At 35.3% G+C, this 53,871-nt stretch overlaps 4 protein-coding genes and 2 pseudogenes across 8 annotated transcripts; 2 read left to right on the forward strand and 4 right to left on the reverse strand.

Annotated features, from left to right (window-relative positions):
* Positions 1-227: 227 nt before the first annotated feature.
* Positions 228-14,988, reverse strand: LOC116118264 (PH-interacting protein). 5 transcript variants are annotated; one of them, XM_031404235.1, is made up of 27 exons: positions 14,717-14,988; positions 13,156-13,256; positions 12,798-13,072; positions 12,163-12,317; positions 11,527-11,766; positions 10,626-10,735; positions 10,448-10,525; positions 10,260-10,366; positions 9,898-9,992; positions 9,668-9,798; positions 9,438-9,541; positions 9,285-9,362; positions 9,087-9,165; positions 8,726-8,894; positions 7,995-8,065; positions 7,523-7,603; positions 7,365-7,435; positions 6,397-6,493; positions 6,241-6,300; positions 5,997-6,051; positions 5,509-5,909; positions 4,589-5,436; positions 4,435-4,510; positions 1,923-2,783; positions 1,065-1,631; positions 873-931; positions 228-557 (listed from the first exon to the last, which is right to left on the reverse strand). In XM_031404235.1, exons 3-27 carry the CDS (start codon positions 13,067-13,069, stop codon positions 362-364), a joined length of 5,061 nt encoding a protein of 1,686 aa, XP_031260095.1. In that variant the 5' UTR covers positions 13,070-13,072; positions 13,156-13,256; positions 14,717-14,988; the 3' UTR covers positions 228-361. The 5 variants fall into 5 exon arrangements, with proteins under 5 accessions (XP_031260095.1, XP_031260094.1, XP_031260091.1 ...); XM_031404234.1 differs by having other exon boundaries at positions 12,798-13,077; XM_031404231.1 differs by having other exon boundaries at positions 12,798-13,167.
* A 1,405-nt stretch (positions 14,989-16,393) lies between these two features.
* On the reverse strand, positions 16,394-25,448 carry LOC116118266 (DNA replication licensing factor MCM7). The gene is made up of 16 exons (XM_031404236.1): positions 25,362-25,448; positions 25,218-25,285; positions 24,927-24,986; positions 24,590-24,813; positions 24,013-24,190; positions 23,780-23,902; positions 23,598-23,687; positions 23,037-23,179; positions 22,617-22,794; positions 21,200-21,391; positions 20,638-20,810; positions 20,251-20,454; positions 19,790-19,955; positions 17,572-17,793; positions 16,798-16,923; positions 16,394-16,750 (listed from the first exon to the last, which is right to left on the reverse strand). The coding sequence occupies exons 1-15, from the start codon at positions 25,390-25,392 to the stop codon at positions 16,819-16,821; spliced, it is 2,157 nt and encodes a 718-aa protein (XP_031260096.1). The 5' UTR covers positions 25,393-25,448; the 3' UTR covers positions 16,394-16,750; positions 16,798-16,818.
* Positions 25,449-27,091: 1,643 nt separating this feature from the next.
* On the reverse strand, positions 27,092-34,627 carry LOC116118267 (vacuolar protein sorting-associated protein 51 homolog). The gene is made up of 20 exons (XM_031404237.1): positions 34,353-34,627; positions 33,699-33,838; positions 33,367-33,421; positions 33,151-33,258; positions 32,718-32,816; positions 32,494-32,571; positions 31,641-31,718; positions 31,184-31,339; positions 30,433-30,533; positions 30,275-30,342; positions 30,081-30,154; positions 29,932-29,998; positions 29,572-29,687; positions 28,983-29,249; positions 28,758-28,874; positions 28,509-28,580; positions 28,354-28,404; positions 27,932-28,162; positions 27,673-27,849; positions 27,092-27,461 (listed from the first exon to the last, which is right to left on the reverse strand). Exons 1-20 carry the CDS (start codon positions 34,521-34,523, stop codon positions 27,342-27,344), a joined length of 2,346 nt encoding a protein of 781 aa, XP_031260097.1. The 5' UTR covers positions 34,524-34,627; the 3' UTR covers positions 27,092-27,341.
* Positions 34,628-37,326: 2,699 nt separating this feature from the next.
* Positions 37,327-44,854, forward strand: LOC116118233 (annotated as a pseudogene).
* A 1,598-nt stretch (positions 44,855-46,452) lies between these two features.
* Positions 46,453-46,832, reverse strand: LOC116118273 (annotated as a pseudogene).
* A 4,922-nt stretch (positions 46,833-51,754) lies between these two features.
* Positions 51,755-52,881, forward strand: LOC116118261 (bZIP transcription factor 53-like). Its single transcript, XM_031404228.1, has one exon. The coding sequence runs from the start codon at positions 52,298-52,300 to the stop codon at positions 52,733-52,735; it is 438 nt and encodes a 145-aa protein (XP_031260088.1). The 5' UTR covers positions 51,755-52,297; the 3' UTR covers positions 52,736-52,881.
* Positions 52,882-53,871: the final 990 nt, after the last annotated feature.

Genomic DNA, 53,871 nt, shown 5'->3' on the forward strand with positions numbered 1-53,871 from the left:
TTTTTAATAAAAAAATAGTAAAATAAACCCCGCAAACATCCCTTAAGATCAATTTCAACCTTTGTTTTTCGAAAAGAGAGTTTATTTGTTAATATATTGATAATTTTCACGACGTGCCCAAAAAGACACCTAAGAAGTTAAAAGGTAGGTACCGGGTTCGGGTACACTACTATGCCAACAGCAGAGATGGGTTAGAACATCAAAATTGCAGGGACGGGTACAAATAATTTCAATAACCCCCGGGTCTGAGACAATCTCATTCCTCATTTCGCTACCGCCTAACGGGTAAATTGTACAAAATTGGATGAACGAAATAAATAAAGGAAAAACTAAAGCTAAAATATATTTTATTTACAACTTTCTACAATTTTGACAGTGTCCTTGAAAACCAGTTGGATAGGCGGTCTATCTTGGCTAATAGCCCAGCATTTTTCACAAAATAAGATTCAGCATTTGACAGCATGACCTTAATGTCATCTTTCACAGCTTCTAAGCTCCGATAATAGTTGTTCTCTAATCTCAATCGGATCACTTCAGGATATAATGGCACAGGAAACCTGCAAGAATTCCACCACATCAAAGACGAAATCCCTATGAATAACCCCTCAACTTACCGTGCAAGAGGGAGGAATAACTAACTAAAGGCCAAAGATACAATTTTTGTTTTTTCCAAATATGTTCATTAAGTCCAGGGTGATTCACAATTAGTAATCCATAAAAAAAAAATGCATGATCCCCTTTCTTTTACACCAGTTTTCCTGGGATTTATGGAACTTCATAAATCTCCTAGGTCAATATTAGCATGCAACCAGGAAAGAGAGAGAGGAGGGTGATGGTGATGGTTAGGGGAAAGCAGAGACAAAAAGAGATACCTATTCAAGAAATCTAGCTTCTGAGCAGCTTCATTCAATCTCTGAATACCATAGCAATCCTGCAACAATTAGAAAAAAATCTATCAGAAGCCCTCAGGGAAACGTCTATTCTCCCTCTTTTGTGACAATTGAGTATCTAAATACAACTTTCTTAGCTGTTTGAACAGGACGACATGATGGATAGAAAAGAACCTGATTTCTGCTCACTGACTGCTCTAATTTAGAAAAAGACGACAGCAGCTTATCTCTACTGTCAAAATCAATTTGAGGATGCTGCCATGGAACGTTAGGATCATGCAGTTCCCAAGGACTGTGTCGATGGTTATCTCCAGTCTTGTACTGAATCACATATGTTTCCCAAGGACTATGAGGGAAATCATCAGATTTGGCCTGTGAAGAAACAATTCTACCTTTCCACCAAGTACCGCCATCCCCATTTGCATTTCTCCACCAAACCAGGCATTTATCCCTCTGTGTCCAATTTCTGCTGACAGCAGCATCATACCGTGTTTTCTCAACAACAAAATCTGGAAAATCTATCAGTTCCGGCAGAGTCAACTTGAATGTTTTACCAAACACAGCAGATGAAGGATCAACAAATTTAAGGGTGAGTTTACAGCAGCTATCTCCAGAACCAGGAAATGTAGCATAGACAAGGTTTTCAACCTTGCAAAGTTCCACTGCACGTATGTATCCCTTGATTGACTTCCAAGGACCTACTTCGCGTGAGCCAATTGATTCAATAAACTCTTGATGGCCCTGAAAATAACAGAAGACCAATTGCATAATTGTGGAGTCAGCAATATCAGAGACAACTCAAATTGGAGGCTTATAAAGAAACATAAATTTACCAAGAATAATACTACACATACATTATTTCCATACAACATTTCTCATACAATATTATGTGGCAAGATGTGATTGGGTGAAAATTTAATTTTAACTTTAAATTAGTCAATCATATCTTGCCACATAATGTTGTATGGGAAATGTTGTATGAAAATGATGTATGTGTAGTATTACTCATTTACCAAGAATAATAAGAATCACCTGTCTCAAATATACAACATCATCGCCTAGCTGAGGGATGTAACGGTAACTCTCCTCATGCTCTGACAACATCAACCATGACAATTTTCTGATAGGGAATTTTGACTTAATTCCAGACAACAGACGTGGACTTTCATCAAAATTCCCACCCTTCCTGTTTTTACTAGACCTTGGTCTCAATGTCACATTTGAAGTCGGCATCGATTCTCCAGGTAGGAAACCATCACCTGCTTCCATGGAGGAGTTTCCCACATATTTTGATGTCCCAACCAATTCATGCCCAAATCTCAGTCTCACGTTATGGTTAACAGAATTTTGCTCCTGTGGATTTACCTTCATCTTCATGGATCTTGTTCTGCGTGTTGAATCAGTTGTCAGTTCCGCAAAATCAATTCTTGAATCATTACAGTCAATGGCATCTGAAGTATTTTCTTCGATGTCACCATCAAAACTCTCCGAAACAGTCCTAGGCTTATAAAAACTTTCCATCTTACTTCCGTCATATAGCTTAAACTTCAAATTTGAACCCGGCAACTGGTCAGAACTTGATCCACCAGAACCTTTACCCTCATGTGGTGCTCCAGAAATTGGATTCTGCTCCATGCACAAGGGACTTTCAGATATTAAATCACCTTCAGCACTAGGCAGGTCCTCTACTGCAGTGACGAGTTTTAGTTTTGAAGGACTTTTAGGATCCCTCAAAATCCCTTTTGTTTTAATTCTTACCTTGAATGATGGATTCTCTTTGAGTTCATTAGGATAGTTTGTGTCATCTCCATTACAAGAAGCTATAAAAGCATCACCTTTCAGCCGGTGATCAACCTGGGGCAAGGAGTCAAATGACGAAGATTCTTTATCATCCTTGCNGAGGATGCTGCCATGGAACGTTAGGATCATGCAGTTCCCAAGGACTGTGTCGATGGTTATCTCCAGTCTTGTACTGAATCACATATGTTTCCCAAGGACTATGAGGGAAATCATCAGATTTGGCCTGTGAAGAAACAATTCTACCTTTCCACCAAGTACCGCCATCCCCATTTGCATTTCTCCACCAAACCAGGCATTTATCCCTCTGTGTCCAATTTCTGCTGACAGCAGCATCATACCGTGTTTTCTCAACAACAAAATCTGGAAAATCTATCAGTTCCGGCAGAGTCAACTTGAATGTTTTACCAAACACAGCAGATGAAGGATCAACAAATTTAAGGGTGAGTTTACAGCAGCTATCTCCAGAACCAGGAAATGTAGCATAGACAAGGTTTTCAACCTTGCAAAGTTCCACTGCACGTATGTATCCCTTGATTGACTTCCAAGGACCTACTTCGCGTGAGCCAATTGATTCAATAAACTCTTGATGGCCCTGAAAATAACAGAAGACCAATTGCATAATTGTGGAGTCAGCAATATCAGAGACAACTCAAATTGGAGGCTTATAAAGAAACATAAATTTACCAAGAATAATACTACACATACATTATTTCCATACAACATTTCTCATACAATATTATGTGGCAAGATGTGATTGGGTGAAAATTTAATTTTAACTTTAAATTAGTCAATCATATCTTGCCACATAATGTTGTATGGGAAATGTTGTATGAAAATGATGTATGTGTAGTATTACTCATTTACCAAGAATAATAAGAATCACCTGTCTCAAATATACAACATCATCGCCTAGCTGAGGGATGTAACGGTAACTCTCCTCATGCTCTGACAACATCAACCATGACAATTTTCTGATAGGGAATTTTGACTTAATTCCAGACAACAGACGTGGACTTTCATCAAAATTCCCACCCTTCCTGTTTTTACTAGACCTTGGTCTCAATGTCACATTTGAAGTCGGCATCGATTCTCCAGGTAGGAAACCATCACCTGCTTCCATGGAGGAGTTTCCCACATATTTTGATGTCCCAACCAATTCATGCCCAAATCTCAGTCTCACGTTATGGTTAACAGAATTTTGCTCCTGTGGATTTACCTTCATCTTCATGGATCTTGTTCTGCGTGTTGAATCAGTTGTCAGTTCCGCAAAATCAATTCTTGAATCATTACAGTCAATGGCATCTGAAGTATTTTCTTCGATGTCACCATCAAAACTCTCCGAAACAGTCCTAGGCTTATAAAAACTTTCCATCTTACTTCCGTCATATAGCTTAAACTTCAAATTTGAACCCGGCAACTGGTCAGAACTTGATCCACCAGAACCTTTACCCTCATGTGGTGCTCCAGAAATTGGATTCTGCTCCATGCACAAGGGACTTTCAGATATTAAATCACCTTCAGCACTAGGCAGGTCCTCTACTGCAGTGACGAGTTTTAGTTTTGAAGGACTTTTAGGATCCCTCAAAATCCCTTTTGTTTTAATTCTTACCTTGAATGATGGATTCTCTTTGAGTTCATTAGGATAGTTTGTGTCATCTCCATTACAAGAAGCTATAAAAGCATCACCTTTCAGCCGGTGATCAACCTGGGGCAAGGAGTCAAATGACGAAGATTCTTTATCATCCTTGCCAGTGGCAAGCTCTTTATTTCTCATACTATCCAGATTCAGTAAAGCATCGCTTCCAGTTTTTTCCTCATACCTGCAAAACAACATACATGTATAACAATGGGTTTCTGAATTAGGTGAAAATCTCCTATATTTCTCAAGCTTAACATACCCATCAACATCACTTCTGCTCTCCTTATGGCCATCAAATTCTGCATCAAGTCCAGTGGATGTGTCAGTTGGCATCACTACCCCTGGAGCTATACGTTTGGATGTGCGGATCTTCACCTCTCCCCATTTGATTTTGTTCTGCTCATCACCTAGAGATTCCTCCAAATGATAGTCATGCTTTTCACGTTTCCTTTCATCAATAAAATCAATTCTGTTGAGATTTGGAGACATCTGCCCATCAATCCCACCTGCAGAAGATGACAGAAGATCTTTCGTGCTTGTACCAATATTCCCATCTTCGGTAATTTCTTGAGGCGATCTAGATGATGGATGCACAAACTTTGCCTGATCCTCGCCAGTTAGCCTGGTGTCTTCGGAAGGCAAAGGCTTCTTAGAGTCCCGTAATGAAAATTTTAAGACCAATCGCTTCCGGTTCCCATTATTTGACTGAGATTCGGGGACTTCAAAAGACTTGGATATACACTCAGACTCCACAATTGTTTGCTCTCTCTCCTTTCTACGTTGTTGTTGAATGATTTGCAAGTTTCTATCAGCTTCTTTGCCTTGAATGTGTGAATCTTGCAGCACCAGATCACTGTTTGATGATTCGTATTCTGTATCTGACTCATCTTCATCAGTTGAAGTTCCAGAAATTCTAGAGAACATACTTCGGGCATTGCGTGCAGCAACTCGCTGAGGTCTCATTGTCTTAGCTTTGGAGGACTTCCTCTTTACAGCTTTCTGGCTATTTTTTGATTTCTTAGTCCTGTGACTCCCACAAACAGATCCATCACGCTCATCTAAATTCCTCTTTTTGACACGCCTACCAGATGCAGTCTTTAACTCGGCCTGAAGAGCAGAAAAAATCAGTCACATAGAAGCAAGAGAGAATGCAACTAGCATAGGTCAAAGACCACTTACTTCATTCTTGTGTTTTCTTCTTCTTGATCTGCGAAATCCGTCTATCTGACCATGTTCAACCTCACTATCTTCTGCACTACACTCTGGAACACTAGATGAATTGGAACACAGACTTCCTTGCTCACCATCACTGGAACATTCCTCCGCAATATTGTACTCTGAATCAGTGTCATCACTTATGATTTCAATTTCTGGATCCCAGTATATAGGATCTATGAACTCAGGTACTGGCTCCATCATTCTTTCTAAATCTTCCAAGGGAGGCATTGCATAATCCTGGCCTAAACTAAAATCTGGTCCAACAGCTAATTTTATAGATGAAGGTCGCCACTCAACACCCAGCGCACCAAGTCGACGTTGCTGGTACATACTCTGGTAAGGTTCTTGATATGGAATCATACCTGAAATCCCCACCAAAAAAAGAAGTGTGAGAAGTGCTGTCTCATAATAAGACAAAATTATCCACACCAAAAGAGATATTAGTGTACCTGAATCACAAAGAGGATCTTGAATGTTCCTTCTATGTGGAGCAAGCTGTGTCTCCTGCAAATAAGCCATGAAAGGTAAACCATTAAAAAGTTATTTGATCAGGAATCAGCTTTCTTTGATGCACGCATCACTGATAAATAAGCTAAGTGCTAAAAATAAAATCTTATGCAACCATAATCATGGATACTCCAGTTATGAATGAAATTTACCATACAATAATGTAATAAAGAGTTGGCAAATAACCTGATCAAGAACATTTCCAATACTATCCCGAATAAGCGGTCGATAATCGCCAAGGAAGAACTGCCAGAAAAGTTACAGTCATCATAAAGCAATTGCAATATACCCACTAAGAAAATGAAAAGCGATGGAAGAAGACAATGGAGATATTTATAGTACCTGATCATATTTGGCATCCTTTTGAGACTCACCCTGACCTGTGTTTAGCAAATATATCTGGCCAACATCATCTGAAAGTACAATCGACGTCCCATCCCTATGCACAAAGAAAAAATGTTTTGTCACAAAACATTACTATAATTTAAACAGTGAGAGTTATTAAGATCTAGCAGTCATCTAAAAATGCATGTAAAAATAATTTTAACATCACTAACTCTCAAAAAAAAAAAAAAAGGTTCAGTGGGAAACTATTAAAGATGTAAAACTACCCAACACGCCAGCTTAATAAAATATGTGAAAAGGAAGAGAGGCACAAGGGTGAGATCAAGACCATCAACATCATCACAGGATATAACCCCTTAAAATCAATATCACTAAATTAAAATATAGGGAAAGAACAGAGCAACTGGACCAGTCCATAGGATCATAAATTCAATCCTCACATTCAAGGGTAATACCCACAAATGATCTTAAAGATCAATGACTAAATAAAATTCAAGTCTATCCAAACTCAAGCAAGTCAGAAGCTACTTGGCAATTTGAAACCATTTGAAAGCATTCACTACAAAAAAAATGGCTATATAGCTAATATGCATGTCACATTGGCCTCAAAAATTTATCTATTGAGACAATGACAATGACATCATAAGTTCATAAGATGGTAGCTGCTATTAGGATAAATGAATTGGACTGGAGAAACAGAAGGATAAAAGTGGCCATTTTGATTTGTTCTAGATGTTCAAAAATCACACAAAATATCTTTGATTCCAGCAATTACACATATCAATCACAATACAATCTTGATGAGCGATTCCTCCACTGTATAAGTGGCACCACAGGAAGGCGACAATGGTTAATCTTGCATCACTGCTGAAGTTAATCTCCACCAAAATAACCAAACAAGAGTAGACTGTATATTCAATAAAGCAAGAGAAGGGGAAAAAGAATCATTTCCATGGTTCACTTACGGTGAAAACTTCCCGTCAACCAACTTGAAACGTCCTATTTCATATGTCCTTATAGGTGTGCCCTCCCATATCTAGAAAGGGATATGCCAAGAAATTCAATACAAAGAAAAAAAAGTTAAGCACAACAACAAGGGGAGCTTTAAGAATTAGAAACTTACATCCCAAACTATTGTTCTGCCATCATACCCAGCACTCATAGCAATCCTAGGGTTGAAAGGATGAACATCCAAGACATAAGACTGCCAAGAGTTCAAGAATAAAGGAGTGAGCCACCAAAGCAAAATAATTTAAAAAATTAAAATTCGAACACAACTAATTGGATTGAGCAAATAATTTGCCACACCACCAAAACAAACTAACAGTTCAAGTACAATCTGGACTCCATATCAAGGGTACCAAATAAAAAACCCATTTGACAGAATTTCCTGAGGACTTCTGCAGATCAATAAAATAGGCAAAGAAGTAACTGAACTTTGAAAGAAAAACAGCAAACTTTAATGAGGATGAAATCCTAGCCTTATAAAGAAAAATATCCTCTTTAAGATTGGTTTTATCAAGCCAAAATAAAAATGTAAAGGAAGAAATTGACAAAATATTCCCAGGACTGGTAATAAATTATAAACTACTTACAGATGCAGTATGACCAGTCAAAGAATGTACCAAGCTACCATCAACGGCGTTCCAAACGCATATTCGGCAATCTGCATAACAAGAAACATTCGCACCGACCAAGATAAATAAACAAAGACCAGTTCTAACTCCTAAGCAAAGATCTTAAGGCCAAGCAAGGAAAACATGAACGAATAAATCCTTTAAAACATTATCCCAAAGCTTTTAAAAAGTCATGAAGCAATAAGCTAGCAGAAACCACATTTACAGACTGAAAAGAGAGATTTGAGTTTTTCTTTACACAGAATTACTAATTTTATGTTTCAAATATTTCACTATTCTTTAAAATGCAATGAGGCTCAGACTTACTATCAAGCAACAATTAACATGAATTGAATACTGAGAACAGAAAAAAGTTCTTTCCATTTACCAGTATTAAGACTGATTTACTAAATATAACGTAAAAGCCATAAGTAAAAATTAGGTGGTTCCCACTCGAAACAAATCAACTAAAGTGACTGGTTCAATTGGAGAGCAAATATATGCTTGAGGCAAAAACTCTTGTTGCTTGATGAAAGAGCATGTTGGGTGGAATATGATAATTTGAAGATGTGCCACTAGATAAAGCATAATGTCAGGAATAATTCATGATCGGCTTAAGTAGTAGAGACCTGTACTTTATTGAAAAACAAGTAAATAGGATGTTCAAAAAATTTATTCTTCAATGTTCAAACTAATGACAATAATTTTACCCATGATAGCTGCAAGAACAAAGCGATTATCCAAGCTCCACACAATCATGTTAACACCACGAGGAGTTGGAAGAAGTCTTTGACGTGGGCCTCCTCGAGGAGGTTGAGGAGGCAGTGGAGGGGGTGGAACTTTCAAATGATATGCGCGTGTCCAACGTCCAACTTTTCCCTAAAAATTTGAAGGATTATAATTGAAAGAAAATCTAATTTGTTTTGTTTCATGAACAAAATTCAATTGCCATTGCCACAAATTTCCATAAAATTGGGATTTTAAATAACTGAAAAGATTTTTAGCATGGAAAAGAAAGTAGGTTTGCATATAAACCTCAGACAAATGTTAAACTTGTTGAAAAGAACTTACATAGGATCTACGTGATCTTGGTATCCATATAATTGCACTACCATCACGAGAACAGGTAACAATGTTGTCATGACAGAACCTAAGAACATTGAGATTTTAAGGAACAAAGATTTACAGGAGCAAAATAAGCTTATTGATTAAACCCAGAAACAAGTTAAAATACCCCAGAAATAGTAAGGGAAGAAGATAATGACAGACCAGGAGTTTTTAAATTTTGGAACATTCTCCTCCTTCAAAGCATCAGAAATTGAAGATCTTGAAGCCACAGCACAGCCACTACAAATGGAAACAGCCAAGAAGGAATGAGATTTCTATGTTAAGAAAATCAGACACAAATAAGGACTCAATAACCTGAATTGAACATAGTTGACATCATTTTCATGCCCAGACAATAAATCCAGCTCATGGATTGGTTGTTCCAATTCATCCATGTTTGATTTACAGGCACTCCAGACCTGCAAATATCTATTTCTCAATAAAAGTATCCAACTAAATTTAAAGAAATGGTGACCAACAAAGTGAAAACAAAATACAGACAAAAAGTAATAATAAGTTACAAGAGAGTTGACAGGTTAACACACCCTAGCAAAAGTGTCAGAACTACCCGTCACAAAAACAGTTCCATTGGCATTATAAGCACAACATAGTATCTGGTGGCTTTGTGGACTAATACTTGAGGAGGGTCCATTACTAGATGGAACATTGATTTTACCTAAAAAAACCTTCTCAGTTCAGAGTATTTTCATCTCAATCACACTAAAATCAACAATCTAAAAAAAAAAAAAAACAAAACAAAAAAGTAATATCTAACCAGCAACAGCATCTGAAGGCTTGGGCAGGTATATTCGTGGACTACAATGGGAATATCGAGCATCCCAGATTCGACAAGTTCCATCATCTGATGACCTACAGATATTAACAGTGGCACCATCAATGCCAAAAGAATGTTAATAAATCATGGCTGCCAAATCCCAGGAATGCGAGGTTACAATAATTGTGGTGCATAGCCACATTTGTAGAGAATGCTTCACAATGGTCAAAAGGAGCATGCGAATGGTTTCTAGACACAACCAAAATATGAAATCACAGTTTTATTAATGGTTCTCAAAAAAGACCAACTCAGAAACTGAATTGGAGCAAAAACAGGATACAATACTATGGAAAAGAACTCACGATAAAAGCTGATATATAGCACTAGGCCTTGGACTAAATGCAATGGCAGTAACAGCTCCTGTATGTCCCCGCAAAACTGAAATTGGTAACCCATCCGGCAACCGCCACTGCAATAGTCCAAAAGTAACTACAAAGTTTTCAAAGAACACAAACGGAACATACTTAAGGGTTGGGTAGCATATTCTTACAACTCGAATAACAAAATCATTTGAAGCTGATGCCACCAAAGCATTATTCGAACTCACAGCCAAATCCGTTATGTCACCCTTCAGTCCATGAATTAGAAAGTTTGTTTAAGTAAACAAACTTTAAAGGCTACATTGATATATAGAACATTCATGTATAAAACAAGAAATCTAAACTCACTTCATGTCCACGACAGCTGGCCAAGCAGAATGCAGTTTCCATTGACCAAATTTTTACAAGACGGTCATCCGAGCCAGTAATAACATATCTTCCAGAGCGATCAAATATGGCTACAAGATACAAGCAACAATATTTAAAAAATGTTTAACCATCTTTGTTATAAACAGTGATATAAAAAAAGGGTAAGCAGAAACAATATGATATTTTTTTGTGAAAATAAATAACAAAGTGAGAGGGTCATGAAAAGTTCAGAGAATTGCAACTACTAAATTCATTTAGCATTACTGCGACCAAGTCATTAATTACATTGGCACACAAAAGAAATCACCTAATTTATTCTGAAGAAAGGACAAAAGTTCTAAGTAAACAAAAACATAAATTTAATAACTAATTTGAAGTCAGTGATTATTGCTACCACACTGGAGAATACCAACAAAAATACTATCATATTTCACTTCCTCTCCAACTTCCTTCTCCTCTCATCACCAGTAATTGAGTTTATTAACCGACAGGTAGAAGATAACACACAAGGAGGCCCACTTCATTCAGAGTTTAAAAAGTTTCAAGACAGACTCTCTCTGTTACAGAAAATGAAGATGGAGAAAGGTTCGAGATACACATTGCTTTTGGACCCCAAATTGTTAAACTCCTAAAAAGACCCTACTAAACAAAATTTTTTGTTCTTGCCACTTCTTTTCTTTTCTTTTATATATATATATATATATATATATATATTTTGACCAAGCAGAAAGTATAATGTAAGAAAAGCCACATCAATGTCACAGCTGCCTAGCCATTTCTCAAATTATGTTCCTCGAAATACAATATGCTAAATGAGTGTCAACTGATACAATAAATACAGAAATCTCATAATTATGAGTTCTGAGATAAAAAAGCACACCACAATAGACAGCATCCCTGTGACCCCTTAGCTTCTTTGTATTTTGCATCTTTTGCACCATGGTTGATGGTTTAGCAATAGCATAACATGCAGAGCGACTTGATGGAGCACGATGGTGCTTTGGGAAACCGCCACCAATTTCCCTTAAACTTAACCCACGAACCTGGTCAGCCTGCATGTGGGGCCAACGTAGGTAAGCTGGCAGAGGCTTAACTTGATTATATTCCACACTTTTATCACCTGCAACAGCAAGGAACATGTATGCAAACCACAAAATAGATTAGGCAAACACCCAGATAAGCACAAAAAGCAGGACATTTTCCTAACAAACAGTAAAGAAATTTAATACTTTTACATCATTTTCTAACTATTAAACAGCTCAAACAAACAGTAAAAAAGCACAAAGAGAGGAAAAATCCCACATAAGAGACATGGAAGAGGAATTAATACTTCAACTGTTGCATACAGAAATTGCTAAACCTGAAAGCACAAAAAATGGAATACACTAAACCAAAACTTTGGAGGCAGGCACAACAGCTATCATTTTAGATAAAAAAAAAAAAAATTCTTTTTTTTTTTTTTTGGAAAAAAGAAGTCTCAATAGACTGAAGCAAATTACTATGACATAAAACATACGTTCTAGAAGGGAAAAAGAACCAGATCCCAGTAATGTAGGAACATCAGCAGCATTTGGCGCATTTCCTCCAATCCTGCCATGCAAAGGAGAGGCTTTATGCAACATCAGCTGCCTTAAAAGCTTTACCAAGTGATCCTTTTCTACGTGAGAATACCTGAAGATTATACAAATGGAAAATCAATAAATTAGATATTGCATTCAATTTGAAAGAACAGGACAAAGACCCAATGAAGAAGAAAAGAAAAAAAATTATTTTTGAGCCTGGGTCAGATTGGAAAATAACATGGATATCACTTCAAGCTCATTAGTATATATGGCAACAGCAAGACTTGACAAGTTACTCATCAAGCCTGAATATTAAGACCAGTTGCGAGTAAGTAATTAATCAGTATAATTCTTTATGAGGAAATTTCAGTGCTTTAGGAGTATGGATTCATTTTAGAAAAAGGATATTCAAAACTTTGAAAAGCTAACATCCATTGTTCCACTTTCCATTTGTAATTCATTTACAAAGTAGTAGAGCAATTCAGTGTGAATGAGGAATCCAAAAAATGAAAATGGAAAAGCAAACATTACCATAACTTGCCAAACTTGATATATGTATTAACAAGAAAAGAAGAAGAATCATTTGTACCTCTCCACTAATTTACTATAACTTAAAGGAAAAGAGATGCCATCATCATTATCATTCCCACTATGTCCTCCACTCCTAGAAAACCAAGCATGATATCTTCTAGGTAGAAGCTGATGCTCCAGAAGCTCATTCCAGAATTGTCCAAAAGTCTTCTGGCATGGCCCAGACGATAGAAAATGCATGATCAGAAAGTAAACTTCTCTAAAGTCTATAGCTACTTCAGTCTCAACAGCCTGACTGGTGACTCTATCTTGTTGCTCTAACTGAGCCATCTCCTGCGCTGTGTTCAAAAAATTCAAAGGTGCTTTACTAAGAGGGGAAACTCCAGCAGAAGATGCATGCTTCCAATAGTCCATACCTTTAGCACAGCCTGAGACAATAGAAGCAGCTCCTCTTACAAACGTTTCATGATAGATGTGAATCTATTGTATAGAACAAGGCCTAAAACCATATGAAACACTGTGTACAAAAACAGACATCTAGTTACCCCAAAAATCAGTTCAATTTTATTTCCTTTACAGATACATAAAACTCATATATAAAATAGGAAACACTAGAATTCCATTTTTTCTTCAACTGAAAATAATTAAATAAACATATACGGCAATGTCAAATGACTCTGGTTCTTAGGTTTGTGGACAGACACACTGCAACAACAAAAAAAACCATTTGTCAAAGCACTAAAACTATCTAAAGTCCATAAAAAAACAGCCTTAAATTTATGGGTATCAACGATAAGATCACTATATGCATATTCTTAAATGCATTTAAGAAGCTTGCAACAAGGGAAGTGTAGCAAATATGCATCCTACAGTCAAATGAACGTTTAAAACAACCAACACTGTTCTTACAATAACTGAAATCAAGATGACAAAAAGTCATGCCAAAAGTTTTAGACAATCATAGAAAGAATAAATAGAAAATTCCAAAATATTTCAAATTTTAAAAAAAAAAAAAAAAAGGCACATACATTCTATACGTCCAACATATTCATGGTTTTTTGTGATGTATTCTTGGTATCTCAACGTTCCACAGACTTACAGGGTGACTTCAGGTTATCGATAATGGATCTTACAACTGTTGGGTAGAGTGATAGGAAAAGAGGGAGGAGTCATTAATCGCCAAGGGTTAGGGTTGAAGACTTCAGGGGCAATCATCCCGTAATTTTCTTTTTCAAATGTGGACATAAACCATATATCCAGAAAAAAACTTAAATCTGTGTGTACTACATCATTTTTTTTACCGGTCTTTAACTTCTTTTTGATGGATCCCATCCGTCAAAATTGGCTATAAAAGTCAAAATACTATATAAGTCTTCAATATAAATCTTATTAGGGGTATGTTTAAGCGCGTTCGTGTAGAAAATACTTTTGGTCAAAAGCATTTGAAACAAGTTTCTGCAAATATATCAATCAAAGTGTTCCTTCAAAAAACAATACTCCTGATGCTCTTCATACAAAAAGCACTCCCACACATGCCTTAAAAGTTACTAGAGGAATCCAGTTAGCTGCATCAAAATATTTAGTATTCGAACAATTAAATAGTTATTATTAAATAAGTACTGACTGCTGTCTTTAATCCGGACTTAAAAGGGTTTCGTTGTAAATTTTTGAAGTAATACCAGATATAAGCCACTAATTTCTCAAAGAAGCACTCAAAAATGGTAACAAATTAATTGAAACCACTGAATGAAACTAAAATAATTTTAAATTTAAATTTAAAAGAAAAAAATTATCACCACTTCAAAAGCATCGAGAAGTCCATTATTGCCCACACATAAACAGCAAATTCAAAGCAATCTTCACACTCAAAACACGTAAACAATCAAATTAAACAAATCAAGATCTAAACTAGAGAAATGCAAAAGTATTGACAGGAATTTATTTATTATTTTAAAAAAGAAAAAAAGATCTTAGTACCTCAGATACAGCCGGTTTATATATGAAGAATATAACTCTTAAAGCAGCGCCACTTCTTAGCTATGATTGAGAGGTTAATCAGTTGCGGACATACAAATTTAAGGAATATGAAAAGAAAATAAAAGTGAATTTTGGGAGGTGAAGATTATAGACGTGGCTTCGTCCCATTTTGATTCTTGAATTTGTTAGTATTCGTAGGAGATTTCAGGTCGGTTCTTCTGTAAAGGGCAGAAAGGAGAAAGATTGAAACGTACGAATTGGAGGGATTTAATAAAACTCTCTTAGAATAAATATTTTAGGGGAAAATAAACATAAGAGATGCTGTTAGGATATTTTGAGTTAGGTTTTGATGAATGGGCGCCCGAAATGTGAAAAGACATGCATGTCCACATTCGGAATCACCAAAGTTCTTTTGTCGAAGTGTAATTAAATTACACAGATTAGGGTATTATAGTCTTTTGGTGATAGGCGTAAACATCATTTCTTGATTTTGGGTTTTGGCTTGGCGACTCGAATATCACATTTACATGATTACATCAACTAATAAAAAGTCAAATAGAGATAAAGGTGAAGTAAAATTAATTACAATCAGATAATGAAACATCCACATATTACACACGATTTTAAATACATATTCTTTAATTAAATTATCATCTTCACCTATTTTCTATTTCATATTTGAAATATCAAAAGAGCAACCTAACATAAACTCACCTATTGAAAGCAAATCTGATTGCTTACGTTCTCAAATGCGGCAAATTTAAAATTATTTGTCTATAGTCTAAAAAGTAATACTACATTTATAAAAAATATGATAAAAAATGAATAAAAAAGTGAATTTAATGAGTTTGACATTTTGTTTCATTGTTCCATTCATTTTTTACCACCTCACTGTATGAAAATCTTTATAAGATTTTTTTATAAGTATAGTATTATTGTAGTCTAAAAACATTTCACTTTGCTTCTTATTGAGATCTTCAAGTCCACTTTACAAATCACTTGTCCATCTCTATTAATACATAAATTTCAAATTCAATTATTCAACATATTTTGAAATCAAAATGATTTTTTCATTCAAATAAAAAATTTAATGTTATATTATATTTTAGTTCACATTAAAATCTAGATAAAATTCTTTATGTAAAGGATCAAAGGAAACCAATAACAAATTGATAGTTACGAAGATTGCAAAACATTACATAGATCTTAATTCTTCTCCATGCCTACATAAGGTGGTCAAAATTAGCTACCATATAAGGCGTATAGAAAAAGATTTGAATCATTAAAACAAACCAAGAAATATTTTATTGTCAAAGCACCAACATGCCAAGGATAGCAAAGTCACCAATCATTTGTTTTCTTCGTCTATCATGAAAAAGGATAGTACATATTAATTGAACGGCATACTAAGGTCTTGCCTGGAATATAATGACATCAATGCCTTATTGGCCATCAGAACATCGCATCATCAACGAGAACTTAGCCACCCTTTTACAAAATACAAACAATACTACAGGAGTCAGAAATATTACCTTCTACACAAGACTCCCACAGAAATTGATGCTCCTAAGGCTTTCACTCTTTCTCTATCCATTTACTAATATCACAAACTTATTTTGTGTAACATATACATACAGATTGCAACAGACAAAATATGATGTTTAAGCACCACTGTACCAGGCTTCAATGTTTTTTTTTTATAATGTTAATACAATTCCATATAGCATTTACTTCCCAATTTCAGATCTCACTACAATACAAACAAACTCTAGCAACTAAAGTCTACAATCCTAACTAGCACTAAATAATTCTTGAATGTACTTCCCGATTTCAGATCTCAATACAATACAAACAGCTCTAGCAACTGAAGTCTAGAAATCTAACTAGCACTAATAATTTTTGAAACCTTTGAAGCAATGTTAAGTTCGGTTACAAGTCAAGCAAAAGATATGAAGTAATACTCCCCATTGAATAATATTTTAAAACCCAGTTGACTAAACCCTTCAATTTTTGGAAATGCATAGCCGCCTCCAAATGATTAACAAGAAGGGCATATCAAGCATCAATGAAGCGGATATCAAATGATTAACAAGAAGGGCATATCAAGCATCAATGAAGCGGATATCAAATGTATGGGGATGTATCTGCCAAACGTTTAGTGCTGCATATTCCTCCAGACATTCTTTCAACTGTGCTTCACTGTATCCCTGAGAATAAGCAAACATCTCAAGCAGTCAGAATTGATCTAGGACACAACAAAAAATATTAAACCCATTAAGGTAAAGTCCCCCTAAAACCACTTGGAAAAAAGAAGAATGTACACAGCTTAAATGTTAAAAGATATATCTGTCTAGTAACACATGCTTCACAATGTGAAGACAGCAGTAAATACTGCATCATTTGGTTTCAGACTATTTGAGTTTTTTTTCCTAAATTAAATCAGATGTCAAATAAACTGAATATCATTATGTGTTGGCCATAACAATCTCCTTGCTGCGGCCATATAGACTCACAACTGTGCCACAGAAGACTAGATTATAAAAAATGCACGTGCTAAAGGCCCTGAAATGCAGATCAAGCCATCTCCTAAGCAGGGGATAATTTTTCTCTTATAGGGGCTAGCAGTTTCAGATGAAGCCCATCATCCCTTGGCAAATGAAGCACTTCTCATATAACCTAAGAATGGCAATGATAATCTCTATTTCTATTAACTGCAAGGCCAAATTGGGACACCAATCTAAACAAAAGAAACTCCATATGTTGCATTGATCTTCAAATTTCAGATAGGCATTTACAAGGGGGAATCAAAATTAGATAAACAATAAATTAATTCCATTCTCAATTTGAGTAAATACCTTTCTTGAAATCCAGTTGAGTGCATGGGCATAGCTCACATCTAACTTGTTTATCCTTGCAGCCTCATCTCGCAAAATTGAATAGATATCAGAGATAGCATCCAGACCAGATCTCTGACGATCATCAGAATACAAAGAGAACTTTGACATCTGCATTAACCTAAGTGCCTCATCCACATCACTTTGAGCAACAGTTTCAGAGAATCGGAGTCTTGCTAATGCCTGTAACAAAAGTAATAAATTTCAAGAGCTTTGATGCAAGTCAATAATCAAATGCCGTATACTGATATCCAACTATGAATGCAAATCTGTATCCATCATTGTTTTAAAACCCGGCCCGGCCCGGCCGATTGAACCGGGACTCGACAGCTTCAACAGGCCGGGTTTAACTTTTCCGATTCACCCCCAAACTCTAAGATTTGAGAGGATGATCGGCGAACAATCAACGGCCGGAAGGTTAGGGCTTTTAAAGACTAAGGTCCGGTGAATGCAAGGGTGGTAGCGTCGTTGATTTCCGGTAAGTAAATCGACCAGAAATCGAAGAAACCTGGTAGCGGCAACAAAGGGATTTCTCCGACAATTGGCGAGGCTAAATGGGGTGGGGTGAGGTGGGTTTTGGTCGAGAGGAACAGGGAGTAATTCCTGGGTGATGGGGAGATCTGTCTGCGTCGACGTGGATGAGATCTGGCCTGGAATACCCATGCCAGTGTCGGTGGGATCTGGCTGAAATCGAACCTATTTCGACCAAATCATGGGTAGATTTTAATGGAAATGGGCTCAGGACAAGATTGGGGTTGCATTTGGGGTGTCACCGCTACCGATCAGTCGCCGGTCGATTTTTAGTTGGGTTGTGTTTGATAAAGTTCAAACATATAGGGACTTGCAGGTAATTTTCAGGGGTATATTTGTTGAGTTTTAAAATTTTTTGTCAGTTGAATAGGTCAACTCGGGACCCGAAAACTTTGCCGGGTTTCACCCCGGCTTGGATTTTAAAACATTGGTATCCATATCTCACTAGGAGAATAAACTCTGTTTCAAATATACAACCGAAATCAGTTTCTACACAACTTTCAGACCGAATGTCCAATCCCGTCCCCATCTAGAAAAAGGACTTGAGGGTGCCTAAAAATCACATCTATACATCACGAACATATGGTGCCCCTCCCTGGCCCAGATTTAAGGAACCAACTACTCCATATAGACATATTAATATTAACCAAAAAAATAAAACCTACTAACAATTGAAACAAATTATATTGGGACTTACAGCTGATATCCGGAGAATGCTCAGTAGAGTTCTCACGGTTGTATATGAATGAGGGCTATTTGACTTAGCTTCTTCTTGCCGAATGCTGGAGTACGCGGCAGCAATATACTCCTCCAGTTCCCTTGGAACACAAGGGGACAATCTTCTTGCGGCAGAAATATATGCACTACAGACCAAAAAATAAAACCATGAAAGATTGCAACAGAATCCATATTATGGAAAACCAATAATGAGAAATAACTGATATTAGAATTTGGTTGCTGTTGAACCCAGCCAAATTCAGAGAAATTATTTCTTTGATGCTAAAGTATCTTTCAACAACTGATTCAGACAAGTTAATGAGTTGAAAAGTGCCTACTCCAAAAGTCTTCTTGAAACTAATAACAGTATACATCAGGTGGATAATGCAGAATCAAATCAATACTCAACACTTCCATCTAAAAAGCAATTATGGTATTTACCGGAGGATAGATGGTTCAAGTGGAGTAAACCCAAGAGCTGGTGATTCTTTATTCTGATGCACATAGACCACATGCCTCGCCATTTCAAGATCATTATCCATATCTGCTCGATCTAGAATCAACCAGAGAAGATCAAACCTTGATAGAAGGGCCGGAGGGAGATTGATATTTTCAGCTGGAGTTCTCCGTAGATCATATCTTCCCCTTCANTTTTAAAACATTGGTATCCATATCTCACTAGGAGAATAAACTCTGTTTCAAATATACAACCGAAATCAGTTTCTACACAACTTTCAGACCGAATGTCCAATCCCGTCCCCATCTAGAAAAAGGACTTGAGGGTGCCTAAAAATCACATCTATACATCACGAACATATGGTGCCCCTCCCTGGCCCAGATTTAAGGAACCAACTACTCCATATAGACATATTAATATTAACCAAAAAAATAAAACCTACTAACAATTGAAACAAATTATATTGGGACTTACAGCTGATATCCGGAGAATGCTCAGTAGAGTTCTCACGGTTGTATATGAATGAGGGCTATTTGACTTAGCTTCTTCTTGCCGAATGCTGGAGTACGCGGCAGCAATATACTCCTCCAGTTCCCTTGGAACACAAGGGGACAATCTTCTTGCGGCAGAAATATATGCACTACAGACCAAAAAATAAAACCATGAAAGATTGCAACAGAATCCATATTATGGAAAACCAATAATGAGAAATAACTGATATTAGAATTTGGTTGCTGTTGAACCCAGCCAAATTCAGAGAAATTATTTCTTTGATGCTAAAGTATCTTTCAACAACTGATTCAGACAAGTTAATGAGTTGAAAAGTGCCTACTCCAAAAGTCTTCTTGAAACTAATAACAGTATACATCAGGTGGATAATGCAGAATCAAATCAATACTCAACACTTCCATCTAAAAAGCAATTATGGTATTTACCGGAGGATAGATGGTTCAAGTGGAGTAAACCCAAGAGCTGGTGATTCTTTATTCTGATGCACATAGACCACATGCCTCGCCATTTCAAGATCATTATCCATATCTGCTCGATCTAGAATCAACCAGAGAAGATCAAACCTTGATAGAAGGGCCGGAGGGAGATTGATATTTTCAGCTGGAGTTCTCCGTAGATCATATCTTCCCCTGCAACAAAATTATGAAACCCAAAATCAATACTTTAAACTTGTATATAGACTAGTTTATTTAAAGACACCTCTGTTTGTGGCACCAAAAAAAAAAAAAAAAAACCTATCTATTTAAACCATAGAAATAATACGAAGTTGGGCACATGAAATTGACAATAACTATTGCAAGTAAGATATGTACCATGCTGGATTAGCAGCAGCAAGAACAGCAGTTCTTGCATTTAAAGATGTGGTGATTCCAGCCTTTGCAATGCTAACAGTCTGCTGCTCCATAACTTCATGTATTGCTGTACGATCAGATTCATCCATCTTGTCAAACTCATCAATAGCACAAATACCCATATCCGCTAGCACCTGCAACAGAGTAATAGGTTTCTGTTAAGCCCAAAAATTCCTCAACACAACTAAATTAAAGAGCTCAAAAATTTGTGATGACAATAATGATGGCTAAACTATAATCCAAAAACCAATAGAAAACCGGTGAATGAAACCATAGATAAAGAGGTGAATAATAGGGATCACAGATGTTTTATATTTTTTATTTATTCAATTGATTTCTGGATTAAAACCACTAGAACTGATTCAGAATTAGAAAGATTAACAAAACTAGAAACCTTCTGAATATAGAAAATGAGGCAAACCACTTAGGTTGCCTGTAACTTCATGCATGTAACCATACAGTATCCATATTTTTCCATGTCATGCCACTCACAATAGCACATCAAGAAGAACATAAGACTCACCAATGCTCCTCCTTCCAGGACCATTTCATTTGTGACAGGGTCTTTCTGAACAGCAGCAGTTAGACCAACCCCACTGCTTCCACGACCAGTTGTATAAACTCCCCTGGGTGCTACATTTATTATGTGCTTGAGAAGCTGACTTTTCGCAACCCCAGGATCCCCCATCAAACATATATGTAAGTCTCCCCTAATCTGAAATTGGTCATGATATCATAAGGTTTCATTAGTATCTCACCAGAAAAAAAAAGCCACGCACACACACACATACATATATATATGAATAAAACCTACTTTATATCTCTAGTAACCACAACTAGCACCTATTGTCAGAGAGGAAGATAAAAAATACACATATACTCTAGCATTTAGCTAAAAACTACAAATTCTTGAGGAATACTCAGATCACTAGATTACATCTACCTTCATCCCATCCTTCAACTTCCGGTGAGGAGCACCCACAAGGAGAAGAAGTAGAGCTTTTTTAATATCTTCATGTCCATAAATTTCTGGAGCCAACGACCGTGACAACTTATTGTAGATGTCACCATCCTCTGCTAAACGAGCAATCTGTTCTTCCTCGTCTCCTCTGAGTTCATACCTGCAGTGCAATTGAGCATATCAACTGAACTATTCTTTACTTCCTTTAATAATTCCAACTGACAAATCAAAATCACCTCCTTGTTAGATACTTTGCCACAATGATATTTTGCATGTTTCAAACTTAATTTAGGTAATAAGCATTTTTTCTCAAACTGTTCATCATATCTAAAAACAATGAAACTATATTATGATGCATGAAATTGCTCACTAGTGGTAATTAAAGTACTGGAAATGGCTTACTCCTCATATCTTTTCTTGAAATGAGTGACAGACATGACCTCCAAGTATGTATCTGCAACTAAGCCGGCGCGAAGTGCTCTAAAACCAGTGTAAGGGATAGGAAGAAAGATACCGGATAATTCAACAACATCACCTGGAGCTACCTATTAACACACAAAAACAAAAAGGTAGAAGCTCAGATGAAGATTTACAAATCTGGTGGGGACAACATGATGAACTGCAAGAATGCAATTTTTGAAACAAAGAATATNTAAACTCCCCTGGGTGCTACATTTATTATGTGCTTGAGAAGCTGACTTTTCGCAACCCCAGGATCCCCCATCAAACATATATGTAAGTCTCCCCTAATCTGAAATTGGTCATGATATCATAAGGTTTCATTAGTATCTCACCAGAAAAAAAAAGCCACGCACACACACACATACATATATATATGAATAAAACCTACTTTATATCTCTAGTAACCACAACTAGCACCTATTGTCAGAGAGGAAGATAAAAAATACACATATACTCTAGCATTTAGCTAAAAACTACAAATTCTTGAGGAATACTCAGATCACTAGATTACATCTACCTTCATCCCATCCTTCAACTTCCGGTGAGGAGCACCCACAAGGAGAAGAAGTAGAGCTTTTTTAATATCTTCATGTCCATAAATTTCTGGAGCCAACGACCGTGACAACTTATTGTAGATGTCACCATCCTCTGCTAAACGAGCAATCTGTTCTTCCTCGTCTCCTCTGAGTTCATACCTGCAGTGCAATTGAGCATATCAACTGAACTATTCTTTACTTCCTTTAATAATTCCAACTGACAAATCAAAATCACCTCCTTGTTAGATACTTTGCCACAATGATATTTTGCATGTTTCAAACTTAATTTAGGTAATAAGCATTTTTTCTCAAACTGTTCATCATATCTAAAAACAATGAAACTATATTATGATGCATGAAATTGCTCACTAGTGGTAATTAAAGTACTGGAAATGGCTTACTCCTCATATCTTTTCTTGAAATGAGTGACAGACATGACCTCCAAGTATGTATCTGCAACTAAGCCGGCGCGAAGTGCTCTAAAACCAGTGTAAGGGATAGGAAGAAAGATTCCGGATAATTCAACAACATCACCTGGAGCTACCTATTAACACACAAAAACAAAAAGGTAGAAGCTCAGATGAAGATTTACAAATCTGGTGGGGACAACATGATGAACTGCAAGAATGCAATTTTTGAAACAAAGAATATACACTGTAAGAACCAGTTGCAAGTTGAAATTATTCAGTTTAAACCCATGCAACAGCATTCTTTTTCCATTTCTCTTTTAGCTGAGACAGATTTATAAGGGGAGGGAGTCATTTAGTTCTGTTACGCCCAGCATTTACCAAACTAGATTTTATGGCTTTATCCAAAGTTTTAAATAAGCACTAGACTGTGGTTGGATTAATTAAAAAAAAAATTATGCATATTAACATTGCCACCGAGAGTTAAGTGCTCTTCTCACATAAAAATGAAATACAAGATATAGCTTCTTCTGGAAATCGAACACAACCACTAACCTTTCTTGTGAGTTCTCCTCTTAAATGAACACTCATAGTCCGAGGAATATGACCTTTTGGAACATGTTCAGCCAACTCTTGAATCTTAGCCTGCAAATTATCATATAATATTATATAATCATGCTCCAAGTGTTCTGGCTTGTTATTCCATTCTAAAATTGAAACTATGTCAAAGTGAAAACCTCTTGAAACTTTTGAAACTTTGATGCTCTGAGTTGAAGGATGAGGTTCCCCTTTGTTTTATTTGTTTGACAACGTTTGGATGGGCACTCAAACAACGGCATGAAAATGCGGGCTGTTACTTCCTATTTGACAGATATTGAATGAAAAACAAGTTAGTGCGGAAGAAAAGACAAATCATATACAAGTCTAGTCAGATTCAGTTTGGTAGATTAGAGGTCCCATATTCAGTTACCTGGTAGATTTCAAAACCACACTCTTCACATGTATATACTGCTACCTGCATGAGCGGCTTAACATCAGAACAACGAGTTATAATGCCTGATGTCCTTACAAGGTGGCCAATGTATGAGGCCTTGACCTCCCTAATAGTGAATGGACGCCCCTTCGAAGATGCTCTAATATAAACCTCACTGTAGCAAGAATGGGAATGCATAAGGCAACCAAATAGTCAAAGATTTGATAATGAGCCACCTAATATATTCTGATATAAGTATATAAGTTCTTCATGGATAAACACCTATATATCACATTGCATCACAACTGATTAACATAAAACGTTCAACAACCGTATGCCAAAGTTATAACAAAATGTTTGCTATTATACCATTGTTCATGTAAAAATAAACTAAATAGAGGCAAAATTATACTCAAATTATAATAAACTGACACCTGGCTAGAAGTAATTGATAAAGTTGTAACAGCGTAACAACCAAATTAAGGGTTTAAAAATAGTGGGCCTCAGGACATACTAGTAACACATGATTAGAAAGATAATATTATAACAGAAGATGTTTAGGGAGGCGTCTTACTAATATCGTTTAATATCTGGAGGCATCTTCTGTAGTGGATCAGAACCGTACGTATTATCGGTTCCCTCCTCAGACCTCTGTGTCATCAGTATATCATGATCATCATCTGGAAATGCCTCAGTAGGCTCTGGCATCAACTCATCAATTGCAGCAGCAAAAATTCCAATATAACGGCGGGTGTTCTCAGTAACTCTCCTAAAAAACTCTTCATCCAGATCCTTATACTGAAACACCAAGAAATTCAACCGGAACAAGAATTAGGGTTTTACAGCCAACTGAAGAAAATAATTTTTAAGTCACATTAATAACATAAACAAAAAGAGAGAGAGAAAATTACATTAAATAGGTCTTCAAGATCGATCTGGACCGATCGGATTCTACGATTTGCAACTTCTTGCTGAATGAGAGACAAAATTGAAACAAGAAAGTGTATAATTCTTCAGTTTACCATATTAAAAACTGTACGCTTACTATTGCAGATCTACAGGCTCAAAAGCGAACGCGTGACCCAAAAACAAAATGAGATTTGAAAACTTATTTACATTTTCTCAGATCCAAGGTTTTTGATTTCGTACTACTGCATAGCAAGAAAAAGAGAGAGAGAGTTGCAAGAATAAAAGTTACTGACAAGAATGTTAATGTATTTGGCTTCGCCATTTGCGTCAGCGAAATTGGAAAGGAAGTCCTTCGCCAGAACTGTAGAAAAAATAAAAGAAAAAAGAAGAATTAAATCAAATAATCAAAGAGATAGAGAGAGGAAGGAGGAGAATACCTTTATCTGCATCGAGGTCAAGGTTATTCATGGTGAACCCTAGCAGAATGAAACAGAAAGAAAGAGAGCAGAATGAAACAGAAAAAAAGAGAGGAAACGAAGAGATTGAAGGAGCGAGGAGGAATGGGCGCCAAATAAATGAGGGAACAAAGGATTGGCGGGAAAATAAGAGCTAATGACACTTTTACCCCGGAGGTTTCATTGAAGACCCTTTTTCCCTTCAATTTGAGAGAATAAAATGAATAATGCTGAAACTAAATGTACCGATTTAAGAGGTAGGAAAGATATTTTGAAAACTATTTTTTCATTCAAGAATCTTAATAGTAAAAAACTATTAATCATTTGATGATAACGTGCAAATGTTTGTTCAAAGATGTTATTTATCTAGCTAAAACAAAAAAATATTAACCATTTATTCAAAAAAAAAAAAAAAATTCTTTTAAATAGTTATACAGTATTTGACAAATCGAAACACATTTATAAGTGACAATGTTTTGTTTCCAAAAATCAAGGAGAAGGATTTTTAGTGTCAAACTTCATATGTGAGAATGTAATAAAGATAGGAAAATAAATATAGAAACAATGTAATTCTTTTATTATAATTTGAATTAAAGTAATATTATACTTACAACTGAATCATACAACCATTTAAAAAACAAATGACAGAGTAATCATTTTATATGAATTTTGTATAATTTTTGTTTGATTCTATGATTTAGTTGTGAGCAAAACATTATTCTTTGGATTATAATAATACCGTATAAATACCAACACTAGAAATAATAATCAATGAAGATGATGATTCCATGGTATATCACACATTTATAAGCGGTGCAACAAAATTAACAAAAACTAAAGTCAATAAGTTAAAAAAAAAGGTATTAATGCATGGAAATGAAAAACTAGCAGCGAAAAGGTAAATTTCAGAAGAAAACGAAAATTAGAAGCCAAAACGTAAAATTAAGAAGAAAATTAAAGATTAAAAAGCCAAAACGTAAATTAAAAGAAATTGTGGCTGTGAGATTCTTGCCCGGGTCTCCACGGCCACAACGTACAATTCTTACCACCAAACCACAGCTACATTTGCTGCTATAATTCACGTCAAAAAGCTATTTTTCTGTTCTCCACAGCAAGCATGACTGCCCAAATTCAGATTGTGCAATCTACCCATGTTTGTATCAGTATAATGTGTTAGTCAAACCTACAAATTATCTTCAGAGTAATGCGTGACTTTAGTATCGTCCTCTTGAAAAACTGGAGGCTTTATCTACAAACTTGGAGGCCTCAGGTAAAGGCGTCGATCCTTGTGTAAAATTAGTAAGATGGTTGTAAAATAAATGTTACTAGTGGTTAATATCTGATTCAATTTTTTAGTTATTTAGAGTAGTATTTTTAAAATATTATTGTTACGTAGAATTGAGTATTTATTACGAAATAGGATTTGAAAATTAAAAATAATAGAATAATTTATGATAGAATTTTAAGAATAGAAAACAAATATGCATTTTGATTTGGAATAAAAAATTAAGAATAGTATAAGAAAACAAACACATCTCCAGTATTTCAAAAAAACGCGAAACAAGAGACCACAGAAGCATAAACGTTATACTATTCATGTAATTTCTTAGACAAGTACATTAGCGAACAGATGTAATTCTCATCATGCAGCAATTCTACATCATAAACACACAAGAAGCATGAAAACAAAAGTGTTATCCTTGGGAAACAATTCCAAGGTAAAATAATTTGACTTCAAGCTGCAACTATACTCTTCCAAAGGTTACAAAAACATACACTTGGGAAACATTTTAGCCTATTTTTCAGACTCTTCCGATCATCTGGCCACTCAACGATGTCCAAGGATGCAAAGGGCATTTCTCGTCCCAATCATTCCTCAAGAAAGACATTTAATTCCTTAAAAAGACGAACCATAGGTAGTTACAGACGATATTGCCATCTTCACCAATTTATTTCTAATATTTATTGAGAAATTGGATTCTTCTCCTTTGTTTTTGCCAATTTTGCTTGTATAAGTTTATCCAAGATGGGAGGCTCCAAAGGAATTGGGTCAAGACAACGTTCTGAAGCAGCAACAATCACCTGCACAATAACAATAAAACCCCATGTCAGTTTTTTTCTGCCTCCTCTTACCTTCCTGGCCTAACAGTAGTACTAAGCTTTCATCACAATCCAAACATGATTTTTCCCTACATAAACATTCTCCACCTGAAGAGAAAAATCGAAAAAGACTCCAACAGAGAAGTTACAGGAAATAGAAGTTCAAAATCCAGCGGCAAACTTTTCGTATTACCTCATCGAGCAAAAAGTCAATGGCAGCTTCATCCTCAACAGCATCCCTGACAGGAGTCCTTAGGTAATGAATATCCAATTGTATTTGTTGAAATCCACTTCGGTTAAAAGTCTGGAGTCGGACAAATTCTTGGAAACTTTTTAGGCTCAGTTTCACTGTAGTTGTTATAACTGACTCCTGTAATTTATGCCAAGCTCCAGTTATCTAGCTTCAATATATCAGTTTTTCACCATCAATTTGAATATTCATAGTCTCATACCTGAGTATACTCAACTTTGGTGAAAATTTCAACTTTTTGCTTGAACAATTTTGCTAGATGGGTTTCCAAAAGCTGGCTCCTGGCCCTTTGGGTATTTGATCGACTCAACTTATCCTCTCTTAATGGATTGCTGCGGGAAGAAGTGGTGCTTCCATTACTGTCAGTGCGATGATGCCTACGAATTAACCCTTGTGGTAGAATCTGCTTTACCTCATTTTCTATTGCTTCCAACTAAAGCAGGAAAATTTTGACGGAGCATTAGTTTCATTTCCTATTCTATGCAATTAATAAATAGTTACATGTCCATTCAAAGCACAACTAAAATTTACATTAACTATTTTCTTTTTTGATTCTCTCAAATTTCTTTTTTGAAATCAAAAGCAATAACCTAGAATATATCAAAACATGGATAAAGCACCAACCTCTTGAAGAAATAAATCAACAAACATATGAACTTCTCTGGGCTCCTTGTGCTGCAGAAACAGAAAATTCATAAAAATTAGGAAGCTCAAAATCAAACTATTTTCTTACTAGGAACCTTCTAAATGCTTGGAATGTAGTTATATGCAGCACTGACCTTCACCCAATTCGGTGTGGTAAATCTTTTCCTGAGGAGAACTGATATCTTCTGATTTCTCATATTTATATACTGAAACAATCAGGAGTTTGACTATGCTTTAGAAGGATTCGAAACTGATAATAAAATGAAAAACCTCACATCTAATTTAATAACTGAAGTTTACTTTCTTTTAAAAGACAGCATATATTATTCACAGTGACAAATTTTCAAATCCACATATATAAACTCATAAACTCAGACTCATACATGATGCAGAAGCTTTTCACCAGCAGAGCGAAAAATACGACAAATTTCCCCAGGGACAAAGGCAGGACCATTTTCATAGCCTCTAGCACCACCACCAGAGAATGAAGCAGCTATCTCCTGAAAATCAGAACATGAGAACAAGACATGGTGTGTACAGAGAGAGTAATTGTGTTAGTTTACACTTATGGAAAAAGATTAGCATAAAACTATCAGGTAATTCCTTGCCTCAGTGATTCTTGGGATGGCAGTTTGCTCAATGAAGACAGAAAGTTGAGCCAGAACCAAGACAAGCCCAGCACGAACTTTGTCACCTTGTGCTCCCTCCATCAAACCATGAATTTGACCAGAAGAATTATTTCTTCCTGAAAGCAAGAGGAATTGATCATCAAGTGCCCTGAAGAAGTCTTGAAATCCTTCTTGAACCCAATCAATAATCAAGTCCTTTAATTTAACTAGTAGTCCTAAGTCTTCATCAAGAAGCTGGCGGAAGTCCTGGAACAAAGAAAGTAGAATGAGAAACAGAAAAGCTAAATGAATATGCACATACGTATTTATATCATACATTAGTGTGCTGAAAGTGATGGAAATAGGAAGGTTTAAAATTATTGAAAAACCTACAAATCAACGTGAAAAAGAAAGGGAGGAAAATGAAAAGTAATGATTAAATTGTTAAAATATAAAATACAAGGGGGAAAGAGGGAGGAATAAGGTGAACTAAGGTCATTTTCATTTTTATGCAGCATGTGTTGACATGAAGCTTTCCATGATTCTTGAATGCATAAACAAGCAGTCTCCATGACACCCCATATATTACCAGTAAGACGTCCATGCTGCCTTGAAGCACTGCTTTTTTGCTACCCTCGAGAGCAACCTGCAAAGGATGTTCCTCCACTCCCTCCTTTTGTCCAACATAAACTTTTGTCAGGGCATCTGCCAATTTGAACAGAATTAATTCAGAACACTTTCCACTTTCAATAAGATGAATTAAAGTTGTTTCAAACCATCAAATCATTCAAATTTGTAATATCCCATTGTGTATTCTCATTTACCATTAATATTCCTTCCCATCATCAATTCTCAACTATACCAGCAGTAAAATCATAAATCTAAAATTATTTCTGGTGATTTGAAACTCAGAAGAAAATATTTTTGGAACTGTATCAGCAAAATTAACCTGATATATCCTGTAGAAGATGAGAATATCTGCTGGCAACATAATGTTTGACAGTGATCTGGGCAGCCTGAAAGCATGTAGAAATAATCAGTATATCAAACTCCATCATTCAACAAGAAAAGCAATTCTAGGCTACTTCCAAATAAAACCTGCAGCGAAAACTCAGAGAGAACAGCTTCAGGTAACGCTTCATCCATCAGGAGCACATCTCTCCATATAATTCCTGAATGAGGTAGGCATTTGGTGAAGCATTTCAAAATATCAAATTCAAGACAGAAAAAGAGAAGAAATTTAAAACAACCATCAGGCATAAGATATGATGGAAAGAAATAAAGCTACTTACGGAGAACACACAATAAATCTGCTGAACGTATTCGTTTCTTTCCATATTGCTCAGCAGTTCCAAAGTTCCTAAAACAACAATCAGCAACTACCTTTCATAAGCAAAACATTGTGAAAGAGTCTACAATCGGTCCAAGAAAGAAAATCAGCATATCTTACATGGTAACTAAAGCTTGTGCAAGTTTAATTAGTTGCTTTTCTGAGTCAGGAAATATTACTCGATAAGCTCGGACAGCCTCCACAAACTCTCGAACAGAAGCCTGAGTTAAAAAAAATTGAAGGCAAAAATAAGTTCATTAGCCTGAGATTTATCTAAATAGCAAAGAAAGAAAAAGGATATATAACTGTGCAAGTAATGAGTCAACTAGCAATTATCCTTTGCCAAGGGAAAAGGGGCTGGGTGCATTTATATAATTGAAAATTACATTATCCATTAAAATACTAAATTTCTTAGCAACAGATTCCCCAACAGTGGTCTAAAGTTAGAGTCAGTTACCCGATATAACATATTTATTCCCAAAAAACAAGCTCATTCAGATATGCATGCTATAATTTTATTATTCATGATTTTTGAAACTCAGACCTCCTTCCACACCACCCCTTATACTTCTATGATGAAGAAAGTAAATACTATATATGTATGAAAACTAAAACATAATTCTAATTTTCCTCAATGCTAGGCTAGAACTTTTTCCAATTAAGTTAATGTTTAATCAGACTTTGAACTTTAGGACTACAGAAGCAGATAAATAATTATATTCTTACAACGTTGACAACCACAGTGATGTAAGCATCAAATGAGAGAGTTAGATTAAATGACCGCAGGGGTATCTTTATCAATTTTACCCCAGTCCAGTTCTTAATATCACAAATATTCAAGTATGTGTATCATAAAAGTGCTACCAGTTACCTCATGAGCAGTGGCAAGAACTGACTCAGGATTCTTTTCTAGTTTAGAAGGATCATTAGACTTTAACAAGTAATAGCTTATATCTTCATCCTTAAGCTGAAGATCGCCAAGAGATTGCTCCAACTTCTCAAGTAGTTTTACCTTTAACGTGTCCACCTGCCCAAAAAGGGGCAATGATCAAGAAAAAGAATCTTATATGTTTCAAATGAATCCATGGCATAACTGAAAATTGAAAATATTTGGACAAAGAATGAAATGGTAAAAACATATTTTTTTTCAAACATGCTGCAAACAGATACAGACTCCAGGAAATCTTAGATTCCAAAAATTAGTATTATAATATAGATTTAATCTTTCTACCAAAATAAAATCGGTCAATTCTCTATGTCTGTAGTTAACAATTAAAATATCAAAGCAACTAACAAGCCAAAAAGCATCTGAAAATCTAAGTACAAACCGGAAAATCCAACTTCTTAAGAAGCACTGCAGCTTCGGCTCGTGCCTGTATAGATTCAGAATCTGAGAACAGCTTCCCCTGAAACGGAGAAGTTCACAAGACATAAAAAATTGTGTATCAGCTAAATGGCAAAAGACTATAATTGAATTCTTCCACATTAACTTGCGGTTTTTAACTGTTTGTCTTATATAGGAAATATATGCATGCTTGAGTTGCACAGACTTTTTTTATAATGATGGTAAGTTCTCCTTTCTTCACAATAGAATTTTCTACATTACAAGATATATTGCACCCATGGGCACAAATGAATACATGCATGTCTACGTCATGTGCACATAACATTAATACTCACAAATAGGTAAAAAGTACTATCCAAAAATATGAAGTTTAAACATTATTGCCAATATTTTCACTGAAAAATGCAATACCCTCTTAAATCATGAAAAATATGTCGGATTTAATTAACCTACATGGCAAAGTTAGTAATGTGCCAGTCAATTAACTTAGAAGTCGCTTGACATAACAGCAAAACAGGGTGAGCCCTGCCTTCACCAATGATGAGAAGTTGGTTTTATGAAACAAAAGAGTTACCTCTCTTTGTCTAACTCAGCCATTGGATACTAGGGGAAAAAATGTTATTGGATTATGACAGATACTTAATGCACTATATAGCTCTAAGTAGCCCAAAGTTACACCAAGGATTTATGTAGCAAATCCATTTAGTTGTGATTGAGGCTTATTTGAGTTAGGATTGGGTAGTGACTCCGAATTATGACACGTTTCATCTCTAAGGTTCAGTCTTAAATATCAAAAGAATATTGGCCAGCCTGACTCAGCATTATATGGAAAATACCTGCAAGTTTTTTATAATTATGGCCACTGCTTCTTCAGACGCTCGCTTACAGTCCTGGAAAGATGAATCCCCATACGCCTAATAAGGAGAATATACCAAAATGTTAAAACTTCTGAAAGAGATTACAATATTAATATATAAAATCATGCCCCAAGAATAAAATGGAATCAAAACTAAAACAGAGCTTGACCAAACCATCAAAGGACACATATGAATTAACTAACCTTAAAAATTGGCATCGCTCCAGTGTAGAACCTGACTGCATCAGCATAGACTTCTGATTTGATACATTTTCCAAGTCTAGCAGGTAGATCATAAATGAACTGCTCTTTACCACAGAAAAATAAATCAGTTAATTAATTCATGGCCAAAACCAATGCATACGTAAAGGACTAGCTGCTCTCAGTTCAGTTCAAGCAGCCAGAACCGTGCATCACTCTGAAAGCTATGTCAGACAATTAAAATAAATCATTAGCACTGTAGTATGATGTATGATTGTAATTTATACTTGTCCTTCTTATAGGTCAATCCTCACCATCTGGCTACAAGAGCTAAATGACCCCGCATGAAATGGAGATCAATTTCATTACATTAAAAAAAAAAATACAGATTGACACTTAGATAACGCCATAAGAAGGTTTTATGGATCTTTTATACCTGAACTTTCCGCAGAAGGTTGCGCGTACGATGTAATTTCTCTATGTGTTCTCTCTTTTCAAAAAGAGAACTGTTGACCCCATCACTTCTAGATTGCACTGACTTTATCTGTAAGATTAATGAAGGTGTGAGTTCTTGATTATCCTTTTTTTTCTTCCCCTAATCCAAAACTCAAAGCAAAGATTTAAAATCACTAACATAAAATCTTTTACACACCTTATCAAGGAGCTGTTCCATATTTGTTTCCATGCCCACTATATTATTATTCATCCTGTTACACAGTCAAACTTTAAATATTATATTTAAGAATATACGTCGAAGTATAAAATTAAACCATTCACGACTGATGTCTACCAAAAAGTTGCCACATGAATTCAAAAAATCTAAACTGTATGCAAATCACTCAAATAAGACTATTATCAATACTGAGGTAATTCAAATAAAAAATGAAAGGAAACAATAAAGCTCCCGCAGAAAATTCAAAGCTGATAAACTTGTTGTATGTAGCAGCAAGACATAATCAAGTACTACAGAATAGTGAAACCTACCTTTTAATTGTGTCAGTGGCACTGATAAACTTGTTGTAATTTTCATAAACCAACATTTGCAAGTCAGTGTCAAGATTTTTAATCTCAGCTGCCATTTCAACATGCCTCTGCAGAAGGCCTTCCAGACTTGACTTTTGTACCTACTCAATTGAAGGCATGTATAAAGTATCAAAACTTCTGATACCCAACCCATTCTTCAACGACACAGCAACAATGTTGCAATCTAATCTAACAATTCTATCTGAAGTTTATTATGTACATAACCCAACACTGAAACCAACATTTTTCCAGAATGTATTCCCAGTCAATGTGCTTCACTATCATACGCTTCCCAAAACCCTTTCAACCACCCTAAAAAGTTCCATTTGGATGCTGCGCAAAATACATAACTTTATCAAAACTCATTATCACCGACGCACTGTTTATTATCATTCAAACCAAACTAATTTAATGTTCATGTTATCAAAATTAGCCTCTCCACAGTCCGGTTGGTGATATATTGAAAATTCTAAAGCCATAAACGAAAAAACAAAACAAACCCTGTGCTTAAAAAAAAAAACCTAGAAGAACTTCCAATCAACTCGACAAAAATGTACACGAGCATTAACAGATCCATTAGATATTACAGATTTAACTGAGAAGATGACGGCGTACCAGGAAATTCATGTACTGATCGGCATCGAATGAGCCAGTATTGATTGCATCTAAGGGTGCAGATTTAGAGGGAGCGTCGGCGGACACAGATGGATCTGGAGCGTAAAAGCTCGATAGCAGATCTCTCATTCTCTTGGCTTTATCATCCATTGGTACTTCGTCCACTCCCATCTTCTCAATGATTCTTCGCTGATTGCTTCTCGGAAAATGAATTGATTCTGAATACGGTGCTTTGGAGAGAACGAACTGAAATTTTACCGTTACAATCTGCCACGAGCAAGNCCATATTAAAATCCATCCGTCAAGTTTAATCGAAGAAAGATATAATAGTAAATTCTAAAATAAGTCAATGGGTAATTACGTTATTTTATCCCCTTATATGTTAACTTAAAAAAAAAAAAAAAATTGGCCAACCGCCAAGTTTTACTTTCTTCCCCACCTCACCGTCTCCAGCCAATTTGGCCGGAATTCGTCGTCGTTGGCTTTCCCAGTCACCACCACAAGCTTCCCCAATCTTTTCAGACCAGAACCCCCTTGATCCCCGCATCTTTCAACCCACCGTTCGTCGGCCACCGCAAGTTAGGTTTCGTTGTCTCGAAGCCGATTTCTGCCTGATTCCAGCGGCTAAAACCCAATCTTCCACCACCACTACAACCTCCGACCTCCACTCTACAAAACCTCTCAAACATTGGGATTTGATTACTCGCCATTCATCGGCCGTGAACCGTCACCTTCCACCACGGTTGGGTTTTGCAATTTGATTGTTTTGGAACTTTTTTGAAGCATTTTGATTGTTGTCCTGGTTGTTTTGGTGTTGTTGGTGTGTTGAGTTGCGTTTGTTGGCTTGATTTGGGTGTTTTTCCACCTTCTCCAGCCATTCCCACTTCTTCTCCTCTCGGGCGCATACCAGGTGCTCGACGAAAAGCCCTAACCAGCGAATCGTCGGAATTGCAACCAGAATCAGAGGCTACAAAGAGAAGAATAAGAGGAAAGGGTAGTTTTGTCTTTACATGTTTATACCATGTCAAAAGAATGAATTTCCCTAACGGAATATAACAGTGGGTGAGAAAAGTGTCATTTTGAAACTTGACAGATAGGACAGTGTCATTCGGCCAAACCTTGGGTGGGAAAAAGTCGTTTACTCTATGTTTTTGAGACCATCAAAATTTAAAATTGTTCAAATGAAGCAACACTAATATTTAGCGGTGGTAAAATATCTTATAGGACAAAAGATGAGGAATTCTGGACGAACAAAAGGGCTATTTGGTCCCATTAAAATATCAGGTAATGAAAGTTGTAAAACCTTCTGTTTCTGTTTCAACTTTCACGGTATGAGAACGAGGGCTATTATTATGATATTTAGCGATAAAATATCGGGATTTTATCCTATATAAACGGTGTCAAGCCATCCTGGATATTATTTTTAAAACAAGTGATTGAAACTATAAAATGGATGATGGATTATGTACATACTTACGGATTAAAATACAAGTAGAGATTTTTATATATTAAATAAAAATTGATTATTGGATTAATATATATACACGATTTTTTATATCTTAAATTAATAGAAAAAAAAAAATTGATGGAGGATATAGAACAAATTCTAAATAAGTTAAAAAAAAAAAAAAAAGTTTACGGGAAAACTACTTTTTTTTATTTATATTCTATGTTTGAAAGTTATTTTAATTTTGTCAATTAATAAGAAAACATTTATTTTTTTACCAATTTAAACTCAGCGGGACCACTCTAAACCGGTTGTACACCAGTACACCTAACTCGTCTGTGCTTAATGCTATTCTTATTTATCGGCGATAATTCGTCTATAAAATTTAGATTAAGTAATACTAAGTAAATCTAGATTGTATATTTTTTGGGGGTAAAAATAGTTTATAGCCCTCTAGTTTTGGTATATTGACACATCTAGGTTTATTAACAAAATAATCCCAAAAAAATGTTAGTATGAATTTAATAGATTCAGTTAAAAATGGTTACTTTATCTTATATATTGAATAATAACATAAAGTAATATGTGCAAATTAAATATACAAACTGATAAGGATAATTATTTTTCCACCATATCATTAATTTAACTAATTAGCATTTATTAAATTGATTTTTTTGTAAAATCACCCATTCCTCACATATATTTCAATATTTTAATAATCTTATAGTTATTGAACACCCTACATCTAAGATTGGATGACAAAAACTCAAAAAAAGAAAGAAACCCATTGGCAGGTAGCTAACCCTTTGGCTAAACCGAATATTTGTTTGAAGCATTTATCCTTATTTGAATTTGGACGAGGAAAAGAAGCGCTGTAGAATATTCCAGAAAGGAAAGAAAGTGTGCTGGTGTGCGTTAGTACTAATATTTAAAAGCACAGCTGGCGTCACTCTGCACGCCAGCAAAGAACACCGACACCATAACCTCCCAAATTTCGCTATATAAACCCCATCTCAACGCTTTCAAGCCTTCTTCGGTCTCACATTTGGAAGCGTTTCTTATCATTTGCGTTTCGTCGAAGCATCAGCTAAGTTTTCTTTTCCTTTCATCTTCTTTCTTCGCTTCCTTTATTTTATTTCATCAAAAATATCGTTTAAATTATTCTTAAATTCCAGATCTGTTTTAAATTAGGGTTTTATTCCTAAAATTTGTCTCCTATTCGAGTTGGGTGAGCGATATTGGGTTCTTTCAAAAAATACCTGATTCTAGATTTTCTATGAGTTATTTATATTGATTCTCATGCGGAGAATCGACTTTTTCATTCTTTCTCGGTTGATTTCTTTACTGGTTTTATGTTTTTTCATAAAAGATCCTCAAGTCTCTCGTGATCAACTTTCGATCCCAATTCAATCAACCCATTTCTTTCCTCTACCCTCCATTGTTATGTAATCAACAGTTAATTCTAATAAAACACGATTTCGCTTTATTTAACCAAAAACACTTAGAGAAAAAAAAAAAAAAAACCCAATGGGGTCAGTTCAAAGGCAAACAAGTTCCGGCCCGACAGCGACCCTCGTTATGCACAGATCGACGAGAGGAAAAGGAAGAGTGATATCAAACCGGAACGGCCAGGGATCAAGAATGAGGAAACAGAAACAGATGGAGGATTGGTTAACGAAATAAGCCAATTGGAGAACGCCAATGCCATGATTAGACAAAACATCGGGGCTAGTACTCAACGTTACGTTGAGTGGAATCTGCCAACAATGTCGTGAGGGCTCAAACTATGGAGCTGACTGATCATTTGAGGTCTTTGACTCTGTGCTGCAGATCTGGGGCGAGATTAGTGGGCTCAAGTGGAGATTCCTGAAATGCCGACCCTCTATGAAACCGTGGCAGTCCTGTCCTGGGCAGCATATCACGGCGTCTGCTGATTGTTTGAGATGTAACATCGATTTTATTGTCGTTGCTGGAGAAAGTGGTCGTTGTGTCCTTTTAGGTCTTTATGTGTTGTTAGTTAGCTTGATGTCGGTATGGTTTTATTTTCAATGGGAGTGCCGTTTGCAGAACTTGTTATGTTAATGATGTAAGGTTGTATTTCTGTTTCATCATTCTGCAATGAATGTGCCTTCTGTTATTTTTTTAGTTCAATGTAAGGTTGTTTTCTGTTTCTATCCATTCTGCATGTAATGTGCCTTGTTCTGTCATTTTCTTTTCGTTCGATGTCTTCTAGTTCATTAACATTCTCTTAGTTAGTATGATAAGCAAATTGATTTTCCTTTACGTGCGATGTTCTAATTGTAGGAGTGTTAGTTAAAACTCTCTTTGTTATAATAGATATCTATCTACATCGTCTATACCTAATGTCATAAGAAAGAAGCATGAAGCTTGAATAATTGTTTTGGTTTCTGCTCTCACTAACATATATTCAGACGCAATGAATGGTTTATGTTGATTAGTTGTTTTAGTCCGATTATTGTTTTTGTCGTGAAGAAACAAAAAAAATCTCTGGACCTGCATATACAATCACATGTATTAAGAGATCTCTTTTTTCTTCTTTCGTCCAGCCAGCTTTTACTACACGATCACGTGTTTACAATCGTTCAAAGTCAAACCTTCGTTGGATGTTAGTTTTTTTACACTTGTTGGTCAGTTCGTTAATCAAATTCAAAAAAATATTGTCCTAACAAGGAACTGACATATGAACCACTTAACCTAACTAAAAGAATTATTTGGCATAAAAGCAACTAATTGACGCTGATCTTTTCAATTTCTTAAAGTCGTAAATGCAATTTTCGCATGTATTTTCCAAACAAACCAAACGGTCAGGTTGATGTTGAAAACTCCTTCAGGTGATGTTGATGGCCCATGGACCTACGCAAAACAGAAAGGAGCCCCAGTGACATTGAAAATCGAGTGGTGATGGAATGTAATCTTGTAAAGGGTTTAATTATACCAATTTTATACATTTAAGAAGTATTATTTAACAGTATTGAATAAAAAGATTGTCCATAGAGATTTTAAGAAACAAAACTATGATTATCTCATACATTCAATTATTATGCATCTACTAAATAAATAAAAATTATTATTGGAATTTGCCCGCAACATATTGTGACGTGTGTGAAGAATATACAATACTATAAAGGTTTGGAAAGGTTGGGTTGGGATAACGGGGTTGAAACCGTCCCAGCGTGCTGCCAACAATTGCACAATAATTGTAAACCATATTAGGGGGCCAATAACATCATAACAAAGTCATTGACGATGTACGGTTTTATATACACATAAGATGGATAAGATGATACATGTTTGATAAGTCTTCGAGAGTTCAGAATTTAGCAGCAGACCATATAATTTGTTAAATAAAGATTAATTTCAATATCAAGAAAGTAATAAGAAAGACTACTTAAATACAAATACAAACACAATAATAAGGAATTTACTTTCAAGATGGTATCGTATATCAGAACACCCAAACTCCCATCACATAACTTATAAATTAAAAAAGCATAACACTATGCATTCAATCCTCGTAAGTGCGGCACTCATCGGTCTCTGGGTTGTCCTTACAGTAGTCTCCAAAGGGTCCGAATCTTTCTTCGTCTCTGGCATGGCTAGCGCTGCACTGAGTTCTTCACCTCGTCCCATGCAGCCACACACTACCGCTTGCAGGGTCACCCTCGCACGCCTCCTCTGCATTCTGATGCTTCTTCCACCTTTTCTGAGATGCTATTGGGGCAGCTCTCAGGGGCTGATGTACATGCGCCCTGATCTAAATAGGCTGGCCCTTTTCCATGGGTTGTTCAACCCTGGTGGACCTGATAGGCAGAGCCTTTGGTGATTCCGTCGTCTTTGCCATCACTCTGGGAGTTGAAGGTTAATACCAGTATTGTTGCCATTGCTTCTTGTTTCCTTTCCTTTCTTGTTTGTAGCTTAGTCGAGGGAGGTGCTGTGTTTTGAGAAAAGATAGTGATGACGATAATGTATATAATGAAGGCTGTGGTGCTTTGGGAAACACATTTTCTTATCACTGATAACCAATTGTAGACTTCCACGTTGGATATAGTTGGAGATATTTTAAAGAAAAAAAAACTTTCGTGTTTCTATTGACCATTGCAACCTCAAAGGGCCTTCTAATTGCAACGACTCCTTTCGTGAGAAAAAGAAAAACAGTTTCATAACCACCATTAGTGATCGGTCAATTATAAATTTTTTGTTGTATTGTCAACAAGTCTTGAATGCAGTTTTCTTAATTACTAATAAGGTGATCACTGAAATTTACTTTATTATTAACTTTAGAAATTATGATTAATTAAGATATTGAATGACTCGAATACTTTATTATTAAAAAAAAAATAGTTTACATTATTTTATATTAATCATACGACAAAATGTCAAATTAATAATGTATAAAATTAAGTAACAAATATCATTGTGATGGTACACATAAACACAATATTTTTTTTTTTTTTTTGAGTAAGGACTTTTCCATATAAAGTTTGGCACGATACTTTCTCACAAAAAAAGTTTCATATACATTTCCCACCCGTGATTTCCAATGCCAAGATTGATAAGAAAATGCTTGAGAAGTCACGGCCCAAAAGGTATCGATGGCCGGCGATTGGCAGAGTAAACGGATAAGGTATATAGGGGTTTTGGTGAGAGGGCTGAGGGGAGGAATATGGTGGCGTCGGGGAAGGCCAACAATGTCGAGTACATGCCAAAAAGGCTGGAAATGGTTGTCGTGTGGTGGAGTTGGGTTGCGAGATTCATCAAAAATAGTCAAATCGAGGGCTACCAAGGTTGGGAAATGATAAAATGATGATTTCGGTCGATTTTGATGAGAAAATCGACCGAAACCAAAATTGACCGAAATCAACTTCAAACCACTGGCGGCAAAAGAGGGCTGGAGATGATTTATGTGAATGTCAAATTTTGGGATTGAATTGAGGGTGAGTAATTTGAGATATATAAATGACTATTTTAATCTTCCATTGTTAAAAGAGATTCAATGTGTTAATTTAGGGGTATAAACTATAATATATAAAACTAAAGATACAAACTTGCTATTTTGTTAAACTTTGGGTGGGAATATATGTAAAAAGTTTATAATAAATTTGAGCTTTTTTGGCTTTTTTTTGGGGGGCCCCTTGGCTTAGATAAGAAATTATAAACTATTTTCATTTTTGTAAGATATTCAAAAAAAAAAAAAAAATTATAAAAAATTTGGCCCCCATTTTTTTGGGGCGCTAGGCAGGTGCCTCACCTGCCTACCCCTTAAGCCGGCCCTGTTACAAAGTAACATCAACAAAAAGAAAAAAATAAAGAAAAAACAAAGAGAGAGAGAAATCATGAAAATCAAGGGTGGGGATTGTCTTTGTAAAACTAGCATTGCTCTAAGTTTAATGGCATTTTTTTACCCCAGCGTCTCCCTAAAACGTCAAATTTCTTTTGTAATTCTCTGGGGAAAACAAGAGTAAACGGCTTTTTCCCACCTAAGTAATAGTTTAGTGGCACTTTTTTACTCATAAATTTTTAAAATACTACTTTCTCGATCAAAAAAATACTTTTAAAGACACTTTCTGGTTGAGCCCATCAATCGTCGGTTGATTTTGACATTGTTACGACCTCACACTCCACTATTCTCTTTCATGATCATCACTCACCAAAACCTTCAAACTTTACTCCCATTAACTCCATCAATTGTCGATAATCGAGCAATTAGGGTTTGCAGAGCCACTCTTCCAAAGTCAAATTCCAACTAATCATGACTACCAAAATCTAAATTTCAACCACCAAAAACCTTATTGGCCTCCCCTATTCAAAAGCCCCAATATCATGAACTGATTTTGCTTTATGTTCATCATCAAATCGGAAAATGTATTTTTTTGATGAAAATGTAATATTTTAAAAATCAGTTGTTAGAAAGTGTAAATAAACCATTATTAAGGTGAGAAAAAGTCATTAACCTAGGAAATCAAATACTCAATGCACACTAGGGCAACATGAAATTGTTTCATGAAAGCATTTCTCCATAATTAATCAATATATAGATTCCAAACTAACACTGCCTTGTATTTTAGCACTCTTATGATATTTAGCTAAATTTGGTCTTTTTATAAAGAGTATTTATGATTAATAACTGCTACCTAAATACTCAAATTATTTCAAACCTCGGAGTGCCCATATAATGTTATATCGTATTTTGTCTTGCCAAACGTTTTGGATCCAAATGTTTTTATCGATCAGCTTCAACTTGGATTACGTCGTTACGAGCTGTTAAAAATGTACAAGGCGTGTCATACAATTCAGTGTGTTATGATATCAACATTTGGTTGGATAATAAGATCTCAGGGTGCGTTTGATTTATTATTTTGGATAGAATTTTGAAGATAGTATTTGATAATTGAATAGAATGATTATTACGAGGTAAAATTTAAAAATTTACAAAAAAAACCCCTAGGTTTACTAATTTAACTAAACACCCTAATATATAAAAATTTTGTAAAATGATAAAAACACCCCCATCCACCCACAGTACCAGGTCTGGCTGTCAGTTGTGGATCTGTCCGAAAAAGACCAGATCGACGAATTATTGACCATTTTCAGTTGTTTTTAGGCTATTGTGACAGATTCCGGCTACCACCAACGGTGGTTGCTGGAATCTGGCAACTATGGGTGAGTGGGGGTGTTTTTATTGATTTTTAAACTTTTTTTCTAGGGATATTTAATTAAATCAATAAACTTAAGGGGTCTAAAAGTAATTAAAAATATATAATAGTATTTCCTAAATAATTAAACAAATAAATATTTTGGGAATAAGATTGAAAATATGGATAGAAATATTAAACCAAACGCACCGAAAAGTACTTCTTTATCATCCAATTCCCATTATCAGTCACTTTAATCTTTTTTCTATAACTGACTGCATTCTATTTAATTTTGAATTCCCTTGGTTAATTTAAATTAACATGTTTATCATTTTTATATATATTGATGAATTAATTTATCAATAAGTTTTCTCAATTATTAATTAATTCCAATGTGATAAACGTGTCAAACCATCCTGGAGTATATTATTTTTTGAAAAAAAGTGATTGAAACTATAAAATTGGATGATGGATTATGTGACATCAATTACGGATTACTTACAAGTAGAGATTTTTATATATTAAATAAAAATTGGATTATTGGATTAATATATATAACAGATTTTTAATTCTTAAATTAATAGAAAAAAAAATTGAATGGAGGATATAGAACAAATTCTAAATAAGTTAAAAAAAAAAAAAAGTTTACGGGAAAACTATTTTTTTTATTATTATTCTATGTTGAAAGTTATTTTAATTTTGTCATTAAAAGAAAACATTTATTTTTTATACCAATTTAAACTCAGCGGGACCACTCTAAACCGGTTGTACACCAGTACACCTACTCGTCTGTGCTTAATCTATTCTTATTTATCGGCGATAATTTCGTCTATAAAATTTGATTAAGTATAATACTAAGTATAATCTAGTATTGTATATTTTTGGGGGTAAAAATAGTTTATAGTCCCTCTAGTTTTGGTATATTGACACATCTAGGTTTTTAACAAAATAATCCCAAAAAATGTTAGTATGAATTTAATGATTCAGTTAAAAATGGTTATCTTACTTATATATTGAATAACATAATAAGTATATATGCAAATTAATATACAAACTGATAGAGGATAATTATTTTCTCACCATATCATTAATTTTACTAATTACGATTTATTAATTGATTTTTTTGTAAAATCCACCCATTCCTCACATATATTTCAATATTTTAATTAATCTTATAGTTTATTGAACCACGCCTACATCTAAGATTGGAACTGAAAAACTCAAAAAAGAAAGAAACCCCATTGGCAGGTAGCTAACCCCTTTGGCTAAACCGAATATTTGTTTAAGCATTATCCTTATTTGAATTTGGACAGAGAAAAGACCGCTGTAGAAATTTCCAGAAAGGAAAGAAAGTTGTGCGGTGTGCGTTAGTACTTAATATTTAAAATGCACAGCTGGCGTCACTCTGCACGCCAGCAAGAACACCGACACCACTAACCTCCCAAATTTCGCTATATAAACCCCATCTCATACCTTTCAACCTTCTTCGGTCTCACATTTGGAAGCGTTTCTTATCATCTTTGCGTTTCGTCGAAGCATCAGCTAAGTTTTCTTTTCCTTTCTCTTCTTCTTTCGCTTCCTTTATTTTATTTCATCAAAAATATCGTTTAACTTATTCTTAAATTCCAGATCTGTTTTAAATTAGGGTTTTATTCCTAATATTTGTCTCCTATTCGAGTTGGGTGATGCGATATTAGGGTTCTTTCAAAAAATACCCATGATTCTAGATTTTCTATGAGTTATTTTATTATTTGATCCTCATGCGAGAATCTACTTTTTCATTCTTTCTGGTTGTATTTCTTTACTGTTTTATGTTTTTTTCATAAAGTAATCTCAAGTCTCTCGTGATTCAATTTTCATCCCAATTCAATCACCCCATTTTCTTTCCTCTACCCCTTCATTGTTATTGTAATCACAGTTAATTCTAATAAACAACGATTTCGCTTTAATTTAACCAAAAACACTTAGAGAAAAAAAAAAAAAAAAAACCCAATGGGGTCAGTTCAAAGGCAAACAAGTTCCGGCTCCGACAGCGACCCTCGTTATGCACAGATCGACGAAGAAAAGAAGAGATGAATATCAAACCGGGAATCGGCAGGCGATCAAGAATGAGAAACAGAAGATGGAGGATTTGGTTAAAAATAAGCCAATTGGAGAACCCAATGCCATGATTAGACAAAACATCGGCTAGTACTCAACGTTACGTTGAGTTGGAATCTGCCACAATGTCGTGAGGCTCAAACTATGGAGCTGACTGATCATTTGAGGTCTTTGAACTCTGTGCTGCAGATCTGGGCGGATTAGTGGGCTCAATGTGGAGATTCCTGAAATGCCGACCCTCTATGAAACCGTGGCAGCTCCCTTGTCCTGGGCAGCCAATCACGGCGTCTGCTGTTTTTTGAGATGTAACATCGATTTTATTGTCGTTGCTGAGAAAGTGGTCGTCATGTGTCCTTTTAGGTCTTTAGTGTGTTGTTAGTTTACTTGATGTCGGTATGGTTTTATTTTCTAATGGAGTGCTGTTTGCAGGACTTGTTAGTTAATGATGTAAGGTTGTATTTCGTTTCTACCATTCTGCAATGTGTGCCTTCTGTTCATTTTCTTTTCATGTTCAATGTAAGGTTGTATTTCTGTTTCTATCCATTCTGCATGTAATGTGCCTTGTTCTGTTCATTTTCTTTTCGTCGATGTCTTCTAGATTTCATTAACATTCTCTTAGCTTAGTATGATATAAATTGATTTTTCCCTTACGTGCGATGTTCAATTGTAGAGTTTCAGTTAAAACTCTCTTGTTATATATGTATCTATCTACATCGTCTATACCTATGTCAATAAGAAAGAAGCATGAAGCTTGAATAATTGTTTTTGGTTTTCTGCTCTCACTAACATATATTCAGACGCAATAATGGTTTATGTTGATAGTTTTTTTATCCGATTTCTGTTTTTGTCGTCGTGAAGAAACAAAAAAATCTTCTGGACCTGCTATTACAATCCATGTATTAGAGATTCTTTTTTCTTCGTGTTTCTTCCGCTTTCTCAGCACTTTACACGATCACGTGTTTACAATCGTTCAAAGTCAAACCCTTTCGTTGGATGTTAGTTTTTTTTACACTTGTTGGTCAGTTCGTTAATCAAATTCAAAAAAATATTGTCCTACCAAGGAACTTGACATATGAACCACTTAACCTAACTAAAAGAATTATTATTGGCATAAACAACTAATTTGACGCTGATCTTTTTCAATTTCTTAAGTCGTCAAATGCAATTTTCGCATGTATTTTCCAAACAAACCAAACCGGTCAGGGTTGATGTTGAAAACTCCTTCAGGCTGATGTTGATGGCCCAGGACCTACGCAAAACAGAAAGGAGCCCCAGTGACATTGAAATGAGTGGTGATGGAATGTAATCTTGTAAAGGGTTTAATTTATACCAATTTTTAACATTTAAGAAGTATATTTAACAGTAATTGAATAAAAGATTGTCCATAAGATTTTAAGAAACAAAACTATGATTTATCCATCATTCAATTATTATGCATCTACTAAATAAATAAAAATTATTATTGGATTTTGCCCGCAACTATATGTTGACGTGTGTGAAGAATATACATACTATAAAGGTTTGGAAAGTTGGGTTTGGGATAACGGGGTTGAAACCGTCCCAGCGTGCTGCCACAATTGCACAATAATTGTAAACCATATTAGGTGCCAATAACATCTAACAAAGTCATGACGATGTACGTTTTATATACACATAAGATAAGGATAAGATGATACATGGTTTAGATTAAGCTTCTCGAAGTATCAGAATTTTAGCAGCAACCATTAATTTGTTAATAAAGATTAATTTCAATATCAAGAAGTAATAAGAAAGACTACTTAAAATACAAAGTACAACACTAATAATAAGGAATTTTATCTTTCAAGATGGTATCGTATATCAGAACACCACAACTCCCATCACATCACTTATAAATTAAAAAGCATAACACTATATGCTTTCAATCCTCGTAAGTGCGGCACTCATCGGTCTCTGGGTTGTCCTTACATAAGTCTCCAAAGGGTCCGAATCTTTCTTCTTGTCTCTGGCATGGCTACTGCTGCACTGATTTCTTCACCCTCGTCCCATGCAGCCACACACTCACCGCTTGCAGGGTCACCCTCGCACGCCTCCTCTGCATTCTTGATGCTTTCTTCCACCTTTTCTGAATGCTATCTGGGGCAGCTCTCGGGCTGCATGTACATGCGCCTGATCTAAATAGGCTGGCCCTTTTCCATGGGTTGTTCAACCCTGGGGACCTGATAGGCAGAGCCTTTGGTGATTCCGTCGTCTTTGCCATCACTCGGGATTTGAGAGTTTAATACCAGTTATTGTTGCCATTGCTTCTGTTTTCCTTTTCCTTCTTCTTGTTGTACTCTAGTCGAGGGAAGTGCTGTTTTTTGAGAAAAGATTATTGTGATGACGATAATGTTATAATCGAAGGCTGTGTTGCTTTGGGAACACATATTTCTTATCACTTGATAACCAATTGTAGACTTCCACGTTGGAGTAGTTGAGATATTTTAAAAGAAAAAAAACTTTCGTGTTGTTATTGACCATTGCAACCTTCAAGGGGCCTTCTAATTGCAACGACTCCTTTCGTGAGAAAAAGAAAAACAGTTTACATAACCACCATTAGTGATCGGTCAATTATAAATTTTTTGTTGTATTGTCAACAAGTCTTGAATGCAGTTTTTCTTAATTACTAATAAGGTGATCACTGAAATTTACTTTATATTAACTTTAGAAATTAATGATTAATTAAGATAGTAGATTGACCTCGAATCCTTTTATTATTAAAAAAAAAATAGTTTTACATTATTTTAATATTAATCATACGACAAAATGTCAAATTAATAATGTAATAATTAGATAACAAAATTCATTTGTGTGTTACACATAAACACTATTTTTTTTTTTTTTTTGAGTAAGGACTTTTTCCCATATAAAGTTTGGCACGATACTTCTTCTCACAAAAAAGTTTCAGTATCACAATTTTACCCCATATTAAAATCCATCCGTCAAGTTTAATCGAAGAAAGATATAAGTAAATTCTAAAATAAGTCATGGGTAATTACGTTATTTTTCCCCTTATATGTTAACTTAAAAAAAAAAAAAAAATTGGCCAACCCCAAGTTTTACTTTCTTCCCCACCTCACCGTCTCAGCCAATTTGGCCGGAATTCGTCGTCGTTGGCTTTCCCAGTCACCACCACAAGCTTCCCCAATCTTTTCAGACCAGAACCCCCTTGATCCCGCATCTTTCAACCCACCGTTGTCGGCCACCGCGTTAGGTTTCGTTGTCTCGAAGCCGATTTCTGCCTGATTCCAGCGGCTAAAACCCAATCTTCCACCACCTACAACCTCCGACCTCCACTCTACAAAACCTCTCAAACATTGGGATTTGATTACTCGCCATTCATCGGCCGTGAACCGTCACCTTCCACCACGGTTGGGTTTTGCAATTTGATTGTTTTGGAACTTTTTTGAAGCATTTTGATTGTTGTCCTGGTTGTTTTGGTGTTGTTGGTGTGTTGAGTTGCGTTTGTTGGCTTATTTGGGTGTTTTTCCACCTTCTCCAGCCTTTCCCACTTCTTCTCCTCTCGGCGCATACCAGGTGCTCGCCGAAAAGCCCTAACCCCGAATCGTCGAATTGCAACCAGAATCAGAGGCTACAAAGAGAAAATAAGAGGAAAGGGTTATTTTGTCTTTACATTTTTATACCATGTCAAAGAATGAATTTCCCTAACGAATATAACGTGGGTGAAAAGTGTCATTTTGAAACTTGACAGATAGGACAGTGTCATTCGGCCAAACCTTGGGTGGGAAAATCGTTTACTCTATGTTTTTGAGACCATCAAAATTTAAAATTGTTCAAATGAAGCAACACTAATATTTAGCGGTGGTAAAATATCTTATAGGACAAAAGATGAGGAATTCTGGACGAACAAAAGGGCTATTTGGTCCCATTAAAATATCAGGTAATGAAGTTGTAAAACCTTCTGTTTCTGTTTCAACTTTCACGGTATGAGAACGAGGGCTATTATTATGATATTTAGCGATAAAATATCGGGATTTTACCATCGTTTTGAGTTTTAATAAAGATAGATTGACAAATCTTTTTTACTAACTTTTTTTCACAAACGATGAAATGACATTTCACAATTAATCAATTCACAATTAGTCAAATAAGGCTTATTATAAGTTGACAAATTATAAATTGTCATATCATGTATATAAAAAAAATTTGAGATAATTTATAAATATAGTATCACCTCTTAAGTTTTGACATCTTAATTGACTATAAATACGTGGCATATGTCCACCTAATTGGTAATTCATTAAAAAGTAATGCTAATGAAGCTGAGAAGCTCGTCAGCCAAATGTAATACCGACTGCCTCAATTTTACTATTATTTGAAAAAAAAAAAAAAAAAAAAAAAAAAAAAAAAAAAAAAAAGCAAATGTGCTTCCCTTTAAAATTATTCAAATATTGTTCAAAATATTGAACCATTTCGTTTATCATAATTTGATAATATAATAAAGCTTGGACTACTGCTTTATGGTTAAAACAGCATAATCATCAAATATGTGGGACGTCACATCCTAGCTCATTGGTCCGACTAATAATGATTGTCAAATGAATTTAAAATTGCAAACAAATTATAATATTTAATGAGTAAACAACTTTTTCCACCCAAGTTTGCCTTGCCGACCTTGCCACCCAAAAGTTAAAATACCACTTTCGCACCCAAAGTTTATATTCCTTTAATACCTAAAATACACTTCACTTTCTTACCAGCGTTCATCAAGTTATTAGGAGTCAGGTAAGAGAGTTTTGTAGAGTAGAGATTGGTATGGGATGGTGGTGCCCGATGAATATTCATGTCGGAATAACTAGGAATCAACTAAAAATAGAAACTCTAGCTTGTGCATGGCCGACAGTCGACGAGAGATTAGCTGTCGGAGTGAGAGAGATTTTGTAGAAGGAGACCGGAGGTTAAAATGGTGGGACGGAGAGAATTTTTGTCACCAAAATCAGTTTTGGACAGAATATTAATTTTGGGTGAAAAAGTGATATTTTAAAACTTTTTGGGTAAGAAATCGTTAAGGCAAACACTGGGTGCGAAAAAGTCGTTTACTCTATTTAAATTATAATTCAACAATTAATAATAAAGAATCTTCCATTACATCTAACTAATAATTTAACATAAAATTTGTTGGAATTGATCAGAGATAGGCCTACTGTACGATGTGGCCATGTGGGCTATACTAAAAGCAAGAAGTTGAAGACAGATTTTGTTCTTCTGTTAATGTCCAAAATAGAGTGCATTTAATTTACGCTGTTCCGTTTATGAAATGAGAAAAATTAACTACAGTTGTGAATACAGATTGGGTGGTACAAATATTTGTAATGTAACCTGTTGTAAATAAAATTGATACGATGTATGCTTTAAAAAATTATTTATAGTGGCAATTTCCCATCACCAAAGAGTCTGATAATAATTTAATCAAATCATCTCTAGAAATTTGTCTGGGAATATTGATACAGTGAAGAGTATTCTGAGAGTCAACAGTAAGGAGTAGCGCATCGATAGTCGTAGGAATAACCAGATCAAGAGCATGGTCTTGGATTCGCCAAACTAACTGGTAATGCAAAATAGCTGCAATACTTCATGGATTTAAATCTGCACCAATTATTTGTGATTGAATTTTAAGAGCTTTGGAGTAATGAACATCAGAGAGAGACATATTGAAATTAGGAAATAGTGTCATAATAATTGTTCCAGCATTCAAAGTTGTCTGTGTCATTTCTATGCAAGCATGCTGATATTGGACAAATTTAGTGTCTAACAAAGCGATTCGGACAGAGACTGGGAGTCCTTTTCTGCCATAGTAAGATAAAACAAGCCTGATAGCACCAAAGTGTATATGAGAGTATCCGTCACGGATCCATTGGGTAATGAATTCTTGAGGGATTTCCAAAGTAACATATTGTTCTTGAGTTGTGACTGGAAATTGACACTTATCAAAAATACTAGTCTAAACATACTCTTTGATTAGCTTTCCGGAGGGTCTAATAAGAGTTTTAAAGGTTTTAGAAAAAAAAAAAAAAAAAAAAAAAAACTTAGAAAAGACTATATAAGGATTTACAATAGGAGAGATAGTATCCTGGATTTTTTTATTTTTTAAAATATAAGATATTTCATATAAATTAGCTATTTTAGAAGAAGATATAGATAAGCAAGGATTTATTAGAATAGTAAACGTAAATAAAAGTGAAGAGGACTCTATATGCATGAGTTCAACCTCGGATGTGTAATACAACCCCTAATGGTATCAGAGGCCGCACACTTCAAAGAAAATCCTGGCTTCGTTTGGTTGGATTTTGGGAATACTACTTTTAGTATTCCCAAAAAAGTTAAACAGTAAAATACCCAAAAACTCATAGGCTTCGTTTGTTTGGATTTTGGGAATACTACTTTTAGTATTCCCAAAAAAGTTAAACAGTAAAATACCAAAAAACTCACAATATTATTCAACTTTATTCAACATTTTTTAAACCCCTTAAATTTGTTAATTCAATTAAATACCCCTAAATATTTTTAATATTTTTGTTACGGCTACTCCGGCAGTGNTTGGGGGTAAAAATAGTTTATAGTCCCTCTAGTTTTGGTATATTGACACATCTAGGTTTCATTAACAAAATAATCCCAAAAAAATGTTAGTATGAATTTAATAGATTCAGTTAAAAATGGTTATCTTATCTTATATATTGAATGACATAATAATGTAATATGTGCAAATTAAATATACAAACTGATATAGGATAATTATTTTCTCACCATATCATTAATTATACTAATTCAGCATTTATTAAATTGATTTTTTTGTAAAATCCACCCATTCCTCACATATATTTCAATAGTTTAACTAATCTTATAGTTTATTGAAGACCCTACGACTCAAAACAATCTAAGACTGGAACTGAAAAACTCAAAAAAAGAAAGTAACCCCATTGGCAGGTAGGCTAACCCCTTTGGCTAAAGCCGAAATATTTGTTTGAAGCATTTATCCTTATTTGAATTTGGACTGAGCAAAAGAAGCGCTGTAGAATATTCCAGAAAGGAAAGAAAGTTGTGCCGGTGTGCGTTAGTACTTAATATTTAAAATGCACAGCTGGCGTCACTCTGCACGCCAGCAAAGAACACCGACACCACTAACCTACCCAAATTTCGCTATATAAACCCCATCTCAATGCGTTTCAAGCCTTCTCTGGTCTCACATTTCATTTAGTAGCGTTTCTTATCATCTTTGCGTTTCGTCGAAGCATCAGCTAAGTTTTCTTTTCCTTTCATCTTTCTTTCTTTCGCTTCCTTTATTTTATTTCATCAAAAATATCGTTTTAAGATCTTATTCTTAAATTCCAGATCTGTTTTAAATTAGGGTTTTATTCCTAAATATTTGTCTCCTATTCGAGTTGGGTGATGCGATATTAGGGTTCTTTCAAAAAATACCCATGATTCTAGATTTTCTATGAGTTATTTTATTATTTGATCCTCATGCGGAGAATTCGACTTTTTCATTCTTTCTCGGTTGTATTTCTTTACTGGTTTTATGTTTTTTCATAAAGTAATCGTCGAGCATCTCTAGTGACTCAACTTTCCGATCCCCAATTCAATCAGCCCCATTTTCTTTCCTCTAACCCTTCAATTGTTAATTGTAATCAACAGTTAATTCTAATAAACAACGATTTCGCTTTAATTTAACCAAAAACACTCTAGAGAAAAAAAAAAAAAAAAACCCAATGGGGTCAGTTCAAAGGCAAACAAGTTCCGGCTCCGACAGCGACCCTCGTTATGCACAGATCGACGAGAGGAAAAGGAAAAGAATGATATCAAACCGGGAATCGGCCAGGCGATCAAGAATGAGGAAACAGAAACAGATGGAGGATTTGGTTAACGAAATAAGCCAATTGGAGAACGCCAATGCCATGATTAGACAAAACATCGTGGCTAGTACTCAACGTTACGTTGAGTTGGAATCTGCCAACAATGTCGTGAGGGCTCAAACTATGGAGCTGACTGATCATTTGAGGTCTTTGAACTCTGTGCTGCAGATCTGGGGCGAGATTAGTGGGCTCAATGTGGAGATTCCTGAAATGCCCGACCCTCTTATGAAACCGTGGCAGCTCCCTTGTCCTGGGCAGCCAATCACGGCGTCTGCTGATATGTTTGAGATGTAACATCGATTTGTATTGTCGTTGCTGGATGAAAGTGGTCGTCATGTGTCCGTTTTAGGTCTTTACGTGTTGTTAGTTTAGCTTGATGTCGGTATGGTTTTATTTTCTAATGGGAGTGCCTGTTTGCAGGAACTTGTTATGTTAATGATGTAAGGTTGTATTTCTGTTTCTATCCATTCTGCAATGTAATGTGCCTTCTGTTCATTTTCTTTTCAGTTCAATGTAAGGTTGTATTTCTGTTTCTATCCATTCTGCAATGTAATGTGCCTTGTTCTGTTCATTTTCTTTTCGGTTCGATGTCTTCTAGATTTCATTAACATTCTCTTAGCTTAGTATGATTAGTTAAATTGAACTTTTCTTCCCATTACGTGCGATGTTCTAATTCGTAGAGTTTTTCAGTTAAAACTCTCTTTGTTTATATATAGATATCTATCTACATCGTCTATACCTACATGTCAATAAGAAAGAAGCATGAAGCTTGAATAATTGCTTTTTGGTTTTCTGCTCTCAGCTAACATATATTCAGACGCAATGAATGGTTTATGTTGATTAGTTGTTTTTAGTCCGGATTTCTGTTTTTGTCGTCGTGAAGAAACAAAAAAAATCTTCTGGACCTGCATATCACAATCACATGTATTAAGAGATCTCTTTTTTCTTCGTCCAGCTAGCTTTCACTACACGATCACGTGTTTACAATCGTTCAAAGTCAAACCCTTTCGTTGGATGTTAGTTTTCTTTACACTTGTTGGTCAGTTCGTTAATCAAATTCAAAAAAATATTGTCCTAACAAGGAACTTGACATATGAACCACTTAACCTAACTAAAAGAAGTATTATTGGCATAAAAGCAACTAATTGAGGACTCATTAAAACGCTGATCTTTTTCAATTTCTTAAGTCGTCAAATGCAATTTTCGCATGTATTTTCCAAACAAACCAAACCGGTTCAGAGTTGGATGTTGAAAACTCCTTCAGGCTGATGTAGTGATGGCCCATGGACCTACGCAAAACAGAAAGGAGCCCCAGTGACATTGAAAATCGAGTGGTGATGGAATGTAATCTTGTAAAGTGTTTAATTTATACCAAATTTTTATACATTTAAGAAGTATTATTTAACAGTAATTGAATAAAAAGATTGTTC

The sequence above is a fragment of the Pistacia vera genome, unplaced genomic scaffold (assembly GCF_008641045.1).
Source record: "Pistacia vera cultivar Batoury unplaced genomic scaffold, PisVer_v2 Contig84, whole genome shotgun sequence".
NCBI lineage: Eukaryota > Viridiplantae > Streptophyta > Magnoliopsida > Sapindales > Anacardiaceae > Pistacia > Pistacia vera.

Bases quoted from the DNA above. Each gene is read 5' to 3' on its own strand.
- LOC116118264 (XM_031404231.1), bottom strand. From the start codon at position 13,153: ATGGACTATTGGAAGCATGCATCTTCTGCTGGAGTTTCCCCTCTTAGT. The intron at 10,367-10,447 runs GTAAGAATATGC...GGACTATTGCAG, and splicing joins ATGATTTTGTTATTCGAGTT to TGGCGGTTGCCGGATGGGTT. The intron at 9,993-10,259 runs GTGAGTTCTTTT...TAATATCTGTAG, and splicing joins GCTATATATCAGCTTTTATC to GTCATCAGATGATGGAACTT.
- LOC116118266 (XM_031404236.1), bottom strand. From the start codon at position 25,392: ATGAATAACCTTGACCTCGATGCAGATAAAG. The intron at 25,286-25,361 runs GTATTCTCCTCC...TTTTTTCTACAG, and splicing joins TGACCTCGATGCAGATAAAG to TTCTGGCGAAGGACTTCCTT. The intron at 16,924-17,571 runs GTATTTACTCAA...GCTTATTCTCAG, and splicing joins TCAACTGGATTTCAAGAAAG to GGATACAGTGAAGCACAGTT.
- LOC116118267 (XM_031404237.1), bottom strand. From the start codon at position 34,523: ATGGGAGTGGACGAAGTACCAATGGATGATAAAGCCAAGAGAATGAGA. The intron at 30,534-31,183 runs GTAACTGGTAGC...TTTTTAACTCAG, and splicing joins TTCTTGCCACTGCTCATGAG to GCTTCTGTTCGAGAGTTTGT. The intron at 29,250-29,571 runs GTAATATATGGG...TCTTTGTTCCAG, and splicing joins GCAGCATGGACGTCTTACTG to GACTTCCGCCAGCTTCTTGA.
- LOC116118261 (XM_031404228.1), top strand. From the start codon at position 52,298: ATGGGGTCAGTTCAAAGGCAAACAAGTTCCGGCTCCGACAGCGACCCT.